Source organism: Bos indicus, chromosome 6 (genome assembly GCF_029378745.1).
Source record: "Bos indicus isolate NIAB-ARS_2022 breed Sahiwal x Tharparkar chromosome 6, NIAB-ARS_B.indTharparkar_mat_pri_1.0, whole genome shotgun sequence".
Taxonomy (NCBI): Eukaryota; Metazoa; Chordata; class Mammalia; order Artiodactyla; family Bovidae; genus Bos; species Bos indicus.
This window is the reverse complement of record NC_091765.1, coordinates 85,151,760-85,223,848: the sequence shown is the minus strand read 5'-3', so window position 1 is coordinate 85,223,848 and position 72,089 is coordinate 85,151,760. Positions and strand designations below refer to the sequence as shown.

The 72,089-nt window shown below is 37.6% G+C and overlaps 1 protein-coding gene and 1 pseudogene across 1 annotated transcript; both read left to right on the top strand.

Annotated features, from left to right (window-relative positions):
- Nucleotides 1-14,255: 14,255 nt before the first annotated feature.
- LOC109560531 (UDP-glucuronosyltransferase 2B4-like) lies at nt 14,256-37,855 on the top strand (annotated as a pseudogene).
- A 12,130-nt stretch (nt 37,856-49,985) lies between these two features.
- LOC109560527 (UDP-glucuronosyltransferase 2B4-like) lies at nt 49,986-66,485 on the top strand. Its single transcript, XM_019962847.2, has 6 exons — nt 49,986-50,749; nt 51,489-51,637; nt 58,308-58,439; nt 60,978-61,065; nt 61,906-62,125; nt 65,440-66,485. Exons 1-6 carry the CDS (start codon nt 50,020-50,022, stop codon nt 65,717-65,719), a joined length of 1,599 nt encoding a protein of 532 aa, XP_019818406.2. The 5' UTR covers nt 49,986-50,019; the 3' UTR covers nt 65,720-66,485.
- The last annotated feature ends 5,604 nt before the right edge of the window (nt 66,486-72,089 follow it).

Sequence of the window (72,089 nt, the reverse complement as noted above, 5' to 3'; positions counted from 1 at the left end):
CACAGTGGTAAAGAATCTGCCTGCCAATGCAGGAGATGCAGATTCGATCTCTAGGTTGGGAAGACCCCTGGAGTAGCAAATGAAAACCCATTCCAGTACTTCTGCCTGGAAAATCCCATGGACAGAGGAGCCTGGTGGGCTACGGTCCATGGAGTCACAAAGATGGGCATGTTGAGTGACTGAGCACACATGTGCAGTCTAAACATGTCAGTGCTACTCTCTGAACTTACTCCCTTTCTTCTTCCCTATTTGTATGTCTGTTCTCTATGTTTGTACGTCCATTCATTCCCTGCATGTAGGTTCATCAGGACCATTTTTCTAGACTCCATAAATAAGCATTAATATATGATATTTTTACAAGTCTATATCTAGTTATCTGTCAGGCAGAAAGACTTGCGTATGGTCATCATTATATTCTGAATACTTCCACTAGCACTTAAGTGGCTGTCAGTGTACAAACCTACAGCATAGGTATGCATGAGTGATATGGTCACTGGAGTAAACAGGTAGATTATAGGAAATACTGTTGAGTGCTCTCCATGTCACATTACTAGATAAAGAACAAGTTCTAGGAATTACATAGCCTAAGCATGACACTCTCCTTTGGAAATAAAATTAAATATATGTAAATTTATATAACCACAGAGGAAATGATCTTAAAGAATATACTGAATTTCCAATGATAGGAATTTAAATTTTTATTCTCTAAATTTCATTATTTGACAGTCACAATTAATTATGTGACTTTAAAAATAATTGGTGAAATCAACATATTAATTCATGATATTAACTCCTAAGATTCTAATATCATGTTATCAATGTATCAGTTTCATTCAAAAATTGAAATGACTAGAAATTTGGGATAATATCAATATCAAATTAGGGCCTTTTTTAGGACACCTATTTTATGTTTTAAGTATTATAAATAAATATATTACCACATTGTATTTACAATATCAATAGTTGTAAAATCTTAACTCACAAAAATGTCATTACTGTGATTTAAGTATCAATATTTAATGAATTTTTCAATAGCTTAAGGACTTCTGCTGGCATACATCTATACTTAGATTTGTAGTGCTTCTGAGACATAACTGCAAGTACTATGACAGCTCTCCCATTGAGTAATTTCCTCTCTTTTGAACTTTAGTTAAGTCTGGTTGCTCTCTCACAAATGTTTCAGCTTAACTTCCATGGCTCAGTTATGAAATACAACACATTCTGTCTCCATTTTTCTTTCTGTCTCTATCTTTATGTCTATGTCTGTTTATCTTTATCTCTCTCTTTCTCACTTCTCTATCTCCCTACTCCTCATGCCCAAAGTTTCCATGATAAATGACCATCTTGTGAAGAGAGACATAGATATGCCTAAGAAGTCCCAGTAGTTCCAGGCTTCCACCAGTTTGACTTCCCAAATCAATCCCTGCTATGTCCTTAAGATGAATACAACCGATCACCACAAGACTCTAACCATCTGAGTCATGATGTAAAAGCATCACTTAGCCAAGCCCAGCCAACACCCACAACTAACTATGAGAGGTAAAATGATTATTGTTGTTCTAAGCCAGTATGAAAAGGTATGACCAACCTAGATAGCATATTGAAAAGCAGAGACATTACTTTGCCAACAAAGGTCCATCTAGTCAAGGCTATGGTTTTTCCAGTGGTCATGTATGGATGTGAGACTTGGACTGTGAAGAAGGCTGAGTGCCGAAGAATTGATGCTTTTGAACTGTGATGTTGGAGAAGACTCTTGAGAGTCCCTTAGACTGCAAGGAGATCCAACCAGTCCATTCTGAAGGAGATCAGCCCTGGGATTTCTTTGGAAGGAATGATGCTAAAGCTGAAACTCCAGTACTTTGGCCACCTCATGTGAAGAGTTGACTCATTGGAAAAGACTCTGATGCTGGGAGGGATTGGGGGCAGGAGGAGAAGGGGACGACAGAGGATGAGATGGCTGGATGGCATCACTGACTCGATGGACGTGAGTCTGAGTGAACTCTGGGAGTTGGTGATGGACAGGGAGGCCTGGTGTGCTGCGATTAAGGGGTCTCCAAGGGTCAGACACGACTGAGCGACTGAACCGAACTGAACTGACTGAAGCCAGTATATGTAAGGGCAAATTATACATACTAACAGATAACAGGGACAATAATTATACTTTTGTCATAATATTACAATTAAAATATAACAGTCAATGTTACATTTTGAAAATAACTGTAACCCAGAACTGGGAGCCACCACCATACCATAATGATTTAGAGGTTGCACTTGGAACACAGATAGCCAAAATTTAAGTCCCTGCAAAACTATTACAGAGTTATGTGGGGTGGGCAAGTTAATCACTGACATTATTTCAGCTGTTCAGTGTAATACAGATTAGGTAGTTGCGTTAACTGAGCCTCCCATTTGGTGCAGTGGTAAAGAATTCACCTGCCTGTGCAGGAGACACGGGTTCTATCCCTGAGTCAGGAAGATCCCCTGGAGGAGGAAATAGCAACCCACTCTGTTTCCTTGCCTGGAAAATTCCATGGACAGAGGAGCCTGGTGGGCTACAGTCCATGAGGTCCCAGAGAGTTGGACACAACAGTGCTATGCACACAATTGGTATTAACTAACTCGTGAGGTTGATGAAAGGCTGAATGTGCTAACATTGTTAAGCAGTAAAAATAATTGCTGTATAGAGTGAAATGCAATTTGCATTAACTATTATCATTTAAATGCATAGGAAAATTTCCACAATAATTTTAGTCTTCCCATATACATGATGTATTTTTAAATATAACATGTTTCAAATGTAAATGAAAATAACAACATTTCCTATTAAAGATGTAGGAATTAAATTTATGGTACAGGATTGGATTAAGATGGTGGAATAAGAAGACAGTGAATCACCTCGCCCCATAAACATATCAACAATTCACCTTTATGTGGAACAATTCACACAGGAAACTAATTGGAAACTGGAAAATCTCTTTAACAACTAATGATATAATAAAGATTACCATGTAACTGGGTAAGATGGATAAAGACATAGGTTTGGGTCTTCTGCCCCTTGGAATGGATCTGAAAGGAAAAGAAGGTTTACAGAGATAGACTCTTACCCTGGGGATTATGTAAGTGGAGCCATAGAGTGTACATCCCAGTCCTGAGGTCTTATGTGGAGGAGACAAGCCCTTTAGGCTGCTGAGACAGATAGAAGGGCTAGAGAAGCTTAGAATCTGTTCTCAAAGAGTGCACATGTGCTGGCTTGCCAACAAACAGGGTAGGGAAGCTTTGTGCTGATAGTTGCTGCCTCACTGCACTCCCAATCCAAGCTGGTATATGTCAATTATAAAGATATATGCACCTAACATCGAGATCAAAATACACGAAGCAAAATATATTGAAGGAAAAGAGACTTCCCACGTGCCCAGTAGTTAGGAATCTGGCTGCCAGTGCAGAGGACACCGGTTCAAACCCTGGTCAGGGAAGATCCTACATGCCACGGAGGAACTAAGCCCGTGGTCCACAACTACTGACCCTGCACTCTAGAGTCCGCAAAGTGCACTACTGAAGCCCAAGCACCCCAGAGGTCATGCTCCACAACAGGAGAGATTACCATAATGAGAAGCCTGCACACCACAACCAGAGAGTAGCCCCTGCTCACCACAACTAGAGAAAGACCCAGTGCAGCCAAAAGGAAATAAATAAATTTGGGGCTTCTCTAGTGGCTCAGACAAAGAAGGCAATGGCAACCCACTCCAGTACTCTTGCCTGGAAAATCCCATGGACGGAGGAGCCTGGTAGGCTGCAGGACCCCTGCAGTCCATGGGGTCGAGAAGAGTCGGACACGACTGAGCGACTTCACTTACACTTTTCACTTTCATGCATTGGAGAAGGAAATGGCAACCCACTCCAGTGTTCTTGCCTGGAGAAAATCAGGGACAGGAGAGCCTGGTGGGCTTCCGTCTATGGGGTCGCACAGAGTCGGACACAACTGAAGCAACTTAGCAGCAGCAGCGGCAGCAGTAGCTCAGATGGTAAGGAATCTGCCTGCAGTGCAGGAGACTCGGGTTTGATCCCTGAGTCCAGAAGAACCCCTGGAGAAAGGAATGGCTACCCACTCCAATATTCTTGCCTGGAGAATTCCATGGTCAGAGGAGTCTGGTGGTCTACAGTCCATGGAGTTGGACATGACTGATTAACTGACACTGAAGCCCAAGCGTGCTAGAGTCCATGCCTCACAACAAGAAAAGCCACCAAAATAGAAACCTGCATACCACAACTAGAGAGTAGCCCCTGCTCAGCACAACTAGAGAATCCAGCATAGCCAAATATAAAGACATTAATAAATCTACAAAAAGAGATCTTAAAAGAGAAACAGACAACCCAACATTAATATTTGGATGCTATATTGCTTTATGTTCAGTAACAGATATAAAACTAGACAGAAGATGAACTAGGAAATGGAAAACCTCAATAATGCTATAAACTAACTAGGTTAAAGAGATATCTGCAGAATACCCCATTCAAAATGGGTAACATATGCAATCTACTCAAGTGCACATAACATTTTCTAAGATAGGCTGTCACTAGGGAATAAAAAAGTCTCAATAAACTTAAAACAACTCAAATCATATGATGTATAGTCTCTGGCCAAAACAGAATGACAATAAAAATCAATACCAAAAACAAAATTTCAGAAGCGTACAAACACATGGCAATTTTCCAATATATTCCAAAAATAAATGAATCACATATGAAAACATAGTTAAAATTAAAAAAAAATTAAGAACAATTGGCTCAGGTGGTAGACTCTGTCTGCAATTACAGGAGAACCTCATGATCCTTTGGTCAGGAAGATCCCCTGAAGAAGGGAGTTGCAACCCACTCCAGTATTCCTGTCTGGAGAATCCCATGGACAGAGGAGCCTGGAGAGCTACAGTCCATGGGGTCACAAAGAGTCAGACATGACTGAGTGACTAATACACACACACACAAGAAAATGCAAAACATAACAAAACTTATCAGAATGTATTAAGAGGGACATTTACAACTCTGATTTCTTAGAAATGTCACTGATAGTTTCCTTTCTTTTGTAACTGTTTTTCTGATTTCTATTTCATTTATTTTACTCAGATATTTAACATTTCCTTCTTTATACTAAATTTTTCTCTTTTTTCAACTCCTCATGTTTCAGGGTAGGATATTTGAGTTTTTTTTCTTAATATGTACATTTATTACCGTAAGCATATCATATTACTCCTTGCTGTATCTCATACATTTTGGCATTTTTTGTTTTCATTTTCATTTGTTTCAAGATATTTCTTATTACTTCCCTTTTTATTTCTTCTTTTACTCATTGGTTGTTCAAGAGGGCATTGTTTAATTTACACTTGAATTTTCCAGTTTTTCTTCTTTTGTATGATTTCTAGTTTCAGATCATTCATTATTTCCATTATTTTCTTATTGATTCTCTGCCTAGATGATTTCTCTGTTGTTGAAAGTGGGATATTGAAGTCTTTTATTACTATTGCTTTGCTATTTTTCCCTTCAGATCTGTGACTTTTTTTTAGACCATATTCAGGTGCTTCTATACTGGGAGTATATATTAACATAGTTATACACTTTCATAAAATTGACCCTTTTACCATTACATAATGGCCTTCTTTGTCTCATGTTAGAGCTCTTGACTTAAAGCCTATTTTGTCTGATAGAAGTTACTCTCAATTTCTTTTGGTTTTCCTTTGCATGGAATATCTTTATTTATAATTTCATTATTAGACTATGAGTATCCTTAAAACTTCAAAGAAGGCAATGGCAACCCACTCCAGTACTCTTGCCTGGAAAATCCCATGGACTGAGGAGCCTGGTAGTCTGCAGTCCATGGGGTCGCTAGGAGTCAGACACGACTGAGCGAATTCACTTTCACTTTTCACTTTCATGCATTGGAGAAAGAAATGGCAACCCACTCCAGTGTTCTTGCCTGGAGAATCCCAGGGACAGGGGAGCCTGGTGGGCTGCCATCTATGGGGTCATACAGAGTCAGGAGCCACTGAAGTGACTTAGCAGCAGCATCCTTAAGACCTAAGTGAGTCTCTTATAAGCAGCATATAGTTGAATCTTGCTTAGTCTTTTTTTTTTTTTTTTGACCTATACAGCCACTCAATATCTTTTGATTGAACAATTTCGTCTCAGTGAGTCAGTTCAGTTTAGTTGTTCAGTCCTGTGTTTGCGACTCCATGAACCACAGCATGCCAGGATGCCTTATCCATTACCAACTCCCTAAGTCCACCCAAACCCATGTCCATTGAGTCAGTGATGCCATCCAACCATCTCATCCTCTGTCGTCCCCTTCTCCTCTTGCCCTCAATCTTTCCCAGCATCAGGGTCTTTTCAAATGAGTCAACTCTTTGCATCAGGTGGCCTAAGTATTGGAGTTTCAGCTTTAACATCAGTCCTTCCAATGAACATCCAGGACTGATCTCCTTTAGGATAGACTGGTTGGACCTCCTTGCAGTCCAAGGGACTCTCAAGAGTTTTCTCCAACACTACAGTTCAAAACCATCAATTCTTCGGCGCTCAGATTTCTTTATAGTCCAATTCTCACATCTGTACATGACCACAGGAAAAACCATAGCCTTGATTAGACTGACCTTTGTTGGCAAAGTAATGCTCTGCTTTTTAATCTGCTGCCTAGGTTGATCATAACTTTCCTTCCAAGGAGTAAGCATCTTTTAATTTCATGGCTGCAATCACCATCTGCAGTGATTTTGGGGCCCAGAAAATAAAGTCAGCCACTGTTTCCACTGTTCCCCATCTATTTGCCATGAAGTGATGGGACTGGATGCCATGATCTTCGTTTTCTGAATGTTGAGCTTTAAGCCAACTTTTTCCACTCTCCTCTTTCACTTTCATCAAGAGGCTTTTTAATTCCTCTTCACTTTCTGCCATAAGGGTTGTGTAATCTGCATATCTGAGCTTATTGATATTTCTCCTGGATACCTTGATTCCAGCTTATACTTCCTCTAGCCCAGCATTTCTCATTTTGTATTCTGTATATAAGTTAAATAAGCAAGGTGACAATATACAGCCTTGATGTACTCCCTTTCCTATTTGGAACTAGTCTATTGTTCCATGTCCAGTTCTAACTGTTGCTTCCTGATCTGCATACAGGTTTCTCAAGAGGCAGGTCAGGTGGTCTGGTATTCCCATCTATTTCAGAATTTTCCACAGTTTATTGTGATCCACAGCATCAAAGGCTTTGGCATAGTGAATAAAGCAGAAATAGATGTTTTTCTGGAACTCTCTTGCATTTTCCATGATCCAGCAGATGCCAGCAATTTGATCTCTGGTTCCTCTGCCTTTTCTCAAACCAGCTTGAACATCTGGAAGTTCATGGTTCACATATTTAGTCTACTTATATTAAATTGAGTCTACTTATATTAAGTAGAGAGGAGCAACCCCACATCCAAGGAGCAGTGGCTGCGCAGGCACAGAAGGGCTGAGAGGAGCTACTCTGCATTCAAGATCAGGAGGGACGGCTGTGAGGAGATACCCCTCGTCCAAGGTAAGGAGCAGAGGCTGCGCTTTGCTGGGGCAGCCATGAAGTGATATCTTACGTCCAAGGTAAGAGAAACCCAAGTATGATGGTAGGTGTTGCAAGAGGCAACAGAAGGCAGAAACACTGAAACCATAATCACAGAAAACTTGCCAATCTGATCGCACGGACCACAGCCTTGTCCTACTCAATGAAATTAAACCATGCCGTGTGGGGCCACTCAAGATGGGTGGGTCATGGTGGTGAGGTCTGACAGAATGTGATCCACTGGAGAAGGCAATGGCAAATCACTTCAGTATTTTTGCCTTGAGAACCCCATGAACAGTATGAAAAGGCAAAATAATAGGATACTGAAAAAGGAACTCCCCGGGTCGGTAGGTGCCCAATATGCTGCTGGAGATCAGTGGAGAAATAACTCCAGAAAGAATGAAGGGATGGAGCCAAAGCAAAAACAATACCCAGTTGTGGATGTGAGTGGTGATAGAAACAAAGTCTGATGCTGTAAAGAGCAATATTGCATAGGAACCTGGAATGTTAGGTCCATGAATCAAGGCAAATTGGAAGTAGTCAAAAAGGAGATGGCAAAAGTGAACATCGACATTCTAGGAATCAGCGAACTAAAATGGACTGAATCGGTGAATTTAACTCCGATTACCATTATAGCTACTACTGTGGGCAGGAATCCCTTAGAAGAAATGGAGTAGCCATCATGGTCAACAAAAGAATCCGAAATGTAGTACTTGGATGCAATCTCAAAAACGACAGAATGATCTCTGTTCGTTTCCAAGGCAAACCATTCAATATCACAGTAATCCAAGTCTATGTGTCAACCAGTAAAGCTGAAGAAGCTGAAGTTGAACGGTTCTGTGAAGACTTACAAGACCTTCTAGAACTAACACCCAAAAAAGATGTACTTTTCATTATAGGGGACTGGAATGCAAAAGTAGGAAGTCAAGAAACACCTGGAGTAACAGGCAAATTTGGCCTTGGAATATGGAATGAAGCAAGGCAAAGGCTAATAGAGTTTTGCCAAAAGAACACACTGGTCATAGCAAACACCCTCTTCCAACAACACAAGAGAAGACTCTAACATGGACATCACCAGATGGTCAACACTGATTGATTATATTCTTTGCAGCCAAAGATGGAGAAGCTCTATACAGTCAGCAAAAACAAGACCAGGAGCTGACTGTGGCTCAGGTCATGAACTCCTTATTGCCAAATTCAGACTTAAATTGAAGAAAGTAGGGAAAACCACTAGACCATTCAGGTATGACCTAAATCAAATCCCTTATGATTATACAGTGGAAGTGAGAAATAGAATTAATGGAATAGATCTGATAGATAGAGTGCCTGATGAACTATGGACTGAGGTTTGTAACATTGTACAGGAGACAGGGATCAAGACCATCCCCATGGAAAAGAAATGCAAAAAAGAAAAATGGGTGTCTGGGGAGGCCTTACAAATAGCTGTGAAAAGAAGAGAAGTGAAAAACAAAGAAGAAAAGGAAAGATATCAGCATCTGAATGCAGAGTTCCAAAGAATAGCAAAGAGATAAGAAAGCCTTCCTCAGCGACCAATGCCAAGAGATAGAGGAAAACAATAAAGTGGGAAAGACTAGAGATCTCTTCAAGAAAATTAAAGATACCAAGGGAACATATCATGCAAAGATGGGCTCGATAAAGGACAGAAATGGTATGGACCTAACAGAAGCAGAAGATATTAAGAACAGGTGGAAAGAATACACAGAAGAACTGTACAAAAAAGATCTTCATGACCCAGATAATCACGATGGTGTGATCACTCACATTCACCTAGAGCCAGACATCCTGGAATGTGAAGTCAAGTGGACCTTAGAAAGCATCACTACAAACAAAGTTAGTGGAGGTGATGGAAGTGCAGTTGAGCTATTTCAAATTCTGAAAGATGATGCTGTGAAAGTGCTGCACTCAATATGCCAGCAAATTTGGAAAACTCAGCAGTGGCCACAGAACTGGAAAAGGTCAGTTTTCATTCCAATCCCAAAGAAAGGCATGCCAAAGAATGCTCAAACGACCACACAATTGTACTCATCTCACGTGCTAGTAAAGTAATGTTCAAAATTCTCCAAGCCAGGCTTCAGCAATATGTGAACCATTAACTTCCAGATGCTCAAGCTGATTTTTTGAAAAGGCAGAGGAAACAGATCAAATTGCCAACATCTGCTGGGTCATGGAAAAACCAAGAGAGTTCCAGAAAAACATCTATTTCTGCTTTATTGACTATGCCAAAGCCTGTGATGGTGTGGATCACAGTAAACTGTGGAAAATTCTGAAAGAGATGAAAATACCAGACCACCTGACCTGCCTCTTGAGAAACCTATATGCAGGTCAGGAAGCAACAGTAAGTACTGGACATGGAACAACAGACTGGTTCCAAATAGGAAATGGAGTACATCAAGGATGTATACTGTCACCCTGCTTATTTAACTTCTATGCAGAGTCATCATGAGAAATGCTGGGCTGGAAGAAGCACAAGCGGGAATCAAGATTGCCGGGAGAAATATCAATAACCTCAGATATGCAGATGACACAACCCTTATGGCAGAAAGTGAAGAGGAACTGAAAATCCTCTTGATGAAAGTAAAAGAGGAGAGTGACAAAGTTGGCTTAAAGCTCAACATTCAGAAAACTAAGATCATGGCATCTGGTCCCATCACTTCATGGGAAATATATGGGGAAACAGTGGAAACAGTGTCAGACTTTATTTTTGGGGGCCCCAAAATCACTGCAAATGATGATAGCAGCCATGAAATTAAGATGCTTACTCCTTGGAAGGAAAGTTATGACCAACCTAGATAGCATATTCAAAAGCAGAGACTTTACTTTGCCAACAAAGGTCCATCTAGTCAAGGCTATGGTTTTTCCAGTGGTCATGTTTGGATGTGAGAGTTAGATTATGAAGAAAGCTGAGTGCTAAGAATTGATGCTTTTGAACTGTTGTGTTGGAGAAGACTCTTGAGAGTCCCTTGGACTGCAAGGAGATCCAACCAGTCCATTCTTAAGGAGATAAGTCCTGTGTGTTCTTTGGAAGGATTGATGTTAAAGCTGAAACTCCAATCTTTGACCACCTCATGCGAAGAGTTGACTCATTGGAAAAGAATCTGATGCTGGGAGGGACTGGCAGTATGAGGAGAAGGGGACGATAGAGGATGAGATGATTGGATGGCATCACTGATTCGATGGACATGAATTTGAGTGAATTTCCGGAGTTGGTGATGGACAGGGAGGCCCGGCGTGCTGCAATTCACGGAGTCGAAAAGAGTCGGACATGACTGAGTGACTGAACTGACTGAACTGAACTTATATTAAAATAATTATTAACAGATGTCATCATTTTGTGTATTGATTTCAGATTCTTTCTCTCTTGCTGTTTTACTTTGTAAGTTGATGTTTTGGGAGAAGTGTGCTTTTATTGTTTTATCACTTGTATAGTTATTATGTTTCTGCTTTATTATTACCAAAAAGCTCTCATAAAATGTCTTACAGTAAAACATTCTAATTTAAAAATAATCTATTCCATATAAAAATTCTAAATATTTACTGGCACCCTCCACATTTTATGTTATTAATGCCTCACTTAAAATATTGTTGTACTTTTTATTCATTAATAAAATATTGTAGATACAGATTTTTTAATATATTTCTGTTTTTAATCTATATGGTAGAGTTTATTTATTTATTTATTATTGCAGTATTAGAGCATTCTGTGTTGCATTATATTTTTATCTTTACCCTTAAGTTTTATGTTGTCATATGTTTTCATGGTACTAATTAATGTCTTTTTGTTTCAGCTTGAAGAACCTCATAAAGCATTTCTTCTAAGGCAGGTCCAATGTCAATGAATTCCTTCAGTTTTTGTTTGTCAGGAGAATTATTTATCTTTCATTTCTGAAGGGCGAATTGGTGAACAAGGGATTCTTGGTTGATGGTATTCTCTTTGAGTACAACATACACTTTCTTCTGGCCTAAAAGGTCCTACAGAGAAATCTACTGATGATTTCATCAGTCTTCCCTTGCCTATGACTAGCTTTTTTTTTTTCCTTGATGCTTCCTAAATTCTATATTTCTCAATTCTGAGTGCCTGGTTATAATGCTTTTAAATGAAGAGTTCCTTGGGTTGAATCTGTTTGGGGATATTTGGACTTCATGTACTTAGATGCCCACAGCTTTCCACGGATTTGGGAAATTTCATCCATTAACTATTTAAATTAATTTTCTGCCTGCTTTCTCCCTCTTCTCCTTCTGGGATTCCTATAATATGAATACTCCTTCCTTGATAGTGTCCCACAGTTCATGCAGGTTTACTTCTTTTTCATTATACTTACTTTTTTTCCCCATCTCTGGATAATATCAAGAGATTTGTCACCAAATTTGAGTATTCTTCCTTCTATTAATTCTTGGTGACTCTACTGTTGAAGCTCTTCATTAGACTTTAATTCATTGTAATAATTTAAGGGTTAAAGTTAGAGATAGCAATTCTATTCTTTAATTCATTGTATTCTTCAGCTCTATAATTTATGTTTAGTTGGTTTTATAAGTCCTTTCTCATTTTTAAACTTTTTATTTGCTCATGCTTTGTTTTTCCTGATTTTATTGAATTGTCTATGTCCTATAAAATGTCACATATCTTCCTTAAAATAATTGCTTTGAATTATTTTCTGGTAACTCATAGATCTCCATTTCTTTGAGGTCTATTACTAGCAAATTGTTTGTCACTTTGGTGATGTTAATTTTCTTTGTTTTTCCACTTTTCTCATTGCTTTTGATGATGTCTTTGTATTAGAGGTAATTGTCACCTTCTCCAGCCTTTCTGAACTCAACTTTTTTTGGGGAAAGATTTTCACCTCAAGTTGGCTGTGAGGGTGCTAGGTGAGTGGGATGTAATATCTTTGTTCTCAGGAGTGCATGACTGCATAATTTCTCTGCATCTCCATCAGCATAGATCAACATCTGTGCAGACTGCATGGGTCTTCTGTGACCAAAGCTAGAGAGTTCCCACAGGTAGTGGTAGTGTTGGCTAGGGCCATTGAAGTGCTTGGCAATAAAGGCTTCTGAGGTCCTACTGTTCTCCTCTTTGGCCCTGGAAGTTAACTGTAGCTGAGAAGATACAAATTGGCACTCAGAAAGGCAGTGGAGCCAAAGACCTTAGGTCAGGCTGATGTGGAACAACTGTATCACTTTGTCCCTGAGGTACAACTGTATTGGCTGGGGCAGCAGTAACAGTCTCAAGGGTACAAGCATATATAATTCTCCCATGGAACTGGGGTCTATGTTTGTTGTTTGCTTCAGCAACACTGGGAGTAGGGAGAATGTAGCGGTGGTGCAAGCCCTGATATGACAGAATTCTGCAGTAGCTTAGGACCAGGAGTGCAGTGACATATAGCAGTACAGCCGTGGAATGATGAGTCAAAATTCCAACTCTGGCCTCAGGAGAAGTCACAGAGTAGTATCATGGTCCCAGTGATGGCCTATTAAAGCCACATGTCAGGACCCATGAAGTGGACTGTAGAGCAGCAGTGGTGTGTTCCCAGTTGTGGTGGGTCAAAGCACTGACTTGGCACACAGAGTGAGGTAAAGTGTAGGAGCACTGTGGCCCAAACAGTGCTAAAGTGATGCTGAGATTTAGGACCCAGGAATAAGTTGTAGAACAGCAGCAGCTCAGCCTAAGTAATAACCAGTCAAAGCTACAACTCCCAGTTGTAGCTTTGTAACTAGGAATATAGAGTCAGGTTCAGCAATAGCAGCATGACTTTGTTATGGCAAGACCAAGCACTAAGGTAGAAGCTGGGGGCAAAGCAGGCAGCAGCAGCTCTCATCCCATACATGTAGGGCACTGTGGTCACAATCAAGGAAGGTAGGGTGGGTATGGAGGTGATAGGTCCCGAAGGTCAGGTATTCCCCACAGCGACTTGTCAAAATAGGAAGACACAGTAGTAAAGACTCTGGACAGCTCTGTCAGCTGGAATCAGTGCTGGTAAAGACTGTAAGTGCTCAGTAGCAAAGACTGCAAATGTCTATGATGGTGAGACTTGCTGGAATTCTGTTTTCCTTTTCCCCATGGGATGAAATTCCTTTGACAGAATCCTTGCTGGTGTCAAGCTACTCTGAACTAGAAGAGATGGTGATCTAGTTAAAAAGCTTTCCCAGGCTTTGCTACATGGCCATCCTGTTTTTGCATTCTGCCAAGGTTTCTGCTCCATTTTTGTTGTAGTGCAGAACTTATCCAGTGTAATTTAAATTGGTTTCTACTTGTTCATTTATTGTTTTTGTGGGGGGTACAGGTGTTTGGAACTCCTAACCTTCCAACTTATGGATGTCATCTTATCTACTTCAGTGTCAAGGAGACTGCAACCATAAGATCCACTCACATGCTATTGTTATTACAGTAGTCTATACATTTCTCTCTTACATGTTAATAACATAGTTGACTTGCATGTGCAAAATCATTGACTTTTATATCAGTGATAATACTGACAAAACAATATTAAGCACTTTATTTTCATGAAATGTTCTACACTTTGACCTTTCAATTGATTTCCACAGCTGCTGACTACTCATAAAGTTTAGTTATTTGAAGTGTAGGAGTTAACTTTTAACTTCCTGATTGATTTCTCCTTGGATAAAAGCATGAGCAATACCAAAATGATAGAGTAATTTTTAAATACTGCATATGAGCAAGATGTCTATGAAATCGCTCTCACTTCTGCTGCTACTACTGCTGACTTGCTATTTTAGCTCTGGGAGTTATGGAAACGTGCTGGTGTGGCCAGTGGAATTTAGGCATTGGATGAATATGAAGGCAGTTCTGGATTAACTAGTCATGAGGGGTCATGAGGTGACTGTTCTAATATCTTCAGCTTCCACTATTACTGATGCCAACAAACCATCTGCTTTTAAGTTTGAGATTTTCCATGTATCTTTAACTAAAGATGATTTTGAGAATGCTGTCAAGAATTTGATTGAGAAATGGACTTATATGGCAAAAAAAATTGTTTTGGAAAAATGTTTCATCATTGAGAGAATTGAAAAGTTTACTTTGGGAATTTTCTGGAATGCTTATGAAAATGTGTAAAGAAGTTGTTTCAAAAAAGAAACTTATGACAAAACTACAGGAATCAAGGTTTGATGTCCTTTTTGCAGATGCTGCTGGACCCTGTGGTGAGCTGCTAACTGAGATACTTAGAATACCTTTAGTGTACAGTCTCCGTTTTTTGCCTGGCTATTTGTTTGAAAAATATAGTGGAAAACTTTCATTCCCACCATCCTATGTGCCTGTTATATTTTCAGCATTAAGTGATCACATGACATTCATGGAAAGGGTCAAAAATATGATATATGTACTTTATTTTAACTTCTGGTTCCAAACATTTGATGAGAAGACATGGAATGAGTTTTACAGTGAAGTACTAGGTAAGTCATCTTTTTGGTTGGTAGCATGAAGTCCTAATTTTCCAAGTGCCTTCGAAGGTGACCACATAAACATAAAGCCACAGGATTTGTCTCTTACAAGGAAATGAGGGAATGAAAATATAAAATGATCCATCAATCCCATAAATATTATGGAAACACTTAAATCACAGGGTAACGTAGAACCTTGTGGCCCCTTACTAGTACAGGACACTCCAGGAAATCGTAAACCACAAATTGAAGCACTTAGGATATCTCCAAACAATTATATACGTAACTCATGAAACTTCATCTTTCAACTTAAAAACGTCACTGGAAACCTCATAAAATATCTTGATAAATGAAGACAAGTAGATTAAGGTATTACAAACACATTTGTAGTGTGAGTATCTAGGTAGCATTTAGAAATTGTTTTTACTTGTGTAGCTCAGTTTCCATATATTATTCATTATATGCATAAAAGTTTCCTGATCATATTTCATTATATCATATCATATTATATGTATACACACACACATACACACACATATATATATATAGATATATATTTGTTTTATCAAAGAACATACACTTTCAAACAACTTTTTCTACATTATTTCAAATTTCTTTCCCCATATTATCTAATATATTCATATGGCAATATTCTCATTTGATCTAGTATTTGTTGTTACTTTTGTTTTTGCTTTTCCTTTAAGGTAGACCCACTACATTTTTAGAGACAATTGGAAAAGCTGATATGTGGCTGATTCGAACCTATTGGGATTTTGAATTTCCTCGCCCAGTGCTGCCAAATTTTGAATTTGTTAGAGGCCTCCACTGCAAACCTGCCAAACCCCTACCTAAGGTCACCTACTCCTCTTTGTTGTGCTTTGTTAACTTTTTACTTTCAGTAAGAATAATCTTAAAAATCCTAGAATTTTGATCATAGTAAATCATATAAGGGAAGCTGGATAAAGTGACCTTCCAGTTAGAAACTGATATATTTCCATACCAACACAATACCTGAGTTTCATTATCATTGCAAAATAAAGTGGGATACCTGAGAGACTGTGAAAATATGTCAGTTAAATTAAGGCCTTGATAATTCAAAATAATAGAGATAAAATATTCATTAAAAAATAATTACAAAGGGACAAGCATAGTCCGGAAATAAGTGCTAACATGCAGAGGAAAGGTGTGGACACAGTTTCTGCCACCAGACACTCTATCTAGAAAGACAGAATGAAATCAAGTAATAAAATGTGTTACTATAAGGAAAGATGAAAATGCCAAAGAAACATCCAGCAGGAATCATATAAAATACCTTGGAGGCATTGATAATTATGGTGAAATCTAAAGGATGCTCAGGAATAATTGAAGGTAAGGAATATTGACATTTTAGGAATCAGTGAAGTTAAATGGTTTGGAATGGGTGAATTTAACTGATGTTACCATTATATCCACTACTTGGGCAAGAATCCCTTAAAAGAAATGGATTGGCTATATTGGTCAACAAAAGAGTCTGAAACGTGATATTAAGATGCAACCTCATAAACAAAAGAATGATCTCTGTTCGTTTCCAAGGCAAACCATTCAATATCACGGTAATTCAAATCTATACCCCGACCAGTAATGCTGAAGAAGCTGAAGTTGAATGGTTCTATGAAGACCTACAAAACCTTTTAGAATTAACAACCACAAAAGATGTCCTTTTCATTATATGGGACTGGAATGCAAAAGTAGGAAGTCAAGAAACACCTGGAGCAACAGGCAGATTTGGCCTTGGAGTACAGAATGAAGCAGGGCAAAGAGAACTCATTGGTCATAGCAAACACACTCTTCCAACAACACAAGAGAAGACTCTACACATGGACATCACCAGATGGTCAACACCAAAATAAGACTGAATATATTCTTTGTAGCCAAAGATGAAGAAGCTCTATATAGTCAGCAAAAACAAGACCAGGAGCTGACTATGGCTCAGATCATGAACTCCTTATTGCCAAATTCAGACTTAAATTGAAGAAAGTAGGGAAAACCACTAAGCCAGGTATGACCTAAATTTAATCCCTTACGATTATAAAGTGGAAGCAAGAAATAGATTCAAGGGATTAGATCTGATAGACAGAGTGACTAAAAAACTATGATTGGAGGTTCAACATTGTACAGGAGACAGGGATCAAGACCATCCCCAAGAAAAAGAATTGAAAAAAAGCAAAATGACTGTCTGAGGAGGCCTTACAAATAGCTGTGAAAAGAAGAGAAGTGAAAAGCAAAGGAGAAAAGAAAAGATATATCCACTTGAATGCAGAGTTCCAAAGAATAGCAAGGAGAGATAAGAAAGCCTTCCTCAGCAATCAATGCAAAGAAAGAGGAAAACAATAGAATGGGAAAGACTAGAGATCTCTTCAAGAAAATTAGAGATACCAAAGGAACATTTCATGCAAAGATGGGCTCAATAAAGGACAGAAATGGTATAGACCTAACAGAAGCAGAAGATATTAAGAAGAGGTGGCAAGTATAGACAACAGAACTATACAAAAAAGATCTGCATGACCCAGATAATCATGATGGTATGATCACTCAACTAGAGCCAAATATCCTGGAATGTGAAGTCAAATGGGCCTTAGGAAGCATCACTACGAACAAAGCTAGTGGAGGTGATGGAATTCCAGTTGAGCTATTTCAAATCCTAAAAGATAATGCTGTGAAAGTGTTGTCCTCAATATGTCAGCAAATTTGGAAAACTCAGCAGTGGCCACAGGACTGGAAAAGGTCAGTTTTAATTCCAATCCCAAAGAAAGGCAATGCCAAAGAATGTTCAAACTACCGCACAATTACACTCATCTCACACGCTAGTAAAATAATGCTCAAAATTCTCCAAGCCAGGCTTCAACAGTACGTGAACCAAGAACTTCCAGATGTCAAACTGAATTTAGAAAAGGCAGAGGAAACAGAGATCAAATTTATAACTTCAGTTGGATTATTTAAAAAGCAAGAGGGTTCCAGAAAAGAATCTATTTCTGCTTTATTGACTAGGACAAAGCCTTTGACTGTGTGAATCACAGTAAAGTGTGGAAAATTCTTAAAAATATGGGAATACCAGACCACCTGACCTGCCGCCTAAGAAATCTATATGCAGGTCAAGAACTGAACATGGAACGGTTAGAACTGGACATGGAATGACAGACTGGTTCCATGGAATCAAGATTGCCTGGAGAACTATCAATAACCTCAGATATGCAGATGACACCACCTGTATGGCAGAAAGTGAAGAAGAATTAAAGAGCCTCTTGATAAAAGTGAAAGAGAAGAGTGAAAATGTTGGCTTAAAGCTCACCATTCAGAAAACTAAGATCATGGCATCCGGTCCCATCACTTCATGGCAAATAGATGGGGAAACAGTGGCTGACTTTATTTTTCTGGGCTCCAAAATCACTGCAGATGGTGACTGCATCCATGAAATTAAAAGATGCTTACTCCTTGGAAGAAAAGTTATGACCAATCTAAGTAGCATATTAAAAACAAGAGACATTTCTTTGCCTATAAAGATCCATCTAGTCAAAGCTATGGTTTTTCCAGTAGCCATGTATGGATGTGAGAGTTGGACTCTATTGAAAGCTGAGCACCAAATAATTCATGCTTTTGAACTGTGGTGTTGGAGCAGGCTCTTGAGAGTCCCTTGGATCTAAAGGAGGTCCAACCGGTCCATCCTAAAGGAAATCAGCCCTGAATATATATTGGAAGGACTGAAGCTGAAGCTGAAATGCCAATATTTTGTCCACCTGATGCGAAGAACTGACTCATTTGAAAAGACCCTGGTGCTGGGAAAGATTGAAAGTGGGAGGAGAAGGAGATGACAGAGGATAAGATGGTTGGATGGCATCATCAACTCAATGGACATGAGTTTGAGTAAACTCTGGGAGTTGGTAATATACTGGGAGGCCTGGTGTGCTACAGTCCATGGGGTTTCAAAGAAATAAACATGACTGAGCAACTGAATGCTACCTAACTAAACTGAACTGAAGGTAGAGGAAGATACAAAAGAAAAGCATAGTCATGACAGTTACCAAGAAGTCCAAGTTCAGTCTAAACAGGAAGAGGCTGAGTAAAGAGGCAGAAAATGCTGGAGATTTAAGTTGCAGACATATAATTATAAGGAGTTTGGCACATCTAGTAGGACATAAAGGAGAAAATTAAAAGGGTAAAGAAAAGGGAGAGATGGTCACATTAAAAATAAAATCACAGGATATAGTTACCTTGTTGGATTGTAAAGTGGCAAGAGTGGAAAGGGACATCATTTAGCAGGTTGTTGCAAGATATAGGCAGTGATGGAAAACCAGACAAAAATGTCCATAGAGATATAACCACACTATTTTATAATAATAGCACCAACCTCATATTGTACTTGAGGGAAAAATGTGTTAATACATGTGAATTATCCAAAATGTCACTGGCTCATACTCAGTGATCCAGAAGAAGTATTATTTTCTTTAATTTGTTACTATCACATACTGTCAATAACCCAATGTGTGTCAGCCACATAGATCTAATTTTTAATTGAAATTGAAATTATTTTCCTAATCATCAAGATTATATTATCCAGCAAACTGTCAGGGAATAGACATCCCATGGAATCTTTTAAAAGCAAATTTTAAAAGTTAACTAAAAAGGTAATAAAAATAATTTAATAAATTCAACAAAATTTACTTAAATAAAGCTTAATTGACATTTAAACTTTTTTTAGTATTAAGAAATTTAAGTTTGCACCGTTTTTGTGTCTCCTGTATAGAGAATATCCTTTAGCATTTGTTGGAGAGCTGGTTTGGTGGTGCTGAATTCTCTCAGCTTTTGCTTGTCTGTAAAGCTTTTGATTTCTCCTTCATATTTGAATGAGATCCTTGCTGGGTACAGTAATCTGGGCTGTAGGTTATTTTCTTTCATCACTTTAAGTGTGTCTTGCCATTCCCTTCTGGCCTGAAGAGTTTCTATTGAAAGATCAGCTGTTATCCCTTATGTGAATCCCTTTGTGTGTTATTTGTTGTTTTTCCTTGCTGCTTTTAATATTTGTTCTTTGTGTTTCATCATTGTTAACTTGATTAATATGTGTCTTGGGGTGTTTCGCCTTGGGTTTATCCTGTTTGGGACTCTCTGGGTTTCTTGGACTTGGGTAATTATTCCCTTCCCCATTTTAGGGAAGTTTTCAACTATTATCTCCTCAAGTATTTTCTCATGATCTTTCTTTTTGTCTTCTTCTTCTGGGACTCCTATGATTCAAATGTTGGAGCGTTTAATATTGTCCTGGAGGTCTCTGAGATTGTCCTCATTTCTTTTAATTTGTTTTTCTTTTTTCCTCTCTGATTCATTTATTTCTACCATTTATCTTCTACTTCACTAATCCTATCTTCTGCCTCCATTATTCTTCTATTTGTTGCCTCCAGAGTGTTTTTATCTCATTTATTGCATTATTCATTATATATTCACTCTTTTTTATTTCTTCTAGGTCCTTGTTAAACCTTTCTTGCATTTTCTCAATCCTTGTCTCCAGGCTATTTATCTGTCATTCCATTTTGATTTCAAGATTTTGGATCATTTTCACTATCATTATTCAGAATTCTTTATCAGGTAGATTCCCTGTCTCTTCCTCTTTTGTTTGGTGGGCATTTATCCTGTTCCTTTACCTGCTGGGTATTCCTCTGTCTCTTCATCTTGTTTATATCTCTGAGTTTGGGGTGGCCTTTCTGTATTCTGACAGCTTGTGGAGTTCTCTGTATTATCTTAAAAAACTGGAAATAGAACTGCCGTATAACACAGCAATCCCACTGCTGGGCATACACACCAAGGAAACCATAATTGAAAGAGACACATGTACCCCAATGTTCATCTCAGCACTGTTTATAATAGCCAGGTCATGGAAGCAATCTAGATGTCCATCAGCAGATGAATGGATAAGAAAGCTGTGGTACATATACACAATGGAGTATTACTCAGCCATTAAAAAGAATACGTTTGAATCAGTTCTGATGAGTTGGATGAAACTGGAGCCGATTATACAGAGTGAAGTAAACCAGAAAGAAAAACACCAATACAGTATACTAACACATATATATGGAATTTAGAAAGATGGTAACAATAACCCTGTATGCAAGACAGCAAAAGAGACACAGATGTATAGAACAGTCTTTTGGACTCAGTGGGAGAGGGAGGCGGGGGATGATTTGGGAGAATGGCGTTGAAACATGTATAATATCATATAAGAAATGAATCGCGAGTCCAGGTTTGATGAAGGATACAGGATGCTTGGGGCTGGTGCATTGGGATGACCCAGAAGGATAGTATGGGGAGGGATGTGGGAAGGGGATTCAGGATTGGGACCACGTGTACACCCGTGGCAGATTCATGTTGATGTATGGCAAAACCAATACAATATTGTAAAGTAATAAACCTCTAATTAAAATAAATAAATTTAAATTTAAAATAAAGTAAAATAAAATAAAAATATATTAAAAAAAAAGAAATTTAAGTTTTTGGCAATCAGATGAGCAAGATGAAATGTAAAAAAAAATTTTGTAAGGATTGAGGCTTCTTACCAGTGCTCTAGATAAAATGAAAAATCTTCTTCAACAATATAAATGTTGCCTTAGTAATTTGCAGCCAAATCCAAACCTTACTTGCTTTCACATCAGCATTTAAACCATTCTTCATTTGAAATCCCAGCGGTTTACATCTTATAGCATAAAAGAGATAACTCTATCTATTATAAGAGAACAGATGTTTTCTGCCTACACTGATCCTCTTGTTCAATTGTTCAGTCATGTCTGACTCTTTGCTACCCCACAGACTGCAGCACACCAAGCTTACCTGTCTTTTACCATCTCCTGGAGTTTCCTCAAACTCATGCCATTGAGTAGGTGATGCCATCCAACCATGTCATCCTCTGTCGTCCCCTTCTCCTCCTGCATTCAATCTTTCCCAGCATCAGGGTCTTTTCTAATGTGTTGGCTCTTCACATCAGGTGACCAAAGTATTGGAGTTTCAGCTTCAGCATCAGTCCTTCCAAAGAATAGTCAGGGTTGATTGCCTTCAGGATTGACTGGCTTGATCTCCTTGCAGTCCAAGGGACTCTCAAGAGTTTTCTCCAGAACCCTATAGAAAACCTCAGTAAACGTTCCCTTAAGGAATACAGGTCTCAACATCATAGATGCTTAACAGAATGAGCACAGAGAAAATCTACCCTGCATATATAAGAACCATAAAGACTGTACAGATTAAAAAAAAGAGAGAGTCCACAATTTCTACCAATTAAATCTAAAACCATCTGTAGTTTCAAAATATAAGGAATTCTATGTATAAAGTAATAAATAGAAAGTAATCTTTAGCCAAATGTTTGTGGTCTCTTTTTAAAAATTAATTAATTTTTGTCTGTCCTAGGTCTTCATTGCTGTGCTGGCTTTCTCTAGTTGCAGAGCATGGGCTTCTCACTGAGGTGGCATGCAGGCTCTAGACTTGCAGGCTCAGTGGTGTGGTGCTCGTGTTTAGTTGCCCCTGGGGATGCCCTGAGGCATGTGAGATCTTTCCAAACCAGGGATCAAACACACATTCCCTGCATTGCCAGGAGGATTCTTAACCACTGGGTCACCAAGGAAGTCTTGTGATCCCTTAATAGATCATTTTGTCTACTCTTTATTGATGGCAAAATGAAACTGATATCTTTTTCAAGGGTAAAATTCAATATCTGTTTTATTCTCTCTGTTTTTTAAATTGATTCCAATTTTATTGGAATGTAGCTGATTAACAATGTTGTGATAGCTTCAGGTGGACAGCAAAGGGACTCAGCCATGCACATACATGTCTCCATTTTTCCACAAACTCCCCTCCCATCTAGGCTCCCACATAACATTGAACAGAGTTTGCTATGTTATCATTTAGGTCCTTGCTGGTTATCCATTTTAGGTATAGCAGTGTGTAATATCTGTTTTGATTGCAAATTGCTTGGATTACCTATAGTAATCTTCCCAGAGTCCAAAGGCTGACATAGATAGTGAAAGTTCTGTGCTATCTAACCCTATTTTTGAAATTTCAATTTTTTCATTTCAGGAAAGTGATAATTTTAGTAGGAGGGGAGGTTAGGAGAAGAGGAAGAAGAATGAAGGGAAACATTAATAGTAGTATGATCATGATAAATTAGCAATATTTGCTATTATTTTCAAGCTAAAGAAACAAGATTTAATTCCAACTCAATGACTGTGAGGACTTCATTGCATAAGGAAACTGCTTATTCACACCATTAACTTTTCCAGTAATTATTGGATTCTAAGAAAATTTCTGCCCTTTTTAAAGAATTAGGATATTTGACAAAATGCATCGAGTCATAAAAATGCTTATAGATTTTGCTTCATAATATACTTCTATGAAACTATACAGAAAAAAATAATCAAGATGTCTTAACACAATATGTCAGGCAATAATTCAAAAATGTCAATACTGGAAATAATAGAAATAAAGCAATGGTTAAATAATTTATAAATGCTCACATCATACCACTACAATGATTTCATTAAAGAATGCTTAATTACACTGTCAGCTATGAGGTTTAGTTGGAAAATAATAAATATAATAAGAGCACAATTTTCTTCTAGGATAAAACAATATAAGCTGGAATTACAATTATATATATATATATATATATATATATATAATGCATATTCAATGATAGAAGTAGAATAAAGATTAGAATGAAAGCACAAATTTTAACATAATGTCCTTTATGTTTATCCAGGTTGTCAAAAATGGCAGGATTTCCTTCTTTCTCACTGGTGAATAACATTACATTCTGAGTGTGTGTATTCATGCGTGTGTTTGTGTGTATATTTATCACATCATTTTTATGGATTCATCCATTGATGGGCACTTAAGTTGTTCCCTTGATTATTGTGAATGTTGTTGCACTAAACATGGGAGTGCATGTATTTCATCTACCTTATTTTTATTTCCTTTGGTTATATACGCAGAAGTAGAACTGCTGGCTCATACAGTAGATGTATTTTTAATCTTTTGAGGAAATTTCATTTTGTTTTTGATAAAGATGGAACCAATTTACATTCCGATTGCCAGTGTAAAAACATTCACTTTTATTCACATTCTCACCAACACTTTTCTTGGTGGTGGATTTTCTAATTTTGAATTGCATTTCCCTGATAATTATTGATATTGATATTGATAACTGGTGACCATTTGGATGTCTTCTTTGAAAAATGTCTCTTTTATCTGCCTATTCTTTAATTGAATTTTTTGTTGCTATTGTATTTTGTGAGTGCTATATATATTTTGGACCTTAGTTCCTCACTCAGTGTGTAATTGTGAAATTTTTCTCCCATTCTGTAGTTTGTGTTTTCATTTTGTTGACTGTTTCTTTTGTTGTGCAGAAGCTTTTAAGTTTGATGCAGTCCCACTTGTTGATTTTTTTTATGTCATATTCAAAAACAATCACTTTCAAGACTACTGTTAGGGAAGATCATCTCTACATTTTCTTTAAAAGTATTATGGTATCTGGTGTTATGCTTAAATCTTTGATAAATCTGAGGTAATATTTTGAGGGTGTAAGATAGGGGTCTCATTTCATTTTTTTGCCTATGTTTATTCAAGTTTTTCAAAAGTAAAAGAAGTGATTATTCTTTCCCTGTTGGGTATTCTTGGCTCTTTTGTTGAATTTTGGTTGGCTATATATGCAGGGATTTTTTCTAGACCCTGTATTATGCTTCATTGGTATGTGTGCATTTATAGGCCAGTACCATATTGCTTTAAATGCTATCACCTTGTACTTTAGCAAAGTAGATGGGCTTCCCGTGTGGTTCAGCTGGTGAAGAATCTGCCTTCAATGCTGGAGACCTGGGTTCAATCCCTGGGTTGGAAAGATTCCCTGGAGAAGGAAATGGCAAGCCACTCCAGTATTCTTGCCTGGAAAATCCCATGGATGCAAGAACCTGGCAGGCTATGGGGTCACAAAGAGTCAAACAGGACTGAGCAACTTCAATTTTGTACTATAATTTGACATTTGGAGGTGTGATGCCTTTGGCTTTGGGTAGCATGGATATTTTAACAATACAAATATCCTGATCCATGAACATAGGATGTCTTTCCATTTACTTATGTTTTCTTCTATTTCTTTCAACAAAATCTTGGAGTTATCACTGCAAAGATCTTATACTTTACTGGTTATATTTCTAGTTATTTTCTTGTTTTTGGTCCTATTGTAAATGGGGTAGCTTTTCCATTAATAGTACATACAAATGTAACTGATTTCTCTATGCTGATTTTACATCCTGCAACTTTACTGAATTTACTGATTAGATCAATTTTGTGGTTAAATCTATCTTTTCTGTGCAAAAATCTATGCCATCTGCAAAAAATGACAATTTTACTTCTTCCTCTCTGTTTGCATGCATGTGTGCTTCGATACCCAGTTTTGTCTGCCTTTGCAACCCTATGGACTGTTAGCCAACCAGCCTTCTCTGTTCATGGAATTTTCTAGGCAAGAGTACTGGTGTGGGTTGCCATTTCCACTTCCAGGGAATCTGCCCTACTCAGGGACTGAATCCGTGTTTCCTGCATCTACTGCATTGGCAGGCAGATTCTTTACCACTGAGAAGCCCTCTTTTCTGATTAAGAAGCATTTTACTCTTTGTTTTGCCTAGTTACTGTAACTAGGACTTCTAGTACTATGTTGAATCAGTGTGAGAGTGGCATCCTTTTCTTGTTCCTGATCATAGAGAAAAAGCTTTCAAGTTTTCATTGTTGAGGATAACATTAGCTTTGGGTTTGTGTGCATATATATATATATATATATATATACACACACAAAGTCTTTATTGCATTGAGGTATGTTCCCTTTATACCTAAAAAATGAGGGTTTCTATCATGAAAGAATGTTGTATCTTTTCAAATGCTTTTTTTGTGTTCATGTGCATCTGTTGAAATGACCAAGTTATTTTATATTTCATTCTATTAATGCATAATGTATAAATTGTATAATCTATATTATAATAAATCTTCTATATAATCTTCTAAAATTATTATATAATTTTCTATATAAGATATATATCAACTTTTTCTAAAAATATGTGAATTTGAAACTAAGGATTTCCTGGATAGAGAATTTAGTAAATCTATTTCCTATTTTAATTTTCTGTGCTTTTACATATTTTTTGCCATGTCTGTATTATTTTCATAAAAATTACCAGGAAATTAGAATAGCTAATACATATCAGTAATTAATTTGTGAAAAGTGAATATATTATAATAATAACAAACAGATGCATCTTTCACAGTATAGATGAAGCACCATTGGGTAGCAAGTCATTGAGACAAAATATTAAAGACAAATAAATCTAAATCCTGCTACAGGGAGTTGGTGATGGACAGGGAGGCCTGGCGTGCTGCGATTCATGGGGTCGCGAAGAGTCAGACACGACTGAGCGACTGAACTGAACTGAACTGCTCACTAGAATGCATACATTACCTGGATGCACTATGTGAGTCATAAGAAAGTTTAGTGGTCTTATCACTGTGACTGATATCATTAGGGTGAAATTATATTCTGAAAAAATGTGCTACACAATATGTAGTCTGCAATATTAAAGTCTGAACATTTTTTTCATTTCTTTTTTCTGTTAAAAATAGTTTTGAAAAAAAATAGTTTTGAAAAAAAATGATACCAATAATTAGGATCAGAAAGTATACATTCTGTGATAGAGGAATTCAGTCATTATCTCACGAGAGAAAAGAATAGTGAATTTAAAACAGAAGGAAGAAATAAGAAAAGGTGAGTACATGGATTGGATCAGCTATTCAGGAAAATTTTCATCTACATTTTTTGTAATGGAGTATGTTGAGAAATGTGGAATTCATCTGTTAATAGTAGAATAGTAACAATTTTTAAAAATGAAATGGAGTTAAGAATCATAAGACAAAATAATTCAGAAACAGTTACAGGAAAATACAGATTTATTAGGACCAGTCGGACATGACTGAGTGACTGAAGTGAACTTCTGAGGAGCTTTGTTTAGTCTGAAGTGGACTCGAAACGTGACCAGACCTCTACTGAAGAAGGCCATGGGGTACCTCTCCCACTGTGATCCTGGGGGGACTGAAGTGATGATGTTAGGGTCCCTCACATAGCACATCCTACTCCGACATCAATTATACAATATTAGTTCAGGACAAAGGATGTCATATATAAACAAACTCAGTAATATGGTAACTCAAATATGTGACTGCTCAAGCATTGCTGTTATTCAATTGCTAAATCGTGTCTGACTCTTTGCTATTCAAACATATCTCTGGGTTATATATTAGATTCATAGGACTGGTTCATAGAACTTTAAAACTACAAGCCAGACTCTTCAATATCAGTCATTAGTAATTTAGCAAGGCAGAGTTGGGAAAATTATGACAAAGTTTCATGTAAGAAAATGAGAAAATGACAGACATAAACAAATTTGAATCATGGAATTTTCTTAGTGCTCATAGTAAGGAAAATGAAATCATAATGAATAAACTAAAATTTAAAATAATTCTCCAGAATGTCTGAAATAAATAAATGACTTATTAGATCTATAGCAATAAAGAATTAGAGGTGATTTAAACCCTGCAGTGTAGATTTCCAAAAATCTGTTAGTAATTAATAACATAATTGATGAAGAGTCTCAGTATAATATTGTTTCACAGTATCTCCTTGTCACCACTGTTTATTGGCTCTATCTCATTTCCTACTTATACACAAACACATTTGCACAGATCAGTTGCTCAGTCGTGTCCGACTCTTTGCGACCCCATGAATCGCAGCACGCCAGGCCTCCCTGTCCATCACCAACTCCCGGAGTTCACTCAGACTCACGTCCATCGAGTCAGTGATGCCATCCAGCCATCTCATCCTCTGTCGTCCCCTTCTCCTCCTGCCCCCAAGCCCTCCCAGCATCAGAGTCTTTTCCAATGAGTCAACTCTTCGCATGAGGTGGCCAAAGTACTGGAGTTTCAGCTTTAGCATCATTCCTTCCAAAGAAATCCCAGGGCTGATCTCCTTCAGAATGGACTGGTTTGCACACATTTGCACAAATACACAAAACACATAATAGAAGAAATTGACCTCATCTCATCCATTTCCTTCCCAAGGACCTCAGGGATGTCATCTGTTAAAAAAGACACCTATGACTAAAAACTGTAGGGGCTTCCATGGTGGCTCAGATGGTAAAGAATCTGCCTAAACTGAGGGAGACCAGGTTTGATCCCTGGGTAGGGAAGATGCCCTGGAGAAGGAAATGGCAAACCACTCTAGTATTCTTGCCTGGAGAACTCTATGGACAGAGGAGCCTGGTAGGCTACAGTTCATGGGGTCTCAAAGAGTCAAACAGGACTGAGCAACTACACTTTCACTTTCAAAAACAGTATGGAGTTTCCTCAAAATTTTCTAAAATAAAATTTTGGTGTTTAATACTGAAAAACACAACTGACCAAAGTCAAAGATGTGAAGTTAGCATGTTCAAGAATCAAGAAGGCAGGAGGGAAATTACTTTATAAACTAACTATATATATGTGGTAAGAATAATACACACTTTTGAATTTAAAACCTGTCAATACACACTGTTTCTGTTGAGTTGCTCAATTGTGTTTGACTCTGTCACCCCATGGAGCATCAGCATGCCAGGCTTCCCTGTCCTTCACTATCTCCTGGAGTTTGCTCAAACTCATGTCCATTGAGTCAATGATGTTATCCAACCAGCTCATGCTCTGTCATTCCTTTTCCCCCCTACCGTCAATCTTTCCCAGAATCAGGGTCATTTCCAGTGAATCAACTCTTCACATCAGTTGGCCAAAGTATTGGCCAAAGCATTAGTCCTTCTAATGAATATTCAGGACTGATATCCTTTAGGATTGACCAGTTTGATCTCCTTGCTGTCCAAGGGACTCTCAAGAGTCTTCTCCAGCACCACAGTTCAAAACAATCATTTCTTTGGTACTCACTCAACTTGATAGTCCAATTATTTCATCAATACATGACTACTGGAAAAACCATATTTTTAGTGTATGGACTTTGTCAGCAAAATGATGTCTTGGCTTTTGAATACACTGTCTAAGTTGGTCACAGCTTTCCTTCCAAGCATCTTTTAATTTCATAGCTACAGTCACTATTCACAGTGATTTTGGAGCCCCCCAAAATAAAGTCTCTCACTGTTTCCATTGTTTCCCCATCTATTTGCCATGAAGTGATGGGACCAGATACCCTGATCTTAGTTTTCTGAATGTTGTATTTAAGCCAGCAATTTCACTCTCCTCTTTCACTCTCAAGAGGCTCTTTAGCTCCTCTTCACTTTCTGCCATTAGGGTGGTATCATCTGCATATCTAAGTTTGTTGATATTTCTCCCAACAATCGATTCCAGCTTATGTTTCATCCAGCCTGGCATTTCGCATGATATACTCTGCCTATTACTTAAATAAGCCGAGTGACTAGATACAGTCTTGAGTTAGTCTTTTCCCAATTTTGAACCAGTTCGTTATTCCATGCCCAGTTCTAACTGTTGCTTCTTTTCCTGCATACAGGTTTCTCAGGATGCAGGTAAGGCAGTATTCCCATCTCTTTAAGAATTTTCCACAGTATGTTGTCATCCACACAGTCAAAGGATTTAGCATGATCAGTAAAGCAGAAGTAGATGTTTTACTGGAATTCCTTTGCTTTTCCTATGATCCAACAGATGTTGGCAATTTGATCTCTGGTTCCTCTGCCTTTTCTAACCCAGCCTGTACACCTGGGAGTTCTCAGTTCACATACTGTTGAAGCCTAGCACCGATACATATGATGTGGCAATTCCTCTTCTGGTTATATATACAAAAGAATTGAAATGAGGATCGCAATGAGATATTTTCACACCATATTCATGAAAGCAGTATATATAAGAGCCAAGAGGCTGAAGAAACTGAAGCATCCATAAACAGAATAAACAAAATGTTGTAAATACAAAAAGATGGAGTATTACTTAATCTTTAAAGGAAAATTCTGACACATGTCACAACATAAATGAATCTTATGCTAAGTGAATTAAGCCAGAGGTGAAAAGATAGACTGTACAATCCAACTTGAAAAAAGGATCTAATCTAATCTGTTGAAACATAGAGTAGAATAATGGTTCCCAGGGACTGAGGAAAGATGAAAATGGAGTTTCTTAATGGTTACAGATGTCCATTTTTGCCAGATGAAAAAGTTCTGGAGGTTGGTTCACAATGTGAATATAGTTAACTTTACTGAACCATATTCATAGGAATGATTAAGATGGTAAAATTTTATGTTGTATTAATTTTACCATGATATTAAAAAAAAAAAAAACAGTGACTACTCTAATAATTTCTAGACTGTCTGATTTTGTCTCTTTAGTTTTTTTTTTTTTTTTCCTGGCAAACTTTTCAATACTGTTTGCTATGCTGTTGTTGCTCATTTGTGATGAGTAAATTCTTTTTCACAGGAAATGGAAGAGTTTGTTCAGAGCTCTGGAGAAAATGGTATTGTGGTGTTTACTTTGGGGTCAATAATCAGTAACATAACAGAAGAAAAAGTCAATGTAATTGCATCAGCTCTTGCCCAGATTCCACAAAAAGTACGTAAAGTAACTTAATAGTGGATGAGTACTTAAGGAAACTATTAAATTCTGTAAAAAACCTGATTACAGATATATTATGCAAGAAGGACAAACTATAAAGATATCTCCAAATTATCTCAGATTTATATTAAAAAAAACAAAACAAAATATATATGGTAGATGGTAGAACAGTACATAGAATGTCTTCCTGACCTTAAATTTGGATTAACACTGTAATCACAAAGAAAATATGTAAGAGATAGGGTGTGAATTTTGGTATTGTAATGGTAGTGTGGACAAGAAAAGAAATCACCAAATTCTGTCTTGTCGTTTGCCCGTTTTCCCAAAGGACTCCTGAAGACAAAATACACATACAGATGTTCTCAGGAGTTGAATTTTCATGGTATATGTGGCCTCTCAATAATGTTTAGCAATATTTATAAAAGTCTGGAGTGCTTCTTGCAGTTTGTACTTGCCAGGAATTCCTGGTCCCTTTTACATTCCCTAAGTTTTGGAACAGACCTAATTAATGTGCTTTCCAGGTTGCTATTCAGAGAAAGGTTGGCTTCTCTTATTGCCTAGGCTAATTTTTTGCTGAAAAACTAAAGTTACTTTATATTCACAGAGCAAATAGAAGTTAAACACTAGTAAATTATAATCTAGCTTATAAGAATTGCTTGGAATTACAAAACTGGTCCTTACTTTGCTACTATACCCAGAGACCGAGTTAATCAATACTGTCGGTGCTTTCTGCTTCATTGTTGAAGCATTCAGGGTCAGTTGAATAACGTTAGTGTCACAATTATGAAACTTTTTCAACAGCCTTGTTGTCCCTTACAAATTACCAACTGACTCTTTTTTTCTAAAGGTAAAACATTTCCAAGCCTAGTATGATAATACTGTTAATAATCTGGTGGTGGCGGTTTAGTTGCTGTCGTGTCCGACTCTTTTGATCTCATGGATTGTATCCTCCAGGCTCCTCTGTCCATGGGATTCTTCAGGCAAGAATACTGGAGTGGGTTGCCATTTCCTTCTCCAATAATCTGGATTTATGTAAAAAAAAACTCCAGTTCATTGTTTTTGGAAGTAGTATTTAACAATTTGTAATCTAAATGAAATTATATTTCCTAGACAGCCCTAATTAACTTATTATTAATAAACTATAAATAAGCAGAGTATTTCTCTTAAGTTGCTGATTGCATACATTTTCTTCTCTGCAGTAAAATTGCAAAATTCTAATAAAATAAGTTATATTAACATGTGGATATAAGTAAACACTTATAACAGTTAAAAACAAATTGGTGAATAAACTTAAAATGAGATTTAGAATGCAAACTAAAACAAAAATATGTGATTTATTAAAAATTTGCCATAGTCTTTCTGCCCTAGAAATAAGATAAAAATGCAAAAATTTCTTAAATATTTGAATTTGTCATTGAAAACCTATTTGTCTATGTCATCATATGTGACATGTCATGATAGCATTCCATCTCAGATTGAACCTGAAAATGAGTACATCAAATGTGGGTATTGTAATTCAGTAGTATATTAGTAGTTATTATCAATTAAGGCCTCATGCTCTGATTTACTTATCTGTTATACAGAGGCATTTAAATTTTATTTGCTTAAAATTTTAACACTATGACTTTGAAGTTTAACTCATGGAATAAGGTATTTCCTTTACCTTAACAGGTTCTATGGAGATATGATGGCAAGAAACCAGATACCCTAGGGCCCAATACTCGTCTGTTTAAGTGGATACCCCAGAATGACCTTCTTGGTAAGACTTGGCAGAAAAATATTGAAAACATGAGTAACAGGTAAGCAGAGCGATTCTACTTCAATAGGAAACAAACATCCAACATTTATTATTCAAAAACTCCTTTGAGTTTAAGTAAGACAACTTTACTCCTTCATTGCTATTTTTAGCCACAGAGGAAAAAACAAATGAGAAAATTTAAAGGCATTGTGTTATACATGGTCACATCCTTTACATCCAGAAGCAAAATATGTTTACTTTGGGTATAATTACTTTTCACTGTGAAATTTTAAGTAACTCTGTGCACTGTTCTGTGTATGAATTCTCCCCTTACACCTATCTTTTCCACTCCTTCAGTTCAGTTCAGTTCAGTCGTTCAGTTGTGTCTGACTCTGCCACCCCATGAACCGCAGCACGCCAGGCCTCCCTGTCCATCACCAACTCCTGGAATTTACCCGAACTCATGTCCATTGAGTTGGTGATGCCGTCAAACCATCTCATCCTCTGTCTTCCCCTTCTCCTCCTGCCCACAATCTTTCCCAGCATCAGGGTCTTTTCCAATGAAGCAGCTCATCACATCAGGTGGCCAAAGTATTGGAGTTTCAGCTTCAGCATCAGTTCTTCCAATGAACACTCAGGACTGATCTTTAGGATGGACTGGTTGGATCCCCTCACTGTCCAAAGGACACTAAAGCGTCTTCTCCAAAACCACAGTTCAAAAGAATCAATTCTTCTATGCTCAGCTTTCTTATAGTCCAACTCTCACATCCATACATGACTACTGGAAAAACCATAGTATTGACTAGATGGACCTTTGTTGACAAAGTAATGTCCCTGCTTTTTAATATGCTGTCTAGGCTTTCCTTCCAAGGAGTAAGCATCTTTTAATTTCATGGCTGCAGTCACCATCTGCAGTGATTTTGGAGCCCCAAAAAATAAAATCTGCCACTGTTTCCCCATCTATTTGCCATGAAGTGATGGGACCAGATGCAATGATCTTATCTTTCTGAATGTTGAGCTTTAAGCCAACTTTGTCACTCTCCACTTTCACTTTCATCAACAGGCTCTTTAGTTCTTCTTCACTTTCTGCCATAAGGGTGGTGTCATCTGCATATCTGAGGTTATTGATATTTCTCCCAGCAATCTCGATTCCAGCTTGTGCTTCATCTAGCCTAGCGTTTCTCATGATGTACTCTGCATATAAGTTAAATAAGCAGGGTGACAATATACAGCCTTGATGTACTCCTCTTCCTATTTGGAACCAGTCTGTTGTTCCTCCAGTTCTAACTGTTGCCTCCTGATCTGCATACAGGTTTCTCAAGAGGCAGGTCAGGTGGTCTGGTATTCCCATCTCTTTCAGAATTTTCTACAGTTTATTGTGATCCACACAGTCAAAGGCTTTGGCATAGTCAAGAAAGCAGAAATAGATGTTTTTCTGGAACTCTCTTGCTTTTTCGATGATCCAGCAGATGTTGGCAATTTGATCTCTGGTTTCTGCCTTTTCTAAAACCAGTTTTAACATCTGGAATTTCATGGTTCACGTATTGCTGAAGCCTGCCTTGGAGAATTTTGAGCACTCCTTAGGGATATTTTTAATGATACTTGGAAATAAGAGTTCTTCTTTTTATTACCTGTGACTCTCCATTTTCTATCAAAAAACATCCATATCTTTTATATCAAGTGGTCACACATTTCATAATAAATTGTAGCTTTTCCTTCTGGTTCGACCACCACTCCCACTTACCCTCCTTGTTGCCTTGACACACTTCCTATCAGACTAAATGGCTTCATTATTGTTTTAGAGATTATATTTCTGACATGCCCTCCCTGTTTTTGTTGCAAAAATGTTTTCTTTTACCCAGAATTCCCTTTCAGGTTTTTCACCTACCAATCTTGGATTCATTTGTGAAGTTCAAGTAACATCGCTCCTTATGAAGTCTTCACTTACCTCTCCAGCAGATTTAGGGATTTCTTATTCTGAGTTCTGAAGCAATTTAAATACAGTTTCATATGTTATCTAAAAGACACTGCTTATTTCAGTTGTTTTATAATGCTCATTTCTCATTTTATTTTTAAGACTTTTAATTAATAATTTTACTGAAATCCACTCAATTCTAGGTCACCCAAAAACCAAAGCCTTTATAACTCATGGTGGTACCAATGGCATTTATGAGGCCATCTACCATGGGATCCCTATGGTGGGCCTTCCTTTGTTTGCTGATCAACCTGATAACATTGGCTGAGTGAAAGCCAAGGGAGCAGCTGTCAGAGGGGACTTGGAAACAATGTCATCAAGAGATCTGCTCAATGCATTGAAGGAAGTCATTAACAATCCTGCGTGAGTATATTTGTTTCACTACATTTGGTGATAGCAAATACAACAATTGCCCCACAAGCTAGCTCATTTTATAAATTGATGTTTCTTTGCTTTTCCTTTAGCTACAAAGAGAAGGCTATGTGGTTATCCACCATTCAACACAATCAGCCTATAAAGCCCCTGGACCGAGCAGTCTTCTGGATTGAGTTTGTCATGCGCCCCAAAGGAGCCAAGCACCTGAGGCCAGCCGCCTACAACCTCACCTGGTTCCAGTACCACTCTCTGGATGTGATTGGGTTCCTGCTGGCCTGTGTGGCAACTGTTGTATTTGTCACAACAAAATGCTTTTCTTTTGTTACTGCAAGTTTGCTAAAACAGGAAAGAAGCAAAAAAGGGAGTAGCTGAAGGCGTTATGCCCCTAGATGGAACTCCTCCAGTTTATTCCAGCACAAAAGAGTTATGATGAGCTTCCCCTGTGACAAAACAACAATTCACAATTTAGCATCTCAGGTCAAAATTGTTTTCAAGAGATTTTATACCTGTTTACAAATTAGAAATAAGTCGTGCCAAGAATAAAACTGGTGAAATCTTCAGTGAGAATAAAGCTATAGGGTATATATTGAAATGTATTATTTTAATTCAAAAGCTATACTGAAAGATTGAATTTAACTGTGTTTCACAGGTTATGCATAGTACAAGTACAGTAACAAGTCTATTCATAGTATCCATATTATATTGTAGATATTCAAAATTTTTACTCTATTTTGGTATAGAATTCTACAGTTTTGTCTTGCTATAGAAGCTATTCAATAATTGGAATTGTATCAAAAGATGCACACCTTCATTTTATTTGTGAGACCACTAACACTTGGATTTTACTATCCATCCAGCCTCAGCATCATTTTTTAACCTAAAGCCGTGGCAAGTCATTTGCCTTCATCCATTTTAACTTGTTTAACAGTGGAATATTTGTGGAATTAGGAATATAGCAACTGCTACCTGCTTCATAGTATAAAACTGAGATATTTCTGAAAATCTTTGATTTCATCACCTAATTCTCTATTTTTGATCGTCTTTAAAATTAGTCACCTTATTGGGAGTTTAAATTGGTACAACCACTATGGAGAATGATATGAAGTTTCCTTAAAAACCTAAAATTGGAGCTACCATATGACCCTGCAATCTACTCCTTAGCATGTATCCAGAGGAAAGCATGATCCAAAAGGATACATGCACTGTCATTGTAGCACTGTTTACAATAGCTGAGACATGAAAGCAAATTAAAAGCCCATTGAAAGAGGAATGGATAAAGATGAGGCACATATATACAATGGAATATTACTCAGCCATTAAAAATAATAAAATAATACCATTTACAGCAACATGGATGAACCTAGAGATTGTCATACTCAGTGAAATAAGTCAGACAGAGAAGAAGAAATATCATATGGCAGCCATTATATGTGGAATCTTAAAAGAAATGTTACAAATGAACTTGCAAAACAAACATACTCACAGACTTTGAAAATGAACTTATGATTGTCAAGGGGACAGCTGTGTGGGAGGTATAGTTAGGGAGTTTGGGCCTGACATGTACACACTGCTATATTAAAATGGATAACCAAGAAGGACCTACTGTATAGCATATGGAACTCTGATTAATGTTATGTGGCAGCCTGGATAGTAGGAGTATTTGAGGGGAAAATGAGTGCATGTATATGTACGGCTGAATCCCCTCACTGGTCACCTAAAACTACTACAATATTGTCAATCATCTATATCCCAATATAAAGTAAAAAGTTTAAAAAAAAATAGTCACCTGGTTGCTTTCATTACCATATTCAGCCCTTGATAAGGTGTATAAGGTCTCAGTTGCATATAAAATATATGTATATAACCTGTACTCTAAAGGGACTTATGAAATTTTCATTTTTTCCAAATGTCCCTGCATGTATCTGTATGTGCTATGTTGTGCTTAGTCACTCAGTCATGTCCAACTGTTTGCAAACCCATGGACTATAGCTTGCCAGGCTCCTCTGTCAGTGGGGATTCTCCTGGCAAGAATACTGGAGTGGGTTGTCATTCCCTTCTCCAGGGGATCTTCCCAGCCCAGTGATCAAACCCAGGTCTCCCACATTGCAGGTGGAGTCTTGACTGACTAAGCCAACAGGGAAGCCCATGTATTTACATCTACATGCATATCTATCTATCTACACACACACACACACACACACATATATATATACACATACACATTCTTTCAAAACAAGACACAGCATCCATCACTTAGCTACTTGCAGATATGGTGTGAAATTCAACATGTTAAACACAAATTGAAATAATGACTATTATTCTATATAACCACACTTTAGATCAGCATTTCTTATTCTTTTGTCACTTACCTCAGAGCATATTGCCCCATCCCTCTCATAAGACTTATATATAAACTTTCACTCTTTTGTCATGATGAAAACAATATAGACATCACTTTCTTTAAACAGAAAAAGAATTGGTGGCTATTGTAGTGAGAACCACTACAAATCTCCAACAAAAAGTCAATAACCCAATTTGAAAATAGATGAAGATGAGTAGGAAATTCACAGAAGTGAAATGGTCAGTGATACATAGAATGTGACAAAGTTCATTTGTGCTTGAGGAAATGAAAACTGAGTCAATAAATTATTTTCCAACAGATGATTTGCAGAATAAATACTCTGGTAGAACCTAGTTTTTAAGGAGTATATTATGGAAACATCTTTAAAATTAAACATATTGTTGATGTTGTCAATCTACATCTGGTTATCTGTCAAGGAGAAAGACTTGTACATGTTCTTAATTATATTTTGAATATTCCCACTGGCACTTAAATGGCTATCAGTTAGTGAACACACTTACTTGCAATATACATATAGGTTATATAGCCGTGAGATAAAACGGATAGATTATGGGCAACATTGTTGAGTAGTTTCCATGTCACATTGCTAAATAAAGAACAAGTTCACAAATTATAAAAAATTAGCATGACACTCTTATTTGGAAACAAAATTAAGTCTATGTAAATGTGTATACCACAGAGGAAATTCTCTCAAAGAATACACTGAAATTCCATTGAAGAGAATTTACATTTTTATTCTTATTTCTTCATTATTTGCTCTTTCACAATGTTTTCATTTATTATGTGGTTTTAAATAACTAGTGAAATAAACAGTGATTCAAGAAAATAAGTTCTAAGATTTTTTTATATTATCAATGTGTTAGTTTCTTTCAGAACACTTGAATTGACTGGTAATCTGGCATACTATTCAATATATCAATCTAGGGATATTTTTTAAAATACCAACTTCATGTTTAGATATTTTAAATAAAATATATGACAATATGTGTTTATAATTTCAATAGTTTCACAAATCATAACTCACAAAAATTTACTTAATGACTTTAGTGTGGTTTTAATGTCAACATTTAATTTTACTACAGTAGGGACTTCTGCTGACTCATTTGGAATACTTGCATTTGCAGTATTTTTGACATGACTTCTAATACTTTGCCATCCCTTCCATCAACTAATTTCTTCTCTCTTTAACTTTAGTACTTTTTGTTGCTGTCTCTCAAATGTCGCAGTTTAACTGCCAAAGCTCAATGCAACGCATGCTGGCTCTCTTATTTCTGTCGCTGTCTCTCTCTCTCTCTCTCTGCTCACTATGGAACTCTGTGCCATACTAAATTTTTGCATTGTAAATGACCACTTGTGAAGAGATACATAGATATGTCGAAGAATTTCCAATAGTTCCAGCCCTCCAATAGTTTGAGTCTTCAGAAACCAATCACTAAGTATGTTCAGATTATTACAACCCCAGTCACCATAAGACTGAAGCTACCTAAGAAATCATGTAAAAGAATCACCCAGCTAAGCCCACACAACACCCAGAACTACGAGAGATAAAAATAAAATGATTATTGTTCTAAGCCTCTAATACATAACAGAAACAACTGAAAAATTATTGCAGATTTATGTGGAGTTGGGCAAGTTATGTAACCTCCCTATATCTCAGCTGTTCCATCAGATAAACTAATACAGTTATAGTAATGGTGTCACTTACTTCAGGGGTTACTGAAATCTGACTATATTAACATTCTAAAGCACTAAATAGCTAGTGAAATAGAATTCACATTAACTAGTCTCATTTAATGAAGGCAATGGTGACCCACTCCAGTACTCTTGCCTGGAAAATCCCATGGACAGAGGAGCCTGGTGGGCTGCAGTCCATAGGGTCGCTAAGAGTCGGACACGACTTCACTTTCACTTTCACTTTCCTGCATTGGAGAAGGAAATGGCAACCCACTCCAGTGTTCTTGCCTGGAGAATCCCAGGGATGGGGGAGCTTGGTGGGCCACCATCTATGGGGTCGCACAGAGTTGGACACAACTGAAGCAACTTAGCAGCAGCAGCAGCAGCAGCAGCAGCAGCAGTAGCAGTCTCATTTAAATGCATAGAAAATTTTCAAGAAGGATTTTAGTCTTCACATTATTATATTTTAATGTAACATTTATCAAATATAAATGATAATAACACTGTGTTAAATATGGAGAAATTAAATATGTCTCCATCAGATATATGGTATAGGATCAGGTCAAGATGGTGGAGTAGGAGGGCATGGAGCTCACCTCTTCCCAAAAACACATCAAAACTGCATCTTCACGTGAAACAGTTGCCACAGAAAACTAAAGGGAGACTGGTAGAACTCCTATACAAATATAGCTTCAAGAATAATTCCCACATCAATGGTAGGGTGGAAAAAACACATAAGATTGATACCTTTGTCTCTGGGAGAGATCTTTAAAAAAAAAAAAAAAAAATAGAGAAGATCCATATAGCTGAATTCTCCCACCTGGGGAACAAAGGAGTTGAGTTACACAATGGGTGCCCCAGTCCTAGGGTCCTATAGGAAGAGAAGGGGACAACAGAGGTTGAGCTAGTTGGATAACATCACCTACTCAATGGACATGAATTGGAGCAATCTCTGGGAGATGGTTTAGGACAGGGAAGCCTGGCATGCTACAGTCCATGGGATTGCAAAGAGTCAGACACGACTGAGAGACTGAATAACAAGGGAGGAAACAAGCCCATTGGTTGATGGGAGAACTACTGAGACAAAGAGCACAGCTGCAGAAGCCTAGATTCTGATCTTGAAGGGTACACAGATGCTGGCTTGCCAACAAACACTAAGGAGAAGCTTTACACCAGCAGCTGCCAGTTCACCCTACTCTCAACTCCAACTATGACAAATGTCACAGCCCTGTTCATTACACACCACCGCTTTGCACAGAATATAGGTCAGCATCAATTGTTCTGTGCTCAGCTTTCTTTATAGTCCAACTTTCTCACCCACACATGACTAATGGAAAAATCATAGCTTGTAATATCAGGACCTTTGGCAGCAAAGTAATATCTCTACTTTTTAATATGCTATCTAAGTTGGACCAGTAATGCTGAAGAAACTGAAGTTGAACGATTCTATGAAGACCTACAAGACCTTCTAGAACTAACACCAATATGTCCTATTCATTATAGGGGACTGGAATGCAAAAGTAGGAAGTCAAGAAATACCTAGAGTAACAGGCAAATTTGGCCTTGGAGTAAAGAATGAAGCAGGGCAAAGACTGAGTTTTGGAAGAGAACACACTGGTCATAACAAACACCCTCTTACAAAAACAAAAGAGAAGATTCCACACATGGACATCACCAGATGGTCAATACTGAGATCAGACTGATTATATTCTTTGAAGCCAAAGATGGAGAAGCTCTATACAGTAGGCAAAAACAATATTGGGAGCTCACTGTGGCACAGACCATGAACTCTTTATTACCAAATTCAGACTTAAATTGAAAAAAATAGGGAAAACCACTAGGCCATTCAGGTATAACCTAAATCAAATCCCTAACAATTATACAGTGGAAATAAGAAATAGATTTAAGGGACAGATCTGATAGACAGAGTGCCTGATGAACTATGGGTGGAGGTTCATGACATTGTACAGAAGAGAGGAAACAAGACCATCCCCAAGAAAAAGAAATGCAAAAAAGCAAAATGGCTGTCTGAGGAGGCCTTACAAATAGCTGTGAAAAGAAGAAAAGCAAAAAGCAAAGGAGAAAAGGAAAAATATACCCATCTGAATGTGAGTTCCAAAGAATAGCAAGAAGAGATAAGAAAGCCTTCCTCAGTGATCAATGCAAAGAAATAGAGGAAAACAAGAGAATGGCAAAAACTAGAGATTTCTTCAAAAAAAATTAGAGATACCAAAGGAACATTTCATGCAAAGATGGGCACAATAAAGGACAGAAATGGTATGGACCTAACAGAAGCAGAAGATATTAAGAAGAAGTGGCAAGAATACACAGAAGAACTGTACAAAAAAGATCTTCATGACCCAGATAATCACAATGGTGTGATCACTCACCTAGAGCCAGACATCCTGAAATGTGAAGTCAAGTGAGCCTTAGGAAGCATCACTACGAACAAAGCTAGTGGAGGTGATGGAATTCCAGTTGAGCTCTTTCAAATCCTAAAAGATGATGCTGTGAAAGTACTGCCCTCAATATGCCAGCAAATTTGGAAAATTCAACAGTGGCCACAGGATTGGAAAAGGTCAGTTTTCATTCCAATCCCAAAGAAAGGCAATGCCAAAGAATGCTCAAACTACCGCGTGATTTCCCTTATCTCACACGCTAATAAATGATGCTCAAAATTCTCCAAGCCAGGCTTCAACAGTACATCAACTGTGAACTTCCAGATGTTCAAGCTGGTTTTAGAAAAGGCAGAGGAACCAGAGATCAAATTTCCAAAATCCACTGGACCATCGTCTTCTGTGTATCCTTGCCCTCTCTTCTTAATATCTTTTGCTTCCGTTAGGTCCATATCATTTCTGTCATTTATTGTGCTCATCTTTGCATGAAATGTTCTTTAAAGGACATTCCATAAAGGACTGCAGAAGAAATACTCACAACATTTATGGAATATAAGTGCTCCATGAAGGACAGCAGAGGAAATACTCCTAATCAAAAGAGCAAGAGTAATCTCCTGAAAGAATAAATAATGAAACAGGCATCACCCATCTACCAGACACCAAGTTTAAAAAGAAGATTATAAAAATGCCAGTTGAATTAAGAAAAAAAATAGATGTAAACACATATGACTAGAAAAGGAATTAGAAATTTTAAATATCAATGATTAAAAAAATAAATAATTCAATTTCTGAGATAAAAAGCAATCTAGATACAATGAATAGCTGACTAAATGCCATAGAACAAATAAGTGATCTAGAAGAGAAAATAATAGAAATCACCAATTAGAACATCAGACAGAAAAACAAATTAAAAAAATTGAAAGCAGCATAAGAGATCTATGAGATAATTTAAAAGGTGCCAACTTAAACATATAGTGTTCCAGATGAAGAAGAGACAGAGAAAGGGACCAAAAATGTATTTGAAGAAATTATGGATGGAAGCGTCCCAAACCTAAAGAAGACAACATATATCCAACTACAGGAAGCAAAAAGGATATGAAATAAAATAAAATAAAATAAAACACATGATAACCTCAGGAGATATGAAAAAAGCATTTAACAAAGTCCAGCATCTATTCATGATAAAACTCTTATTAAAATGAGCACATTTGATGAGGAAGTATTTTACAACATAATAATGGTCATTGACAATAAACCCACAGCAAACATAATACTCAACAGTGATAAACTTAAAGCTTTTTTGTTAAATCCAGGAATAAGACAAGGACACCACATTACTGCCTCCATTCAACACAGTGGTAGCCACAGAAAGTATATAAGAAAAAGAACCGCCCGTGGCAAAGGTCATGAGGAAGGAGGCTTGGCATACGCAAAGGCGGGATCAAGCCTCAGGAGTCTCCCTGGAAATTCTCGAGCAATCTACCCCCAAAACCAGAGTCTGCCTACTTTCTGCTTTGTGCTTTCACCTACATCTCTGACTTTACGGGGGGCTGTCCCCCACTACCTTTCTCTGAAAAAAGAGTTAGCTTACAGCTCCAGTTAATAATTCCTGGGTGTGACAGTGTTTCAACCTACAAACTCCCTTGGAAGTCCTCTAGCCTGCCTGAATAGGTTTTTCCGGCCACATGTGATTGTTCAGAGCCTCCCAACTATGAGAGGCAGGAGATGTTCTAAACTGTCTAAACACAGATTCTTTTGAGTAGTTAAAAGATTGATTAGAAATTGTATTGGTGAAGGGATTTTCACTTGTTGGGCCAATGTTTGCTGCTAAGTCTCCATATCCCTTACCTGCTGTGTCCCTGGCAGTGTACTGATTAATATATTGGTGTAAGTAGTAGCTTTAATGTTTGTAACCTGGGACCCTTGAGTTAATTATTTTTCTTGTTATAGCCCACCACACCTTGGCTCTGTAGGAATGCAACTTTATCTAATGCTTTTGGAGGGTGGCTCCTGACCAATCACCTTTAGAGAAAAATAAGTTTTCTGAAGAAAAGGTCTTAAAATGTTAACAGGCCTCTGGGCCAGAAGATGATGCAAATCACCTAAGCTTTTGCATATGATAAGTTTGCAGGAAGAAAGCCTGGCTTGCTGCCTGACTCTACCCCTTCCCCCATTATCCTCTATGCATAACTTAAGGTATAAAAACTACTTTGGAAAATAAAGTGCGGGCCTTGTTCACCGAAACTTGGTCTCACCATGTCGTTCTTTCTCTTACCTTCTGGCTGAATTATTCAGCCTCTTTTCTCCACTGAATTTCCTCACTGAGCTATCCTCATTCTATTACTCTTTATATCCTTAATTAACGTTTAATTAAGCAATTGTTTCCTGATCCTCGCCGACGCCGTCCCCGCTTCGAATTCCCTGGATCCACCGGGGCTGGACCCCGGCAATGTGTCCAAAGTGCAAGAGAAGAAAAACTGTCAGTATTTGCAGATGACATGATACTCTATGCAGAGAATCCTAAAGTCCCCACATAAAAGCTATTAGAACTAATAATACATTTCAGCAAACTAGCAGGATACAGGATTAATTTACAAAAATCTGTTGTGTTTCTTTTTACTAATATTGAAATATCAAAATGATAAAGTTTAAAAAAATAACCTCTTTAAAAATTGTATCCAAAAAATAAAACATGTATGAATAAACCTGACCAAGAAAATGAAAGACTTACATGCAAAAAAACTGTAAAACTTGAATAAAGGAAATAGAAGAGGATTCAAAGAAATGGAAAGACATCCCATACTCTTGGATTAGAAGAATTAATATTGTTAAAATAGCAATACGACCCAAAGCTATCTACAAATTTAATGTGATCGCTATCAAATTACCCATGACATTTTTCACACAAAACTAGAATCAATAACCCAAAATTTTATATGGAACTATAAAAGATGCAGAATGGGAGAGTATTCCTGGGGCAAGGGGGAACAGGAGGTATAACTCTCCTAGACTTCAGACAATATTACAAAGCTGCAGTAATCTAAACAGTGTAGTATTGATATAAAATTAAAAATAGAACTAACATTTTTTGTTTTTGTTCAGTCACTAAGTTGTGTCAGATTGTTTGCAATCCCATGGACTGCAGAACGCCAGGCTTCCTTGCCCTTCACTATCTCCCTGAGTTTGCTCAAACTCATGTCCACTGAGTCGATGATACCATCCATCTCGTCCTCTGTTGCCCTTTTCGTCATCGGCTCTCAATCTTTCCCAGCAACAGGGTCTTTTTCAATGCATCAGCTCTTTGCATCAGGTGGTCAGAGTATTGGAGATTCAGCTGCAGCATCAGTCCTTCCAATGAATATTCAGGACTGATTTCCTTTAGGATTGATGGGTTTGATCTCCTTGCAATCCAAGATATGCTCAAGGGTTTGTTCCAACAGCACAGTTCAAAAGCATCCATTCTTCAGCACTCAGCTTTCTTTATGGTTTAAATCTCACATCCATACATGACTACTCAAAAAACTACAACTTTTACTATATGGACCTTTGTTGACAACATGATGTCTCTTGCTTTTTAATATCCTGTCTAGGTTTGTCATAGCTTTCCTTCCAAGGAACATGTGTTTTTTAATCTCATGGCTGCAATCACCATCTGCAGTAACTTTAGAGCCCAATAAAATAAACTGTCACTGTTTCTGCTTTTTCCCCATCTATTTGCCTTAAAGTAATGGGAATAGATGCCAAATCTTAGTTTGTTGAATGTTGAGTTTTAAGCCAGCTTTTTCACTCTTCACTTTCACCCTCAAGAGGCTCTTTGGTTCCTCTTTGCTTTCTGCCATTAGAGTGATGGTGATGGTTTAGTTTCTAAGTCATGTCTGAATGTTGCTATCGCATGGACTGTATCCCACCAGGATCTTGTCCATGGGATTTTTCAGGCAACAATACTGGAGTGGGTTGCCATTTCCTTCTCTAGGGGATCTTTCCAACCCAGGGATCAGACTGGGGTGTCCTGCACTGCAGGTAGATTTTTTACTGATTGAGCTACCAGGGAAGACTGCATATCTGAGGTTGTTGATATTTTTCCAGCAATCTTGATTCCAGCTTGAGATTCATCCAGTTTGGCATTTTGCATGATGTACTCTGCTACAGGGAACAAGGACTGTTTCAAATTTGGAAAGGAGTACATCCAGGCTGTATATTATCATCCTGCTTATTTAACTTATGTGGAATTTCCATTATGAAAAGAGGCAAACTAAAAAGAGAGGCTAGTGTTTACACCCAAAACAAGGATGTCACTCAGAAATAATTGTGCCATTGTCCCTATCCCCAGCTCTGGAAGCCAAAGTTCAGAGGGTTTGTTCATAGGGTGATGCAGAAACTGAAACAGAGTGCTCCAAGATTCTACAAAGAAACTCATTTTATTTGAAACAGACTATGGAAAGATCAGGGCTTCCCTGGTGGCTCAGATGGTAAAAAATATGCCTGTAATGCAAGAGAATGGATTCTATCCCTGGGTTGGGAAGATCCCCTGGAGATGGAACTGGCAACCCACTCGAATATTCTTCCCTGGAGAATTCTGTGGACAGAGGAGCCTGGTGGGTTAAAGTCCATGGTGTCTCAAAGAGTTGCACACGACTGAGAGACTATACTTTCACTTCATTTCACATGGGAAGGTCAAGCCTAAGAGGTCCCTCAAACTATGAAAGATTTTGTTGATAAGCAATTAAGAGGAAGCTTATGACTTCATGACAGATTCAAGCTAAACCATTTGCAAGCTAGTTTATCAGAGAAAACCAGAGAAAGACACAGCTAAGAAGAACCTTCCTGAGGTCAGAACACATCTCAAACATTGAGTTTAAAGGTATCCTTGAAAGAGAGAATGAACTTTGGGGGGTCAGATTCTGGAGAAATTTATGCTCCCAAGATATTATCAAAAACTATAAGGACTTCCTTGGTGGTCCATTGGTTGACTTCACCTTCCAATGCAGGAGGTGTGGGTTTGATCCCTGGTGTGGGAGCTAATATCCCACATGCCTCGTAGCCAAAAAACAGAAGCAATACTTTAACAAATTCAATAGACTTTAAGAACGGTCAATATATATATATATATATATATAGCAAATCACTCAACAACTGATGAAAGCTACCAGCCAGGGAATGTGCATATGCCCGAGGTTGTACACTCTAAATAGCTACATCAGAGGTTTTACACTGTAGTGGAAAAAGACTTCATTAAATAGTCCATGTAGTCACTAAATATATAGGAGTAACAATACATGGAGTTGGAATTGCTATACTCCATTGTCTAAATGTAACAGTTAAACAATAATTTCACAAAACATATAAAGAAATAAAGTATGTGACCTACAGGTGGGGAAAAGAGGCAATAGAATCTTCCTATGAGAGGGTAAATGATTGGCTCTAACAGGAAAACACTTCAAAATAGCTATTGCCTATGGGCTAAGTGAATCAAAGGAAACTATCAAAAAGATAAAACACTCTAATTAATAAAATTAGAAACTAAAATTAAAAATATAAAAGATCATAGGAGACTATTGTGAGTATAAGAATGTAGAAAATATTCCTACAAACTGGAGAACTTAGAAAAATGAATAAATTCTTATAAGCATACAACCTACTTTCAGGAAACTATTCTTATAGAACAAAAGTATAACAACAAGGTTCCATCTAATAGAGTCTATAAATAAGAGATAGAAATCATATTTTTCAAAAATAGCAAATGGAAATTTTGGAGCTGAAAATTACTATATCTGAAATGAAAAATTCACAAGCTGGAGTTAACAGTAGATTTGAAGAAGCTGATGAAAAAGCAAGTGAACTTGAAGATGGATCAATAAGTTAACATAATCCAAAGAAAAGGGAAAAAAAGAATAAGAAAAGTGAACAGAGACTCAGAAAATGGTACACATGTTCTGTGTGCTTAGTCACTCAGTTGTATCTGACTCTTTGTGACCCCACTGGCAGGACTGTAGCCCTCCAGGCTCCTCTGAACATGGGGATTCTCCATGCAAGAATATTGGAGTGGTTTGCCATGCCCTCAGGGATCTAACCCAGGTCTCCTGCATTGCAAGCAGGTTCTTTACCATCTGAGCCACCAGGGAAGCCCTATGTACTAACCTGCTTAGCTTCTGAGATCAGACGAGATAGGGTGTATTCAGGGTGGTGTGGCCATAGACATAAAAAAGCACACTAACATACACAAAAATGGAGTCCCAGAAGAAAAAGGTGCAGAGTAAAATATTCAAAACATAATGCCTGAAAACATCCCAATCATGATGTAAAACATTAATCTGTGCAACCCAATTGTCCAATTAATTCCAAGTAGAATAAATATTGGAGAGCCATACACAGACACTAATGAAATATTGAAAACTAAAAACAGAAAGTCTTGAAGTATTAAAAGAAAAATAATTCATCCTTACAAGTTAATGCCAAGATATTGCTTATTTCTCATTAGACACAAGGAATGTTCTCTGGTAGTGAGATGATATATTGAAAGTGCTAAAAGACAAAACTATAAGCCAAAAATTCTATATCAAGAAAAACTATCTTTCAAAAATGAGGGCATGGGGTTCCTTGGTGGCTCAGTGGAAAAGAATCCATCTGCCGATGCAAAAGACATGGATTTGGTCACTGATCTGGGAGAATCCCACATGGCACAGAGCAATGCACCACAGCTAGGTCCATGCACCACAAGTAGTGAGCCTGTGCTCTAAAGCCCAGGAGCCCCAACCACTGAGCCCACATGCCACAACTACTGAACCCGTGATGCCCTAGAGTCTGTGCTCAGTAACAGGAGAAGCCACTGAAATGAGAGAATAGCCTCCACTGCTGAAACTAGAGAAAGCCCGTGCAGCAACAAAGATCTAGCACAACCAAAGATACATAAATCATTATTTTAAATGCAGGCAAAATATAGATAGTCTTATCCTCCCTATCACCCCAAAAAGAGTTTATTTCTGGGAAATCTGCCTTATAGAAAAACTTGAAGGAAGGCCTCTGACTGAGGAAAGTAAACCTAGACTACAATTCTAATGATAGACCAAAGGGCACTGGTAAAGATAAGCAACTATGTAAGACAGGGTAAGTGCATGTATCTTCTCCTTTCTTCTCTTAACAATATAAAAAGCAAGCAAGTAAAATGGATATAGTTGTATTTCTAGACATATGACATAGTTATTTAATAGTATATTTGAGAGGTGGGGGGAAGGCAGGAGCGGTTTAGGCCCTGAGATGACAAGGTTGTGCAGTGGCTTAGGCCCAGGGGTCAGGTGCTGTACCTGGGACACACAGCCTGGGGATAATGAGTCAAAGTTCCACTTTTGGCCAGAGGGGAAGTCAGAGAATATCAACAGTTATGTTCCTAGTAATGACCTATCAGAGCCACATGTTGGGACCCAAGGGTGAGGTACAGAGAAGCAGTGGTGTGAACACGGTAATTGTGGATCAGAACCCTGACTAGGACCCATGGTGAGGCACAGAGTGTCTGCACTGTTGCCCCAGCAATGGTAGGCTAAAGCCGTGACTCAGGACCCAGGAATGGTGTGTGAAACAGCAGCAGCTCAGCCTGGGTAATGGCCAGTCAAAACCAAGACTAGGATTAACAGCGTGAGACCCAAATAAACAGCAGCATGACCACAGTTATTAAGGACAAATCACTGACTTAGAACCTGGGAGCAGGGCACAGATCAGAAACTCTAGTTGCACAGATGGTAAGGCACTGTGACACATGGATCAGGGAAAGTGGGGTACAGGAGAGATGGGGAAACTCCTGGACCCCAAGACCAGGTCTCACCACAGTGACATTTCCAGCCTCAAGAAAGACACAGCAGCAGGGACCCTAGGCAGCTCTGTCAGTTGAATCAGTGTAGGTGGACACTGTGGAAGTGCTCAGGAGCAAGGCTGCAAAGGTCATGATGATGAGGTTGCTGGAGTTCCCTTGCATTATTTTTCCTCATGGGCTGAAATTCCTCTGAGGGGATCTCTGCCAGTGCCAAGCTCCTCTGAACTGGAGGAAGGGGTGGTGGGGGTAAAATCTTTCCCACGCTTTTCTACGCAGTAATCCTCAGAGTTTGCAACCAGCAAGGTTTCTGCTGCTTCTCCATTGTAGTCCAGAAATTTTAAAAAGTAATTTATATTGGTTTATAGTTGTTCATTTATTGTTTTTTTTGTTTGTTTTTGTGAGGGATGCAAGTGTTGGGACCGCCTAATGTTCCGTTTTGTTGATGTCACCTTTCTCTTATTCTATGTCAAAGTGATTGAAGACACAAGAGCCTCTCACTTGCTATTGTTTTACACTAGTCATTTTTCTTTGGAGAAGGAAATGGTATCCCACCCCAGTACTCTTGCCTGGAAAATCCCATGGATGGAGGAGCCTGGTAGGCTGCAGTCCATGCAGTCGCGAAGAGTCAGACATGACTGAGCAACTTCACTTTCACTTTTCACTTTCATGCATTAGAGAAGGAAATGGCAACCCACTCTAGTATTCTTGCCTGGAGAATCCCAGGGATGGGGGAGCCTGGTGGGCTGCCATCTATGGGGTCGTACAGAATTGGACACGACTGAAGCTACTTAGCAGCAGCAGCAGCAGTCTTTTTTCTTACATTATATAATTGATTTGTGTGTACAAGGTCATTGACTTTTAGCTGGGTGACAGCACTGACAAATCAATGTAAACACGGTGTATAATCTTGAAGTAGTCTACACTTTGCCCTTTGATCTAATTTCCACATCTGCTGACTATTCATGCAATATACTTATTTGAGGCAAAGGAGTTATAATTTAACTTCTGAATGATTTCTTCCAGATATAAACCTGAGCAATAGCAAAAGGATATAGTAGTTGTTTAATCTACTTCATATGAACAAGATGTCTATGAAATGGCTCTTGCTTCTGCAGCTGTTACAGCTCACTTGCTATTTTAGCTCTGGGAATTGTGGAAAAGTGCTGGTGTGGCCAGTGGAATTTAGTCACTGGATGAATATGAAGACAATTCTGGATGAGCTTGTGATGAGGGGTCATGAGGTGACTGTACTGCAATCTTCAGCTTCCACTCTTATTGATCCCAACAAACCATTGGCTATGAAATTTGAGACTTTCCCTGTATCTTTAACTAAAGATGATTTTCAGACTCTTGCCAAGATTTTGATTGAGACATGGATGCTTGCGGTGAAAGATTTCTTTTGGATCCATCTTTCAACAATACAAAGTCTATTTGATGAATTTTCTGATATTGGTATGAAGATATGTAGTGAAGTTGTTTCAAACAAGAAACTTATGACAAAACTACAGGAATCGAGGTTTGATGTCGTTCTTGCAGATGCTGTTGGACCCTGTGGAGAGCTGCTAGCTGAGATGCTTAAAGTACCTTTAGTGTACAGTCTCTACTTCTCACCAGGCTATTTGGTTGAAAAGAGGAGTGCAAGACTTTCATTTCCACCATCCTATGTACCTGTTATGTTGTCTGAATTAAGTGATCACATGACATTCATGGAGAGGGTCAAAAATATGATATATGTACTTTATTTTGACTACTGGTTTCAGCTGTACGATGAGAAGAAGTGGAATCAGTTTTACAGTGAAGTAGTAGGTAAGTCAGGCTTCCCTAATGGCTGAGTGGTAAAGAATCTGCCTGCAAATTCAGGAGGTGTGGGATCGATCCTTGGGTTGAGAAAATCCCCTTTAAAAGGAAATGGCAACCCATTTGGGTGTTCTTTCCTGGAAAACTCCATGGACAGATGAGTCCATTGGGTTACAAAAGAGTCAGACACGGCTTAGAGACCAAACAACACACAACTAGGTAATTCATGTTCTTACTTGGTAACATTAAATCCTATCTTTCCTTATGCCTTGGAAGGTGAGTTTGTATAAATATAATTTCACAGAAATTAGTCTCAAATAAGTGAAAGAGTGAAATAAAAATATAAAATGACCCATCCGTCTTATAAATATTATGAAAACACTTAAATTATAGGGTAAGGTAGAACCCATTACTAGTTTCAGATACCAGGAAGTCACATACCACAACTTGAAGCACATAGGACTTCTGCAAGTGAATATATATCTAACTCACAAAACCTTTTTTTAATTAAAAAAAATCACTAGTAATCTCATAAAATGTCTTAATAAGTGAAGACATGTACACTGAGAATTACACACATATTATATTATACTATGTTATATTTATATTTATGAAGAACAGATACATTCAAACATTTTTGACCACATTATCCCAAGCTCCTTTACAAAAATAACCTAAAATATATACACACAGCAATATTCTCATTTGATCCAACATTTGTTGTTTTTGTTTTTTATTTCACTTTCAGGGAGGCCCACTACAATGGCAGAGTTGATGGGGAAAGCCGAAATGTGGCTTATTCGAAACTATTGGGATTTTTCATTTCCTCGCCCACGGCTACCAAATGTTGAATTTGTAGGAGGCCTCCACTGCAAACCTGCCAAGCCCCTGCCTAAGGTCACCTACTCTTCTTTGTTCTTCTTTGTTAACTTTGTGTTTTCAATAGGAATCATGCTGTATTCTTTATTTAAAATGTTTGATTACAGTGAGTCAGATGTGGGAAGCTGGATAAAGTGACCTTCTAGTTAGATACTGATATATGTCTATAGGAACAAAGTATCTGAATTTCATTGTTGTTCCAGAATAAGCTAGAATATGTGGGACACTTTAAGAATATGTCAGTTAAATAACAGCTTCATTATTCAACACATAATGAAGCATAATCAGATATCCACTAAACAATATTTCTAGTTATATTACATTTTATATAAGTAATATATTAGCTACATAATTATATTATAATTGTAATCTTATAGGATAATTATATATGTCATATATTCTAGAAGTGAGTAGTAACATACATTAATGGAGTAGACACAGTTTTTGCTACCTGACACTCCACGTAGAAAGACAGAATACAAACAAGTCATAAAAATTGTGCAGAAGTGTCGCTAGGAGTTGGACACAACTGAGCGACTTCACTTTCACTTTTCACTTTCATGCATTGGAGAAGGAAATGGCACCCCACTCCAGTGTTCTTGCCTGGAGAATCCCAGGAACGGGGGAGCCTGGTAGGCTGCTGTCTATGGGGTTGCACAGAGTCAGACACGACTGAAGCGACTTAGCAGCAGCAGCAGCAGTTATAAAAAGGAAAGAATGGAATGCTAATAATTATCCAGCATGAATCATAGAAGGTATCTCTGATTCACTGATAATTAAGGTGAAATCAGAAGAATGCTCAAGAATAAACAGAAGGGATGGGGCAGGGGTAGAAGAAGATAGATAAGAAAAGCATGTAGAGTAGTAATGGTAGTTGTGAAGAAGTTTGAGCTTAGTGTAAACAGGAAAAGCCCAAGTAAAGAGACAGATGATGCTGGTGAAGTCAGGTGGAAACAGATAGCAACTTAGAACATCCAGTAGGGGCACTGGGAAAACATTGAAAGGATTAAGAAAGAAAGGTGGAGTCAAATATTGTTTAAACAGGCTTTCCTGGTAGCTTAGCTGGTAAGGAATCCACCTGCAATGCAGGAGACCCCAATTGGATTCCTGGGTGGGGAAGATCCCCTGGAGAAGAGATAGACTACCCACTTCACTATTCTTGCACTTCCTTAGTGGCTCAGACAGTAAAGAATCCACCTGCAATGTGGGAGATCTGGGTTCAATCCCTGGGTTGGGAGGATCCCCTGCAGGAGGGCATGGCAACCCACTCTAGTATACTTGCCTGGAGAATCCCCATGGACAGAGGAGCCTGGTGGGCTACAGTCCATGGGATCGCAAAGAGTTGGACATGACTGAGCAACTAAGCACTATATTATACTATTGCTTAAACAAACAAACAAGTAACATGTAGTCACTGGGTTGGATGTAAAGGGAAAATTGTGGGAGAAAAGGACACTTCTCAGGTTGTTGCTAGAGGTAGGCAACAATGAGTGAAAACTAGACTACAGTGTTCATAGAGATACGACCACACTGTATCTTATAATAGTACCAACCTTATATTGTTGAGAGAAAAAAATTTGTAAGTACATGTGAAACATCCAAAATGCCACTGGCATATACTCAGTGGTCTAGAAGAAATATTAACTGCTGTCATTATTTTTATTTTTTATTATAATATACTATCAATAACCCAATGTGTGCCAGCCACCTTGATCTATTCCTAATCATCAAGATTGTAGTATTCAGCAAACTGCTAGAGATTAGATATCCCATGGAGTGTTTTAAAGGTAAATCATAAAAGTTTACATAAAAATTAATGAAAATAATTTAATAAATTTAATAAAGCTTACTTTTAAATAAAATATAATTTAACATACTTAATGTAAACTTTTTTAATGTTAGGAATTTTTAAGATTTTGCCGGTCAGATATATAAGATGAAATGCTAAAATCCTTCTGCGAGATTTGAGGCTCTTCTCCTGTGCTTTGGCTAAAATGAACATTCTTCTTCTACAATATAAATGTATGTATTTATAAGGAATACTTAACCACTCTAAATCATATATAATATTTAGTTGGAAAATAACAGATATAATAAGATCACAATTTTCTCTAAGGTTAAAAAAATATAAGCTGGAGTTACAATTTTAAAGATTAGGAAACTTCTTTTTGTGTTCTATAAGGGCTAAACCAACTTTCTAACAGTGGTGAGGTAATATCTCATTGTGATTTTGAAATACGTTTCCCTGATGATTAGTGATATTGAGCATCTTTTCATATACCTGGTGGTGATTTGGAAGCCTTCTTTAGAAAATGTCTATTTTGTTCTTCTGCCCATTCTTTAATTGAAATATGTGGTTAAAACATTTTTTTTTCCATTTTGTAGGTTGCGTTTTCATGTTGTTGATTGTTTCTTCTACTGTGCAGATGCTCTAAGTATAATATAGTACCACTTGTGGATTTTTTCTTTTGTTGTGGCTTTGATGTCATATCAGGAAAAAAAAAATCATTTTTAAGACTGATGCAAAAGAGTTCCAGCCTTACATTTTCCTTTAGGGATGTTATCGTATATAGTCTTATGTTTAAGTCTTTGGAGTTGTTTTAAGTCATTTGGAGTTATTTTTGTGACGGGTGTAAGGCAGGGGTCTCATTTAATTTCTTGTGTATATACTTATCCAATTTTCTCCAAAAAGAAAGAAGTGACTATTCTTTCCACAGGGAGTGTTCTTGTCTCCCTTGTTGAATTGGTTGGCTATATATTCAGGGTTTTAATTCTAAACCCTGTATGCAGTTCCATTGATCTACGTGTCTATTTTGGGGCCAGTACACTATCATTTGAAATGTTGCAGCTTTAGTATAATTTGAAATTGGAAGGTATGATACTTTTGGTAGTGTGAACATTTTAACAATATAGTAACATTATGTTCAACAGTAAAAATTGAAAAATTGATTTTTTCAAAAATTGATTTTTCTTTAAAATCAGAAACAAAAAAGGATATATCAAATATATTTTAGCCTTTTCTAAAAGTATATAAATTTGAAAATAAGAATATCTCTGAATGGAGCATTTTAGTAAATCTTATTTCCTTTTATATAAATTTTCATACTTTTGCATATTTTCTTGCCTTGAACTTATATTATTTTCACAAAGATATCAGAGTATAAAATGAATCAGTCCACATCAGTGATTAATTTGTACTAATCACTGACAGGATATATTAAAATAATACCAAATCGATGTATCTTTCACAGCATAGATGAAGCAGCTTTGGTTAGCAAGCCAGCATGACAATACAATGAAGACAAGCAATTTTAAATGTTACTACTGGTCAGGAAAATTTTGCTCCTCTACATTTATTAAACAGGATCATTGAGTAATGTGTAATTATTCTAGTATAGAGTGTACATTTTTTAAATTAGAAAGGATAAAGGACCACAAGACAAAATAATTCAGAAACAATCCAGGCAAATACAGATTCACATGGAGTTTTATATAGTTTGAAGTGAACTACTAAAAAGGTGACCAGATCTCTGCTGCAGAAAGCCCTGGGGCACCTCTCCCACTGTCGGGCAGGTGTTCGCTGGGGACACTAATGTAGGGGACTCTGAGGGTCCTTCACCACAGCTGACATTGTACGTCCTACAGTGACATCAATTATACAGTATAGTTCAGGATGAAGGGTGCCACATGTAAACAAATTCAGCAATATGGTCAGTCAAATAAGCAAATACACAAGTATATCTCTGGGTTATACACAGGACTTACAGGATTATCTCATAGAACTTCCAAAAAATAATACCAGACTCCTCAATGTCAGAGATTAATAATTTAGACAGCTTGGGAAATTATGACAAGTTTTAAGATAAGGATTATACAGCTGAGTGAATGATAGACATAAGTGATTCAAACTGTAAGTTTTTCATAGTGCTAATAGAGAAATGAAATATTAATCACTAATCTAAAATAATTCTCAAAAAAATATGTCTGGAATAAATAACTGATTTAGTAGACCTATAATAATAAAGAATTTAAGGTCAGTTGAATCCTACAGTACAACTTCCTTCTAAGAATTTTTGTTAGAAATTAATAATATAATAGTTGAAAAATCTCAATATAATAGTGTTTAACAGTATCTCCTTGCCGCCAATGTATATTGGCCCTATCTCATTTCCTGCTTATAAACAAATATATTTGCAAAAATATACATAATACTTCTTTTTCATTGACTATGCCAAAGCCTTTGACTGTGCGGATCACAACCAACTGTGGAAAATTCTTTAAGAGATGGGAATATCAGACCACCTGACCTGCCTCTTGAGAAATCTGTATGCAGGTCAGGAAGTAACAATTAGAACTGGACATGGAACAACAGACTGGTTCCAAATAGGGAAAAGAGTACATCAAGGCTGTATATTGTCACCCTGCCTATTTAACTTATATGCAGAGTACATCATGAAAAACGCTGGGTTGGATGAAGCACAAGTCAAGATTATTGATATTGGGAGAAATATCAATAACCTCAAATATGCAGATGACATCACTCTTATGGCAGAAAGTGAAGAGGAACTAAAAAGCCTGTTGATGAAAGTTAAAAAGGAGAGTGAAAAGGTTGGCTTAAAGCCCAACATTCAGAAAACTAAGATCATGGCATCTGGTCCTATTACTTCATGGCAAATAGATGGGGAAACAATGGAAACAGTGACAGACTTCATTTTTTTGGACTCCAAAATCACTGCAGATGGTGATTACAGCCATGAAATTAAAAGACACTTACTCCTTGGCAGGAAAGTTATGACCAACCTAGAAAGCATATTCGAAAGCAGAGACATTACTTTGCCAACAATGGTCTGTCAAGTCAAAGCTATAGTTTTTCCAGTAGTCATGTATGGATGTGAGAGTTGGACTGTGAAGAAAGCTGAGTGCCAAAGAATTGATGGTTTTCAACTGTGGTGTTGGAGAAGACTCTTGAGAGCCCCTTGGACTGCAAGGAGATCCAACCAATCCATCCTAAAGGAAATCAGTCCTGAATATTCACTGGAAGGATTGATGCTCAAGCTGAAACTTCAATACTTTGGCCACCTCATGAGGAGAACTGACTCATTTGAAAAGACCCTGATGCTGGAAAAGATTGAAGGCAAGAGGAGAAGAGGATGACAGAGTATGAGATGGTTGAATGACATCACCGACTCAATGGGCATGAGTTTGAGCAACCTCCGAGAGTTGGTGATGGACTGGGAGGCCTGGCGTGCTGCAGTCCATGAGGTCACAAAGAGTCGGACACAACTGAGCAACTGAACTGAACTCAGTATAATAGAAGAAATAGACCTCATATCACCCATTTCTTTCCCAAGGACTTCAGGGATGATTTATGTTGAAAAAACAGCCATTATGGAAAATAGTATGGAGTTTTTCAAAATTTTTAAAATATTTTTTCTTAGTCTGAATATTTATTAGCACAACTAACCAATGTCCAAGACATGAAGTTAACATATTTAAGGAACATGAGGAGGAAGGAAATCACTCTATAAACTATATAGTATGTGGTAAGAATAATATAAAAACATATCAACACCTATGGCTCAGCAATGTCTCTTTTGTGGGTACATATACAAAAGAATTGATTTTATTACCCCAATGAGCTGTCTGTACATGTCCGTAAAAGCTCAACTCACAAGAGTCAAGGGGCTAGGGCAACCCAAGTGTCCAGCAACTAATGAAGAAATAAACAAAATATCATATACACAAGTGATGGAATATTACTCACATTTAATTTTTTGTGTGTGGAAGGATAGTTATTTATTGATAAACAATGATTATTTCTTTTTTTTTTTTTGGTTTCTTTTTTTTTAACGTTACAATATTGTATTGGTTTTGCCATATATTAACATGAATCTGCCACAGGTATACAAGTGTTCCCCATCCTGAGCCCTCCTCCCTCCTCCCTCCCCGTATCATTCCTCTGGGTCGTCCCAGTGCACCAGCCCCAAGCATCTAGTATAGTGCATCGAACCTGGACTGGCGACTCGTTTCATATATGATATTATACATGTTTCAATGCCATTCTCCCACACCAATACAGTATACTAACGCATATATATGGAATTTAGAAAAATGGTAACAATAACCCTGCATACAAGACAGCAAAAGAGACACTGATGTATAGAACAGTCTTTTGGACTCTGTGGGAGAGGGAGAGGGTGGGATGATTTGGGAGGAAGATTATTCACATTTAAAAGGAAATTCTGACAAATGTCACAACATGAAGGAACCTTATGCTAAGTGAAATAAGTCAATCAGAAAAAGATAAATACTGTAAAATTCAACTTATAAGAAGTATCCAGACTAATCACATTTGTAGAAACATAGGGTAGAATGAAGCTTGCCAGAGGCTAGAGAATGAGGAATGTGGAGTTTCTTAATGAGCATAGAATTCCGGTTTTGCCAGATGCAAAAGTTCTGGAGATTGGTTACACAGTGGGAATATACTTAATGTTGCTATACTATACACTTAGGAATGATTAACAAAGTAAATTTTATGTCATGTGTATTTTACCACAATATTTTTTTTAAAAAACCTCTACTACAGACTATATTTGATTTTCTCTCTTTAGTTTCTGGTAGCAATCCCTTCAATAATGTTTGCTGTGCTCCTTCTCTTTTATGATGGAACAAATTCTGTTTTTCACAGGAAATGGAAGAATTTGTGCAGAGCTCTGGAGAACATGGTATTGTGGTGTTTTCATTGGGGTCAATGGTCAGTAACATATCAGAAGAAAGAGCCAATGTGATTGCATCAGCCCTTGCCCAGATTCCACAGAAGGTACACACAGTCCCTTAACAGTGAGCAACTATTTAATGTCTGTTAAACAATGGCACCCCACTCCAGTACTCTTGCCTGGAAAATCCCATGGATGGAGGAGCCTGGTAGGCTGCAGTCCATGGGGTCGGGAAGAGTCGGACACCACTGAGCAATTTCACTTTCACTTTTCACTTTTCACTTTCATGCATTGGAGAAGGAAATAGCAACCCACTCCAGTATTCTTGTCTGGAGAATCCCCAAGGACGGGGGAGCTTGGTGGGCTGCCATCTATGGGGTTGCACAGAGTCGGACACGACTGAAGTGACTTAGCAGCAGCAAACTCTATAAAAGGTCTGATTTTAGACATTTTCTAACAGAAAGGTAAACTACATGATAATTCCAATTTATCTCTCATATATATATAAACCAAAATATATATAGTAGGTGTTATAGAATTACAAGGAGTGTCTTTCATCCATAATAAATTTAGATTAACATTGTAATTAAAAAAAATAATGATATTAAAGAGACACAATATGAATTTTGGTATTATAATGGTATCTTGGGGCCATAAAAGAAACCGCCAAATTCTGCTTTGTCACTTGTTCCATTTCCTTGAATGATATCTGAGGTACAGTACACATACAGATATTCTCTGGGGTTAAATTTTAACAGAAAATATAGTCACACAATAATTTTAAGCAATATTGATAGAAGTCTGTAGTGCTTCTTGCAGTGTACACTTAGCATGTAATCCTGGTCCTTTTTGTATCCCATAAGTTTTGGAACAGACCTATCAGTGTGTTTTTAGAGTGCTACTCAGAGAAAGGATGGACAAGATTCCCCAAACTGCCATCCCCCAACTGATTTAGAGAAGAGAAACATCTACCTCCCTGGTTGACTGCTGCTGCTGCTGCTAAGTCACTTCAGTCGTGTCCGACTCTGTGCGACCCCATAGACAGCAGCCCACCAGGCTCCTCCGTCCCTGGGATTCTCCAGGCAAGAACACTGGAGTGGGTTGCCATTTCCTTCTCCAATGCATGACTAGGCCCTGCTAAAATCTGAAGCAGGAAGATCAATGTGAAAGAGTGAAGATAGGGTCCTGCCCTTAAGGTGAACTCTGTAAAGGTGAACTCTGTAAAGTCTGGTCCTTAATGAACTCTGCTTCCTGTCATATTCTTCCTCCTGAGTGAAGAGGGAGAAGGGACTATAAGAAGCAGTCAAGCATAAGGAAGACTGGCATGGAAAAGATTCAGCTGCCTTCTTCTTCATAAAATACAGCAGTAACTTTTTTTCTAATATATAAAATACCCCTGCAGTCTTCAGATATTTGTGAACAACTTTTTTAGTTTGCAATAATAATAATAATCTAATAATCTAATCTAATCTAATAATCTATGCTATTTTTTGCTGAGAAACTAAAAATAATTTACACTCATTCACAGAGAAAATATAAGTTAAACACTAATAAATTATAATCCAGTTTATGAGAATTGCTTGGAATTCCAAAATTGTTCCTTATTTTTGTACTGAATCTAGAGACCACACTAATCAATTCTGTCAATGCTTTGTGCTTCATTGTTGAAGTATTCAGGACCAGTTGAATAAACTTTGATGCCACTATTTTGGAACTTTTTCAATAGTCCTATTGTCCCTCTCAAATTTCCAACTGGCTTTTCTTTTCTAAAGGTAAAACATCCAAGTCTAGTAATAGTGGTAATACTTTGGATTCATGTTAAAAAATTCCAGTTGTCATTGCCTTTGCAAGTGCTTAACAGTTTATAACTTAAATGAAGCTATACTTCCTAAGAAGCACTAATTAACTTATTATTAATAAATTATGAATAAGCAAAGGTATTTATTTCTAAGTGGCTGATGCATGCCATTTTCCTCTTTGTAACCAAAATGTGTGAAAGTCAATAAAATAACATTATACTAACAAGTTGATATAACTAAACTCTCTTCTATAATGGTCAAAAAGAAATCAGTGAATATTAAATTTGAAGATGACAGCTAGTATAAAAAGAAGGCAAATAAGTGTGTATGTTACTTGTAATCTGTCACTGTCTTTTTGTTCTTGAAATAAGACCACCTAGAAATTATTTAAGTTTTCATGTTGGGACTGACATCTCAATCATCTATGCCATTATGTGTATATCAAGTGTAGGTGTTCCTATTCATGTCAGGGTATTGTGCATGGGTTCTAATTCACTTCAGTTGTATCCAGTTCTTTGCAACCCTATGGACCATATCCCACTTGGCCACTCTGTCCATGGAATTCTCCAGGCAAAAATACTGGAGTGGGTTGCCGTGCCCTACTCTAGGGCATCTTCCCAACTTAGAGACTGAACCCACATCACTTATGTCTCCTGCATTGGCAGGTGGGTTCTTTACAAGCAGCACCACCTGGGAAGCCAGTCAATGTATTAACAGTTAATATTACTTAATATGCCCTCATTTCTTACATGTCATATGGAAGACTAGATATATTTTGATCACTTTAGAATTGTAACGTTGAAGTTCAACTCATAGAATAAGATATTACCCTTACCCTAACAGGTTCTATGGAGATATGATGGCAAGAAACCAGACACCTTAGGACCCAATATTCGGCTGTTTAGGTGGATCCCCCAGAATGACCTTCTTGGTAAGACTTGGTAGAAAAAAGTATTGAAAACACGGTAACAGCTGAGCAAAGTGATAGCACTTCAAAAGGAAACAAATGTATAGAGAATTATTGAAACACTTGAAAAATGTATTATTTTATTTTCATTTCCTATGTGAGGGGGAAAAGGGAGAATATATAACAATTGGCCTTTTATTCTACACAGTCACACCCCTTATGGCCAGAATTTTTATTTTGGCTCTAATTTCTACTCACAGTGATCTTTTCAATAACTTCCTTGAATGTTGTTCTGTCTCTGAATTCTTTCCTTATACCTCTCTTTTCCCCTCTGTAGGGGTATGCTAAATGCTACTAAAAATGAGTTCCCTTTTTATTACAGGTGACTCTCCATTTTCTGTTTAAAAGAAAAATCTGCAATCATTTTTATGATGCAATAACACACTTCATGACAAAAGGTTGCTTTTCCTTCCCAGTGCCACTACCATTATCCTTCTTTTCCCCTGTCAGACCAAATGACTCCACTATATCTTTAAGAGAATAATTTCTGGCATGCCCTCCTCTTTTTTTGCACTGTGGTTTCTTTTACCCAGAATGTTCTTTCAAGTTGTTCATCTGCCAATCATGGGTTCATCTGTGACGTTCAAGTGACTCAGCACTTCTTTCACAAAGTCTTCATTTACCCCTTCAGCAGACATAGCAGTTTCTTCTCTGAGTTCTGAAAGCAATTTAAAAACACTCTCATATGTGTAATAATCTGTTATCTAAAAAAACACTGCTTCTTTCAGAGCCTTATAAAGCCCACTTCTCATTTTATTCTAAAAGTTATAATTAATCATTTTATTGAAATTCACTCAATCCTAGGTCATCCAAAAACCAAAGCCTTTATAACTCATGGTGGAAGCAATGGCATTTATGAGGCCATCTACCACGGAATCCCTATGGTGGGCCTTCCTTTGTTTGCTGATCAACCTCATAACATTGTTCATATGACGGCCAAGGGAGCAGCCATCAGATTGGACTTGGAAACAATGTCAACAGAAGATTTGCTCAATGCATTGAAGGAAGTCATTAATAATCCTTTGTGAGTATATGTTTTTTACCTGACATTCTTTCTAGAGAAGTTTTCATCTGAAGGCCAAGGAGGCAGAAATGAGCCTTCACATAAGTATAATGAAGAGTAAGCCTTATTCAATGCTTTGAAAACAATCAACAATAACCTATTGTGAGTGTCTCAATATTTTTTCATGGTTTTCTGGGAAAGGTTTGTCAGTAGTTTAAAGATAGTAGAGAAATTCTAAAAGATTTAATCATTAGAATGAGAAGAATCACTGAAATGGTAATAGAAGGATTAAGAAGCATTGAGAACAAAGGTAAGTAGGGAACCATGTATCATATTAATATGAATACGCATCTGCCCACTTTCTTTCAGCCTGTGAACTCCTCAAATGTTTTAAACTCTACAAAGATACTTTATTTTCAGTAAACCACTTTGACATAATCAATCTTAAATTCCCATTACATTTAATATTTTCCAAGTTTTCTATGCTAATATTTTGGCTTCATCACTGATAAATGGTAAACACCTAGAATTTTCTAATTACTCATTTTCAACTATGTAAATAATATTTATAAATACAGGTTTATTCTTAGGTTTTCTGATTATGATAATTTTTGTCTAATTTAGAAGAATTATAAATCTAAATGCAGTTGATTTGGAAAGATATGTTGGGATATTCCTTTTTAAAATTTTTTTACACAATTTTTAAAGCCTATTTTCCATTCAAAATTATTACCAAATATTGGTTATGCTCACAGTGTTGTACAACACAACCTTGAGCTTATATTATTTCCAGTAGTTTAGCTTCCTACACCTCTATGCATATATTTCTATTCCTCCAATCTGGTAACCAAAATTGTTCTCTATATCTGCAAGTTTTTAATAATACTTTGCTAACTACAACTTTCTAACTTAATTTCAACTATGTAGATATTGCTTATAAATGTAGATATATCCTGAGTTCTTTAGGTTGTGATTGATTTTGTCTTATTTGGAAGATATGATGGGATATTACTGTCTAAAAGCCAAATTTTCAAAAATGAGAAATATTTGATTTCCAAATCACTTCAGGATATATGTGAATTTCAGTAACACAATTATATTAATATCATAAATGTTATATATATATATATATGTTTCCCCCTATTGTTTCATAATGACTTTGCAATGAAACATTTTGAGAATGCCAGTAACAGTAGCACAGTGTGTATTTGTGTTTTTACAGCTACTACTGCTAAGTCACTTCAGTCGTGTCCAACTTTGTGTGACCCCAGAGATGGCAGCCCACCAGGCTCCCCTATCCCTAAGATTCTCCAGGAAAGAACACTGGAGTGGGTTGCCATTTCCTTCTCCAGTTTTTATAGCAGTGTTATTTAAATTTAATTTTAGCACAGCTATTGTCCTAAATGAGTAGCGTAAAAAGCACATTTTCTTTTTTTTCTTAAGTAATAGATCTTTCATTTGCTGATTCTATATAAACATACATCTCTCTAGTATCTTTATATTTTTTTAATTTTAATAATGTAAAGTTGGTGTCAAAAATGAAGATGATTTCTTAGCTGCTATATACTTAATGTTCATGATATGCTACATATTTTATTTAGAAGCATAGTGTTACTTTACACATATTAAGTAACTTCTTTATTGTAGTCTACTCATAAGATGGTTAGATGCTATCACCGACTCAATGGACACGAGTCTGAGCAAGCTCTGAGAGTTAGTGATGGACAGGGAAGCCTGGCGTGCTGCAGTCCATGGAATAACAAAGAGTCGGACATCACTGAGTGACTGAACTGATTCCTATTGTATCACAAAAATATTTCCTGATTACTGCAATCCTTGCAAACACCAAGTGCTCCCCCTGTGCTTTGACAGAAAAGGGAAAAAAGTTAACTCCATTGTTATCGCTACAGTGCCATGTTATAGCACTTTGTGATTTAGAGTTCATGAACCATATCTCATTATTCTTTCTACTTTCTTGTCTGTTAGCCATCATCTCTAGGTCAGGAAGATCCCCTGAAGAGAATGGCTACTGACCCTAGTATTCTTGCCTAGAGAATTCCATGGACAGATGAGCCTGGCAGGCTACTGTCTATGGGGTTGTAAAGAGTCAGACACAACTGAACACAAACACACACACAGTCCATCATCATTTTAACAGTAGAAACAGTAGTTCAGGCATTGTAACTGCAATGCCTGAAAGTGAAATTTTGAGTCTTCTCCACATTCTAAGAGAATCTTTTTCTAAAAGAACAGGAACCAGAACAATATGAGAAAACATTTTCTGAGTGTATACTAGATTCTAAGAATGTCTCTAAGAATCAATATGATATTCTCAAAATAATCAGATAAGGTACTATTTCTATCCATTTTATACAAAAATGAAAACCTGTGGACTCTATTGTGATTGGGCCCTCCATTTATAAAATAAAAATTTAAAAGATAAAAATGTTTTAAAAAATTAATAAAATTAAGTTTTAAAAAAACTAAGGGACAGAAAGAATAAAAAATGGCCAGCAAGTATCGGAGTCAAAAATCAAACCAAGTCAATCCACTTCCACATTTTCAACCACTACTTCACTAATGTAAGATCAATCCTTTCTGGACTTGTCTCTCAACCTCATCATAGATTTACTTGCTATATCTGGATTATGACTGCATTTTAAAACATGTTTATCAGGTCAATTAACAATTCTTTACTAGATAATTCAAACTTTGAACAAACAAATTATGAATTTTTTTTTTTCGCCTTGGAACAACTCATGCCATTCTTTAGACTACACAGTCTTTTCCCTCTCATTTTCTTTCTTTTCTTTTTAGCTCAAAATCCTAAGAATTTAAGAAATCCTAGCTCATAAGCTGGGCTTCCCTTGTAGCTCAGATGGAAAAGAATCCACCTGCAATGCAGGAGATCCTGGTTCAATTCCTGGGTCGGGAAGATCCTGGCAAAAAGATAGGATAATCCAGTATTCTCAGGCTTCCTTGGTAGCTTGAATAGTAAAGAATCTGCCTGCAATGCAGATCTGGATTCAATCACTGGGTTGGGAAGGTCCCCTGGAGGAGGGCATGTCAACCCACTCCAATATTCCTACCTGGAGTATCACCATGGACAGAGTAGCCTAGCTTGGCTACAGTCCATGGTGTGGTAAAGAGTCAGACATGACTGACTGATTAAGCACAGCACAGCCCATAAGCTAAGATCTCAGTAATCACCTTGGAAGAAAAGTAGCTACTTTTCTTCCACTTTGTGTTGCACTCTTTGTTACCATTTGCAAGAAAATTTCATTTATTTATCTATTATAGCTCATTATACAAAGTAATCACTGATTTTCCTTCAGCTACAAAGAGAATATCATGAGGTTATCAGCTATTCAACATGATCAGCCTATGAAACCCTTGGACCGAGCGATCTTCTGGATTGAATTTGTCATGCGGCACAAAGGAGCCAAGCACCTGCGGCCAGCCTCCCACAACCTCACCTGGTTCCAGTACCACTCTCTGGATGTGATTGGGTTTCTGCTGGCCTGTGTGACAACTGTTGTATTTGTCATTACAAAGTGTTGTCTGTTTTGTTGCCGGAAGTTTGCTAGCATAGGAAAGAAGAGGAAAAGAGACTAGCTGTTTCTGAGATGTCTAGCAAATTTGCCAAATAAGTAGAACTCCTCATATTTATTACAGTAGGATGAATTATGATAAACTTCTACTCCTCTTGTGACAAAATATAAATTTTACTTTCAAGGGATTTTCTGTCTGACAAAAATACGTCTTGCCAAGAAAAAACACTGAGGAAAAATTAAATAAAAATAAAACTATATGCATACATATTGAAATTTAATTTTTTAATTCAAAAGTTAATCTAAAAAGAAATGATTGTGTTTAACTATTTTTCACATGCTCTTTGTAAAAACAACAACAAGAAGTCTACTCACAGCATCTGTGTCATTTTCTAGATATTCAGAATTTTTAACTTCATTTTGATGTCAAATTTTATAGGTTTTCCTTGTTATTGAAATTGTTCAATAATTGGAATTCTGTAAAAAGATTCATCCATTTATTCTATTTGTGAGACCACTATCTGGTCTTCATTTCTACTGTTCATGCAGCCTCAGCATCACCTCCTACCTAGATCCATGGCAAGACATTTCCGTTCATCCAGTTTAGCTTATTTCCCAGAAGAGTGTTTGTAAAATTAGAAATATAGCAACTGCTACCTGCTTCCTATTATAAAATTGAAATATTTGTGAAAATCTTTAATTTCATGACTTAATTCTCTTTTTCTAATCCACCTTTTAGTCACCTATTATTTTCCCTCCCATATTCAACTTTTAATAATGGATGTAAGTTCTCAACTGTATATTAAAAAAAATATATAACCTGGACTCTACAGGGACTTAGAGAATTTTCATTCTCTCAGAATGTACCTGAATTTATCTACAGATCTTATCTATATCTATATACATATCTAAGTCTGTATATACTCTTACAAAACTGGAAACAGCATTACTTAACTACTTGCAGATACAATGTGATATCCAATGGGTTAGTTGACCATCAGATCAGATCAGATTAGTCGCTCAGTTGTGTCCGACTCTTTGCAACCCCATGAATCACAGCACTCCAGGCCTCCCTGTCCATCACCAACTCCCGGAGTTCACTCAGACTCACGTCCATCGAGTCAGTGATGCCATCCAGCCATCTCATCCTCTGGCATCCCCTTCTCCTCCTGCCCCCAATCCCTCCCAGCATCTGAGTCTTTTCCAATGAGTCAACTCTTCGCATGAGGTAGCCAAAGTACTGGAGTTTCAGCTTTAGCATCATTCTTTCCAAAGAAATCCCAGGGCTGATCTCCTTCAGAATGGACTGGTTGGATCTCCTTGCAGTCCAAGGGACTCTCAAGAGTCTTCTTCAACACCACAGTTCAAAAGCATCAATTCTTTGGTGCTCAGCCTTCTTCACAGTCCAACTCTCATATCCATACATGACCACAGGAAAAACCATAGCCTTAGCCTTGTTGACCATAGATTGAATTAATTACTATTGCATTATAATGTATTTTGAACCACACTTTTGATTAGCATTTATCATTATTTTGTTTCTTTCTTCAAGCAGCCTCATTCCTTGCCATAGCACTTATATGTAAAATTCAATTCTTTATCATGACAGAAAATAACATAGATATCTTGTTTTTAAACCTGAGTCCACCATGACTGACATAATCAGCAACAATGAGCACAGTACAAAAATTACAGAAATTTTAAGAAAAATTGGTGAATCAAATGAAAGCAATCTGAAGCCACACTAATGAAAACTGCACATCAGGAAAGCAGTTTATGATCGAACTGGTCCAGGTAAAGAAATGAGTATTTTAGTCAAGAGGACCACAATCCACACTGTATAACATTCATCAACCTAAGACAACCAGTAATGCTGAATAAGCTGAAGCTGAAAGGTTCTATGAAGACCTACAAGACCTTTTAGAACTAACACCCAAAAAAGATGTCCTTTTCATTAAAGGGGACTGAAATGCAAAAGTAGGAGGTCAAGAAACATCTGGAGTGACAGGCAAATTTGGCCTTGGAATGTGGAATGAAGCAGGGCAAAACTAATAGAGTTTTGCCAAGAAAACGCACTGGTCATAACAAAAACCCTCTTCCAACAACACGAGAGAAGACTCTATAGATGGACATCACCAGATGGTCAACACCAAAATCAGACTGATTATATTCTTTGCAGCCAAAGATGGAGAAGTTCTATACAGTCAGCAAAAACAAGACCAGGAGCTGACTGTGGCTCAGACCATGAACTCCTTATTGCCAAACTCAGACTTAAATTGAAGAAAGCAGGGAAAACCACGAGACCATTCAGGTATGATCTAAATCAAATCCCTTATGATTATACAGTAGAAGTGAGAAATAGATTTAAGGGCCTAGATCTGATAGATAGAGTGCCTGATGAACTATGGAATGAGGTGCGTGACATTGTACAGGAGACAGGGATCAAGACCATTCCCATGGGAAAAAAAAAATGCAAAATGGCTGTCTGGAAAGGCCTTACAAATAGCTGTGAAAAGAAGAGAAGTGAAAAGCAAAGGAGAAAAGGAAATATATAAACATCTGAATGCAGAGTTCCAAAGAATAGCAAAAAGAGATAAGAAAGCCTTCTTCAGCGATCAATGCAAAGAAATAGAGGAAAACAACAGAATGGGAAAGACTAGGGATCTCTGCAAGAAAATCAGAGATACCAAAGGAACATTTCATATGAAGATGAGCTCGATAAAGGACAGAAATAGTATGGACCTAACAGAAGCAGAAGATATTAAGAAGAGATAGCAACAATACACAGAAGAACTGTACAAAAAAGATCTTCACGACCCAGATAATCACGATGGTGTGACCACTCACCTAGAGCCAGACATCCTGGAATGTGAAGTAAAGTGGGCCTTAGAAAGCATCACTATGAACAAAGCTAGTGGAGGTGATGGAATTCCAGTTGAGCTATTCCAAATCCTGAAAGATGATGATGTGAAAGTGCTGCACTCAATATGCCAGTTTGGAAAACTCAGCAGTGGCCACAGGACTGGAAAAGGTCAGTTTTCTTCCAATCCCAAAGAAAGGCAATGCCAAAGAATGCTCAAACTACCGCACAATTGCACTCATCTCATATGCTAGTAAAGTAATGCTCAAAATTCTCCAAGCCAGGCTTCAGCAATATGTGAACTGTGAATGTCCTGATGTTCAAGCTGGTTTTAGAAAAGGCAGAGGAACCAGAGATCAAATTGCCAACATCTGCTGGATCATTGAAAAGCAAGAGAGTTCCAGAAAAACATCTATTTCTGCTTTATTGACTATGCCAAAGCCTTTGACTGTGTGGATCACAATAAACTGTGGAAAATTCATCAAGAGATGGGAATACCAGACCACCTGATCTGCCTCATGAGAAATTTGTATGCAGGTCAGGAAGCAACAGTTAGAACTGGACATGGAACAACAGACTGGTTCCAAATAGGAAAGGAGTAAATCAAGGCTGTATATTGTCACCCTGTTTATTTAACTTATATGCAGAGTACATCATGAGAAACGCTGGACTGGAAGAAACACAAGCTGGAATCAAGATTGCCGGGAGAAATATCAATAACCTAAGATATGCAGATGACACCACCCTTATGGCAGAAAGTGAAGAGGAACTCAAAAGCCTCTTCATGAAAGTGAAAGTGGAGAATGAAAAAGTTGGCTTAAAGCTCAACATTCAGAAAACGAAGATCATGACATCCGGTCCCACCACTTCATGGGAAATAGATGGGGAAACAGTGGAAACAGTGTCAGACTTTATTTTTCTGGGATCCAGGGTCACTGCAGATGGTGACTGCAGCCATGAAATTAAAAGACGTTTACTTCTTGGAAGAAAAGTTATGACCAACCTAGATAGCATATTCAAAAGCAGAGACATTACTTTGCCAACAAAGGTTCGTCTAGTCAAGGCTATGGTTTTTCCAGTGGTCATGTATGGATGTGAGAGTTGGACTGTGAAGAAGGCTGAGCGCCGAAGAATTGATGCTTTTGAACTGTGGTGTTGGAGAAGACTCTTGAGAGTCCCTTGGACTGCAAGGAGATCCAACCAGTCCATTCTGAAGGAGATTAGCCCGGGGTGTTCTTTGGAAGGAATGATTTTAAAGCTGAAACTCCAGTACTTTGGCCACCTCATGTGAAGAGTTGATTCATTGGAAAAGACCCTGATGCTGGGAGGGATTGGGGGCAGGAGAAGAAGGGGATGACAGAGGATGAGATGGCTGTATGGCATCACTGACTCGATGGACGTGAGTCTGAGTGAACTCTGTAAGCTGGTGATGGACAGGGAGGCCTGGCGTGCTGGGATTCATGGGGTCGCAAGGAGTCGGACATGACTGAGCAACTGATCTGATCTGATCTGATCTGAAGACATAACTAATATTAAGAATAAACTGAAACATGATTATACAGTGGAAATGAGAAATAGATTTAAGGGACTAGATCTGATAGAGTGCCTGATGAACTATGGACAGAGGTTCTTGACATTGTACAGGAGACAGGGATCAAGACCATCCCCAAGAAAAATAAATGTAAAACATCAAAATGACTGTCTGAGGAGGCCTTACAAGTAGCTGTGAAAAGAAGCGAAGTGAAAAGCAAAGGATAAAAGGAAAGACATATACATCTGAACGAAGTGTTCCAAAGAATAGCAAGAAGAGATAAGAAAGCCTTCTTCAGCGATCAATGCAAAGAAATAGAGGAAAACAACAGAATGGGAAAGACTAGAGATCTCTGTAAGAAAATCAGAGATACCAAGGGAACATTTCATGCAAAGGTGGGCTCGATAAAGGACAGAAATGGTATGGACCTAACAGAAGCAGAAGATATTAAGAAGAGGTGGCAAGAATACACAGAAGAACTGTACAAAAAAGATCTTCACGACCCAGGTAATCATGATGGTGTGATCACTCCCATTCACCTAGAGCCAGATATCCTGGAATGTGAAGTCAAGTGGACCTTAGAAAGCATCACTATGAACAAAGTTAGTGGAGGTGACGGAATTGCAGTTGAACTATTTCAAATGCTGAAAGATGATGCTGTGAAAGTGCTGCACTCAATATACCAGCAAATTTGGAAAACTCAGCAGTGGCCACAGGACTGGAAAAGGTCAGTTTTCATTCCAATCCCAAAGAAAGGCAATGCCAAAGAATGCTCAAACTACCGCACAATTGCACTCATCTCACACACTTGCAAAGTAATGCCAAAATTCTCCAGGCCAGGCTTCAGCAATATGTGAACCATGAACTTCCAGATGTTCAAGCTGATTTTAGAAAAGGCAAGGAACCAGAGATCAAATTGCCAACATCCGCTGGATCATGGAAAAAGCAAGAGAGTTCCAGAAAAACATCTATTTCTGCTTTATTGACTACGCCAACACCTTTGACTGTGTGGATCACAACAAACTGTGGAAAATTCATCAAGATATGGGAATACCAGACCACCTGAACTGCCTTTTGAGAAATCTGTATGCAGGTCAGTAAGCAACAGTTAGAACTGGACATGGAACAACAGACTAGTTCCAAATACAAAAAGGAGTATATCAAGGCTGTATATTGTCACCCTGCTTATTTAAAGTTAAATATGCAGAATATGTCATGAGGAACACTGGGCTGGATGAAGCACAAGCTGAATCAAGATTGCTGGGTGAAATATCAATAACCACATATATGCAGATGACACCACCATTATGGCAGAAAGTGAAGAAAAACTAAGAGTCTCTTGAGGATAAAGAAGGAATTCATAGAGCCTGGACTCCCTCTTAGGCCTGTTCATGCTGATCATTCTAGGCCACCTTTCCAACGGACTCTGAACTCTGTGTTTAGTGTCTATGAATACAACAGAAGGATAAGACCCCCTACAGACAGGGGAACCTTGAAGATCATATCTAGGTTACTCAATGCCTAAGAGAAAACATACACTAATCACCCCTTCCTCCAGACAAGCCATATATTTTTCTGTATCTTTCGGAGTGTAACCTTGGGTTTATTGATTATTGGCTAACTGTTTGAGCACATGAGCACATAGCACGTGAATGATGGGGTTACTGGGATTGTATTTTCCTTGGTTTATGTAAGTCTCAAGGAATTTAGAGTGGTGGGTTCAGACACGTACTCATGGGGTATAAAAGATTTTCACAAATGCTGGTTGGTGTCCTTGGCTAAGAGAAGACTCTGCCTTGGGCCCACCGGTGTAATAAACTGCGCTCCACTATCTGCATTGTCCTTCTGAGTGATTTTGTTTTCCAGAACGTGTGGCTACAATAATGAAAGTGAAAGAGGAGAGTGAAAAAGTTGGCTTAAAGTTCAACATTCAGAAAACTAAGATCATGGCCTCTGGTCCCATCACTTCATGGCAAATAGATGGGGAAACAGTGGCAGACATTATTATTTTGGGCTCCAAAATCACTGCAGATAGTGATTGCA

What these genes read in the sequence shown, in the direction of transcription:
- LOC109560527 (XM_019962847.2), top strand. Translation starts at nt 50,020, where the DNA reads ATGAACAAGATGTCTATGAAATGGCTCTTGCTTCTGCAGCTGTTACAG. An exon ending in CCCCCAGAATGACCTTCTTG is followed by an intron (nt 61,066 to 61,905) that starts GTAAGACTTGGT and finishes ACTCAATCCTAG; the next exon opens with GTCATCCAAAAACCAAAGCC. An exon ending in GAAGTCATTAATAATCCTTT is followed by an intron (nt 62,126 to 65,439) that starts GTGAGTATATGT and finishes ATTTTCCTTCAG; the next exon opens with CTACAAAGAGAATATCATGA.